This window comes from Bufo bufo, chromosome 1 (assembly GCF_905171765.1).
Source record: "Bufo bufo chromosome 1, aBufBuf1.1, whole genome shotgun sequence".
NCBI classification, from domain to species: domain Eukaryota; kingdom Metazoa; phylum Chordata; class Amphibia; order Anura; family Bufonidae; genus Bufo; species Bufo bufo.
The window spans coordinates 301,984,758-302,056,846 of NC_053389.1; positions in this window are offsets into that span (position 1 = coordinate 301,984,758).

Below are 72,089 nucleotides of genomic sequence, written 5' to 3' on the forward strand. Positions count from 1 at the left end.
ATATATATATATATATATAAAAAAAAAAAAAAATTAAAAATTAAAAAAATATATATATTTTTTTTGCTTAGGGGCAAGTTGCCTGGAGTTGAGTTACGGCGAAGTAGCCATATTTTCGTTTGAGTTTGATTTTATTCTGTGTTTTATTTCAATTTCTTTGGGTTAGGTTATTTCGGCCGAACCGGTTGGGTAAGGCTACTTTCACACTAGCGTTCTGCTGTCCGCTCGTGAGCTCCGTTTGAAGGGGCTCACGAGCGGAGCAGAACACTTCCGTCCAGCCCTGATGCAGTCTGAATGGATGCGGATCCGCTCAGACTGCATCAGTCTGGCGGCGTTCAGCCTCCGCTACGCTCGCCTCCGCACGGCCAGGCGGACAGCTGAACGCTGCTTGCAGCGTTCGGGTGTCCGCCTGGCCGTGCGGAGGCGTGCGGATCCGTCCAGACTTACAATGTAAGTCAATGGGAACGGATCCGCTTGAAGATGACACCATATGGCTCAATCTTCAAGCGGATCCGTCCCCCATTGACTTTACATTGAAAGTCTGAACGGATCCGCTCAGGCTACTTTCGCACTTAGAAATTTTTCTAAGTTATTAATGCAGACGGATCCGTACTGAACGGAGCCTCCGTCTGCATTAATATGATCGGATCCGTTCAGAACGGATCCGATCAAGCGCAAGTGTGAAAGTAGCCTTAGTTTTATTTATTTTAGGTTATTTATTGTAGGTTATTTATTGTAGATTGTAGGTTTGTAGTTTTATGTGTAGGTATGAATGTGTGTGTGAATGTGGCTGGGGCAGCTGGAATGCTGTCTATGTTTAAGTTTTGTATGTCTGTAATTGTAATTATTTATGTAACGTTTTGTAATTTTATAATAAAAAAGAGTTCCCATAGCAGAGATTCAGGCTTCATGTCATAGCAGAGAATCAGGCTTCATGTCACCCACCACTGGAACAGGCCACTGTCAGATATTTTTAGGCCCCGGCACCCAGACAGAGGAGAGAGGTCCCATAGCAGAGATTCAGGCTTCATGTCATAGCAGAGAATCAGGCTTCATGTCACCCACCACTAGAAACGGGCCACTGTGAGATATTTAGGCCCCGGCACCCAGACAGAGGAGAGAGGTCCCATAGCAGAGAATCAGGCTTCATGTCATAGCAGAGAATCAGGCTTCGTGTCACCCACCACTGGAACAGGCCACTGTGAGATATTTAGGCCCCGGCACCCAGACAGAGGAGAGAGGTCCCATAGCAGAGAATCAGGCTTCATGTCATAGCAGAGAATCAGGCTTCATGTCACCCACCACTGGAACAGGCCATTGTCAGATATTTTTAGGCCCCTGCACCAGGGGAGGGTTGGCAGCCTTAGTCCTGGGGGACAAATCCAGTCAAGTGGCCCATTTTAGCCCCGTCCATTATTAAAAGCCCCTCCTACATATAATAGGCCACTCCCAACAAACACTGTACCGCTGACATTCTATTGTTGAGGCCTGTCTCTACACATCATACGGAGAGGGGAGGCCTGTCCTGGCTGCACTGCCTGCTTCACATTATACAATAGACAGCAGGCTACAGCCAGGAAGCTCCTCCACTCTCCTCCCTCCCCAGATCCTGCTCATTGCCTGTGGTTCCCCACACCATCTGCCACCCGCCGGTGGCCTGCTGTCCCCCTTTGCCATCTTCACCCAGCTCTGAATCCTCCTTCTGCAAATGGCAGGAGGAGGAGCCGGAGCATCTCCTCTCCTACATAGCGCCACATACCTCTTACATCCTGTGATGTCACCTTTGTTGTAGACGTTCTCTTTCCTCATCTTCTCCATTCAGACCAGACCGCCATGATAATTTTTCTGCCATCTCCCGTCTCTGCAGAGATTGAGAAACAGACATTAGTTTCCCACATTTCCATCATCTTCACATCTTCTGAACTCCCTTTCATGCCACCCCCAATACTATACTGCAGAAACAGTCCCCCTGGAAATACTACTACCACACAGATCGTGCCCCCTTCAACAATTATTGGCACACAGTGCTCTAAAAAATAACTGCGCCCAGACACTAATAGTATAAAGATAATGTCCCCCAAAAATAATTGTGCTAAGCTGATACTATACCAGGGTGCCCCCAAAGTAACAGTGCTCCCCAAAATCCCACCAATAGAAATAATTCTCTGCCAGAGCACACTTAGTGTTCAATATAAGACCAATATAAAACAGTTATAAACTATAACATATAAAATCAATATATAAAATCAATTTTGATTTTATATATCGATTTTATATGTTATAGTTTATAAATGTTTTATATTGGTCTTATATTGCTATGTGGTATATATATGTCAGTACATGATAGTGTAATAATTTATACATGATTAGCCATATAATAGGCACATTTTTATAAGTAAGAAATAAATAAGATTTAGGTGACTTCTTGTGAGCTGGCCTTTTTTTGTATAGTTTTTGTCCAGCTATTGGATGGTAGCGGGCTGTGCTCTATTTTGGTGAGCTTTCCACAACAGTTTTGTGTATACTCCTTTTTTTGGTAAAGAATGGTCCTTGTCTTATGTATATACAGCGGCATAAAAGGCCGTTTCTGTCTGTTGAATGCCTAATTTTTGGGGCCTGTACTGGCCTACAGTAAAATTTTTAGCCAGTGACCGCCTAATGTACCTCCAGCCACATAATCACAAGTTCTTTTCTGTCAGGTGAATGCCTAATTTCTATGACTTGTACTGGCCTACAGTAAAATTGTTATTCACTGACCGTCTAATATTCAACCAGCCACATAATCACTTGTTCTTTTCTGTCAGATAAATGCCTAATTTTTGGGGCCTATATTGGCCTACAGTAAAATTGTTATCCACTAACCGTCTAATATACCTCCAGCCACATAATCACTTGTTCTTTTCAGTCAGATGAATGCCTAATTTCTGGGGCCTGTACTCCACTTGACTAAAGTAAAATTGTTATTCAGTGATCGCCTAATGTACCTCCAGCCACATAATCACTTGTTCTTTTCTGTCAGGTGAATGCCTAATTTTTGGGGCCTATACTGGCCTACAGTAAAATTGTTATCCACTGACTGTCTAATATACCTCCAGCCACATAATCACTTGTTCTTTTCTGTCAGGTGAATGCCTAATTTTTTGGGCCTGTACTCCACTGGCCTACAGTAAAATTGTTATCCACTGACCGTCTAATATACCTCCAGCCACATAATCACTTGTTTTTTTCTGTCAGGTGAATACATAATTTTTGGAGCCTGTACTCCACTGGCCTGCAGTAAAATTGTTATACACTGACCGTCTAATATACCTCCAGCCACATAATCACTTGTTCTGTTCTGTCAGGTGAATACATAATTTTTGGGACCCGTGGCCTAAAATAAAAAATGTCTTGTCTCCAGCAGGGCACATTTTTGAGAGTTTCCCATTAAGACAAATAAAAATGGCCCCTGATTAAAATGCATATTTTTTGTGGGAATTTTTGACATTGATCCCCCTCTGGTATGTCACTGTCCATGTTGTGGGACTATTTGTGAACTTCTTGGCCGATGTTCATCCATCACTAGACGTTACTGATTATTTTGCCCTTCCTCTGATATGTCAGAACAATAACCCCCAAAAAATGTATCCTGTCTGTTGAGCATCTGCCTTCACTCGTTCAACATTTGGTCAGTAATCCATCAGTATTGCTAAAGCCAAAATAAAAACAGGAATGAATCTAATACAAAGATGACACATAAATTTAATATTTGCATGTCTTTTGTGTTTTGTGCCAACTCCTTCTTTTGGCTACCAAATTATAAGCCAATTCTGATGCAAAATAGGGACCATGCCATACAGGCCTTATAGCAGCTACATAGACAGGATCCGTTGCGCGTCTCATTTTTCCTTCCTTCTGACAGATCAGAAGAAAGATCAAATAAATGATGATGTCAACCAGGGCAAAAAGGCAAAATAGTGGGCCAGTCATGGAGTGGGGAGGGTGGGAACAGCATGATAAGTCAACAGAGTGGCCCAATAACAGAGTGGTGATGTGGCAGAAGCATAAGGAAACCACAGAGTGTTAAGGTGGCAGCAGCATGAGAAGACCACAGAGTAGTGATATGGAAGCAGCATGAGGAGACAACAGAGTGGCCCAGTGACAGAGTGGGGAGGTGGCAGCAGCATGAGGAGACCACAAAGTGGCCCAGTAACAGAGTAGAGAGGTGGAAGCAGTATTAGGAGACCACAGAGTGGCCCAGTGACATAGTGTTGAGTTAGCAGCAGCATGAGGAGACCACAGAGTGGCCCAGTGACAGAGTAGGAAGGTGGCAGCAGCATGAGGAGACCACAGAGTGGCCCAGTGTCAGAGTGTTGAGTTAGCAGCAGCATGAGGAGACCACAGAGTGGCCCAGTAACAGAGTGGAGAGGTGGGGTGGAAGCAGTATTAGGAGACCACAGAGTGGCCCAGTGACATAGTGTTGAGGTGTTAGCTGCATGAGGAGACCACAGAGCATTGACGTTGCAGCAGCATAAGGAGACCACAGAGAGTTGAGGTGGCAGCAGCATGAGAAGACCACAGAGTGGTGAGGAGGCAGCAGGATGAGGAGACCACATAGTGGTGAGGTGGCAGCTGCATGAGGAGACCACAGAGTGGTGAGGTGGCAGCAGCTTGAGGAGACCACAGAGTGGTGATGTGGCAGCAGCATGAGGAGACCACAGAGTAGTGATGTGGCAGCAGCCTGAGGAGACCACAGAGTGGCCAAGTAACATAGAGTTGAGGTGGCAGCAGTATGAGGAGACCATAGAGTATTGAGGTGACAGCAGCGTGAGGAGACCACATGAGGAGACCTCAGAGAAGTGATGTGGCAGCAGCATAAGTAGACCAACGAGTATTGATGTGGCAGCAGCATGAGGAGACCACAGAATGTTGAAGTGGCAGCAGCATGAGGAGACCACAAAGTGGTGATGTGGCAGCAACATGAGGAAACCACAGAGTGTGGAGGTGGCAGCAGCATAAGGAGACAACAGAGTAGTAAGGTGGCAGCATGAGGAGACAATAGAGTGGTAAGGTGGCAGCAGCATTAGTAGACCACAGAGTAGTGATGAGGCAGCAGCAGGAGGAGACCACCGAATGTTGAGGTGACAGCAGCATGAGGAGACCACAGAATGTTGAGGTGGCAGCAGCATGAGGAGACCACAGAGTGGTAATGTGGCAGCAGCATGAGGATATCACATAGTGTTGAGGTGGCAGCAGCATTAGGAGACCACAGAGTGATAAGGTGGCAGCATGAGGAGACCACAGAGTGGTAAGGTGGCAGCAGCATGAGACGACCACAGAATGCTGATGTGGCAGCAGCATGAGTAGACCACAGAGTAGTGATGTGGCAGCAGCATGAGTAGACCAAAGAGTAGTGATGTGGCAGCAGCATGAGGAGACCACAGAATGTTGAGGTGGCAGCAGCATGAGGAGACCACCGAGTGGTAAGGTGGCAGCATGAGGAGACCACAGAGTAGTGATGTGACAGCATCATGAGGAGACCACAGAGTAGTGAGGTGGCAGCAGCATGAGGAGACCTCAGAGAAGTGATGTGGCAGCAGCATGAGTAGACCAAAGAGTAGTGATGTAACAGCAGCATGAGGAGACCAGAGAATGTTGAGGTGGCAGCAGCATGAGGAGACCACAGGGTGGTGAGGTGGCAGCAGCATGAGGAGACCACAGAGTGGTGAGGTGGCAGCAGTATGAGGAGACCACAGAGAGGTGAGGTGGCAGCAGCATGAGGAGACCTTAGGGTGTTGAAGTGGCAGCAGCATGAAGAGACCACAGATTGGCCCAGTGACATAGTGTTGAGGTGGCAGCTGCATGAGGAGACCACAGAGTGGTAATGTGGCAGCATGAGGACACCACAGAGTGGTAAGGTGGCAGCAGCATGAAGAGACCACAGAGTAGTGATGTGGCAGCAGCATGGGGAGACCACAGAGTGGCCCAGTGACATAGTGTTGAGGTGGCAGCAGCATGAGGAGACCACAGAATGTTGAGGTTGCAGCAGAATGAGGAGACCACAGAGTAGTGATGTGGCAGCAGCATGAGGAGACCACAGAGTGTTGAGGTGGCAGCAGCATGAGGAGACCACAGAGCAGCCCAGAGACATAGTGTTGATGTAGCATCAGCATGAGGATACCATAGAGAAGTGATGTGGCAGCAGCATGAGGAGACCACAGAGTGGCCCAGTGACATTGTGTTGAGGTGGCAGCAGCATGAGGAGACCACAGAGCGGCCCAGAGACATAGTGTTGATGTAGCAGTAGCATGAGGAGACCACAGAGAAGTGATGTGGCAGCAGCATGAGGGGACCACAGAATGTTGAGGTTGCAGCAGCATAAGGAGACCACAGAGTAGTGATGTGGCAGCAGCATGAGGAGACCACAGAGTGTTGAGGTGGCAGCAGCATGAGGAGACCACAGAGCGGCCCAGAGACATAGTGTTGATGTAGCAGCAGCATGATGAGACCACAGAGAAGTGATGTGCAGCAGTATGAGAAGACCACAGAGTGGCCCAGTGACATAGTGTTGAGGTGGCAGCAGCATGAGGAGACCACAGAGTGTTGAGGTGGCAGCAGCATGAGGAGATTACAGAGTGGCCCAGTGACATAGTGTTGAGGTGGCATCAGCATAATGAGACCATAGAGTGTTGAGGTGGCAGCAGCATAAGGAGAACACAGAGTAGTGATAGGGCAGCAGCATGATGAGACCAAAGAGTAGTGATGTTGCAGCAGCATGAGGAGACCACAGAGTGACCCAGTGACATAGTGTTCCAGAGACATTGTGTTGATGTACCAGCAGCATGAGGAGACCACAGAGTGGTGAGGTGGCAGCGGCATGAGAAGAACATAGAGCAGCCCAGAGACATAGTGTTCCAGAGACATTGTGTTGATGTAGCAGCAGCATGAGGAGACCACAGAGTAGTAATGTGGCATTTTCATGAGGAGACCACAGAGTGGCCCAGTGACATAGTGTTGATCTTGCAGCAGCATGAGGAGACCACAGAGTGGCACAGTGACAGAGTGGGGAGGTGGGGACCAATACCAGTACCAGCTGAAGATGGTGGCTGGCAGTAGGAGCACCTAGCATCAGGTGTGGCATATGGCAGGTGGCAGCATCAGAATAGTAGCTAAAGAAGGTAGCCAAAAGAAACAGGCCTCTTTTGTCAAAGTGTAGGTGTGGCACGATGGATGATCTAGTCGGATGCATCAGGCACTGGTGTTTTAAAATCCTGGCTGATCCATGCCTGAATTATCTTCACAATAGTCAGTCTCTCCACATTTTGGGTGGAGAGGCGAGTTCTCCTTGGGGTAACTATGGCCCTCGCCAAACTAAACACCCGCTCTGATGCCACACAGCTGGTCGGGCAGGAAAGCTTGTCCAGGATAAACTCGGCCAGCTGTGGCCACAAATCAAGTTTGGCTGCCCAGTAGTCCAGGGGATCTTCAATGTGGGGTGGCAGGGTGCACTCCAAATATTCCACAACCTGCTGGTTCAGGTTCTGCTCTGTCTACCTGCTGCTGCTGGCGAGTAGTTTCTTCAGTAGGCGGGTGAAGAAAACTGCTCATCAGCGACTTTAGACTTAAATTGCTGCTGATGGAGCTGTTACTGCTCCTGCCCTCTCCCCCAGCAGCCAGTGCAGTGGAATGTGAGCAGAGAGGGCCTCCTCGGGCAGACCTGCATGAGGATGGGCGATGGTGCACATAAGCAGCTGCCAACTGACTACATAGGATGTCTCAATAATAGTTCAGTTTATTCTCCCTCTCAGCGGGTGTAAAAAGGGCCTCCATTTTGGATCGGTAGTGAGGGTCTAACATGGTGGAGAGCCAGTAGTCATCCCTCTGGCGAATGGTTCATATTCAGCTGTTATTGGGCCATTTGCACAAGTGACTCGGAAGGACCCTGCCTCCATCTCTACTGCATACTGCCACGGTGTGTCTGGGTCCTCTGCGTCATCTTCCTCATCGCCCTGTAGCTCCTCTTGCTGCTCCTGCTCCTGTCACCTGTGTAGAAAAAACACCTATTTTTCTACACATTGCTTGTGCTCCAATGTCCTCCTCCTCCTCTAGTTCATCCCCCACAGGGCTCATGTGGCCGTGAGATGTAGTTGCCAAGTCTCCTGTTCCCTGACCGGCCAGATTTAGCAGCATTTGTTCCATGACATGAATCAGTGGAATGATGTTGTTCATCCCGTAATCCTGGCGACTGACAAATAAAGTGGCCTGTTCAAAGGGTCCGAGCAAACGACAGGTGTGATGCATCAGCTGCCACTGGCTAACATCAAAGTTACACAGGGGAGTACCTCTGTCCGCCTGTATCATCAAGATATCATTTATGGCCTTTATCTGTTCATATAATCGGTCCAACATATGGAGGGTGAAATTACAACAGGTGGAAACGTCGCATATCAGCCTATGTTGGGGGATGCCGTTCTGCTGCTGCAGCTCCAGGAGGGTGCACTTTGCTAAAGTGCATGCAAAGTTTCCTGGCCATTTTCAGGATTGCAGATTTGCGGATGACTTCAGGAACCGCTTTACAACAAGATTCAACACGTGCGCCATGCAGGGCGCCTGGCTCAGCCCTCCTTGATGCAGCGCCGACACCATGTTTTTTCCGTTGTCGGTCACTATGGTTCAGATTTTTAATTGTCGAGGAGAAAGCCAGGCTTTGATTTCTTGATGATGGACACGGAGCACTTCCCACCCTGTGTGACTCCGTTCACCCAGACAAACTAGGTGCAGAAACGCATGACACCGCCATGCCCTGCACATGTGGTATGCTGGAGGGGCAATGTGAATTGTCCCTGCAGTGGATGCTGAGGACACGGTGGAGGATGAGGAGGCAGAGGCGGACATTGTCGCAGAACCGACGGCGTGAGAACGTGGAGGCAGAAGCGGTGTCACCTGGTCAAGTTGCTGGTGTGGCTGAGCAGGAACCACATTTACCCAGTGGACCATAAAGGACATATATTATCCTTGACTGTAATTACAGCTCCACGCGTCAGAGCTGCCGTGTACTTTGGAAGACACGAACAGGCTGAAAGACTGGCCCACCTTCTGTTCTACATATGTGTACTGCCTTTTTCGCAAAGAAATGACGGTGTGGGACTCTCCACCTTGGCTCGGCACAAGCCATCAGTTGTCTGAAAGGTGCAGAGTCCACCACTTGTAAAGGGAGGGACTGCAGCACCAGCAACTTGGCCAGAAGCACATTAAGCTACTGCACCGTTGGATGAGTGCACGCATACTGTTGTCTTTCGGCAATCGCTTCGGAGATAGATTGCTGACGGAATATCTGACGAGGAGTAGAAGGAGCAGGAACATCAGGACCAGCAGATGATGGGAAGGACAGGCAGCTATCTTCGGCTAAGGTGGTAGATCCTTGACTGCATGAAATTGGGTGCGTGCCACTGGGTGATGCAGTGGTTGCTGGGGCAGGCGGGACCACCGCATCGGAGCCACGGTTCTCCCATGCCACTTTATGGTGACGCTGCATGTGTTGACGCAGGACAGTGGTGCCAACATTGGCACCCTGGCTACCCTTAACCTTCTGCCCACAAATTCAGCAAAAGGCCTTGTTCACCTCCATTCGGCGGCTTAACAAACTCTACCGCCTTGCTGGCTCACCCGCTGCCTCATATGCAAGCTGCCATCTTCTTCTCCTGATGATGATGAAGCCCCTTCTTCACCCAGATCCCAAGTGCAATCAGCTTCATCATCATCCACTGGTGTCTGCACGTCACTGATGTCCCCTTCAATGGTCTCAGGGCCAGGAGCCTGACCTCTCGCAACATCATCTCTCATGCAACTCTCATCATCACTACTTGCCCGCCTACCAGGGGAAGCGGCGTATCTCTCCTCCAGATCTTGGCTGGGTAGTAGCTGCTGACTGTCCTCTAGTAGCTCGCTCTCATTGAAAAGTGGAGTGGAGCCTACGGCATATAATACTTCTCTAGCAGAGGGCACAGGGTCTGCTCCCGGGCCATGCCAACTAAGCTTTGTGTCTGAGGAACCCACCAACTCTTGACTGAGGTGTCACTTGCGATGAAGTAGAAGACCGAGTCAACCATTCAAGAACCGCTGGGTTGCTGGTCAAGACACGACCGCTAGCTAACACTGGGAGGTCAGGCCTCTCGCTGAGACTCCTGCTGCCATACCACCTTATTCTGCTTCTACTTGTGCCTGCGCTAGAAAGATTTTGGCCACTGCCCATTCCCTTTGAAAGGCCTGTGACTTGTCTGTTTGACATACTGTTAGATAAAATAATTAAATTAAAAGGAAATTAATACCCCCCTAAAAAAGCTGTAGAACAATGTAACTTGACCGCAGATCGCAAATAAAAGATACCTATTTTACTATTAAAACACCACATAAAATGTTTATTACAATGTAACTGCAATGCAGAACGGCAAATAAGATGTACTTTTTTTTACAATAATACACCCCAAAAAAGGGCTTTATTACAATGTAACTCCACCATAGAACGGCAAATAAGATGTACTTTTTTTTTACACTTATACACCTCAAAAAAGGCTGTAGTACAATGTAACTGCACATCAGAACGACAAATAAGATGTACTTTTTTAGACTAATACACACCAAAAAAGGCTGGAGTACAATGTAACTGCACCGCAGAACAGAAAATATGATGTACTTTTTATACTATTAAAACACCACCCAAAAAATGTGTAGTACAATGTAACTGCACTGCAGAACGGCAAATAATGCATACTTTTTATACTATCAAAACACCCCAAAAAAGTGTGTAGTACAGTGTAACTGCACCATAGAATGGTGAATAAGATATCCTTTTTTTTACACTAATACACGCTAAAAAAGCTGTAGAACAATCTAACTGCACCGCACAACGGCAAATAAGACGTTCTTTTTTTTTTTTGCACGAATACACCCCAAAAGAAACTGTAGAACAATTTAAATGCACCACAGAACGGTTAATATGACGTACGTAAATTTCCTATAAATGCACCCTGCAACACAGCACTTGCACCCCAATAACAAGCAAGGTTTGCTGGAATTACAGAGGTATCATCTAGTGCAAACCAAAAAGCAGCAGTATAATAGCAATTTGGATCCTCAAAAAAGTGCAGCAAGGTGTAATAGAATTGCTCCTATTACCCAGGCTGTACACTCCCCTATTGCACCCTGTTCTCCTTTAATAGTGTAGATGACATTGGCGTAGTGTGGGTTGCCAGCACCCGGGACAAGCCAAGTATTGCGCCCCCCCAACCTGTGGTCATGCCCCTTTTTACAGATAATGTAGTGGATATCACTTGCAGTGCTATATAACGCCACAGATAACATGGTGATAACCCTCTGTGTACAGATAACATGTAGTAGATGGGTGTGAGGCCCCAGATTTCAGAACAAGCACAGTGTGACCTGAAGTCTGGGGCCAGGCTTCTACAGTGTGGGCCAAATTCTATATCCACCCTCCTATAACTTCAGAACATACAGGGTAATACAGCGCACATACCTCTTACATCCAGTGACGTCTCTTTGATGTAGATGTTCCTTCCCCTCTTTCCTCATCTTCTTCTTTCGGACCTTCAGACCAGACCACCATTTTTCAGCCAGTGAAATATTAGTTTACTACTTTTCCATCCTCCTCCTATCTTCTGGACAAATCTTCCTACCATCCCCAATACTGTGCCGCTGTGCTCCCCAATACTATACTGCAGAAACAGATAAACCCCCTGATAATAGTAGTAACATGCAGATAGTGCCCTTTAATAATTATTGGCACACAGTGCCCTAAAATAACTGCGCCCAGCAAATAGTGCCCCTGACACTAATAGTGGAAACATAACGTCCCCCAAAAATAACTGTGGTGAGCTGAAACTGTGCCAGGGTGCCCGCACAGTAATAGTGCTCCCAAAAGTCCCACCAATTGGAATAATTCTCTGCTAGAGTACACATGGTAGTAATAGTGCTCCTACAGTGCCCCCCACATGTCCCCACTGTGCCCCAGAAGTAATAATGCTCCCATAGTGCCCATACTAGTAATCATGTTCCCCTAGACCCCTAGTAGTAATAAAGCCCACCATAATGCCCCCAGTAGAAATAATTCTCTTTAGGCTACATGCACACGACCCTATGTGTTTTGCGGTCCGCAAATTGCGAATCCACACAAAAAATGGATGACGTTCCGTATGTCATCCTTTTTTTTCCTTTTTTTTTGCTGATCCATTTTAATAATGCCTATCCTTGTCCGCAAACCAGAAAAAAATAGGACATGCACTAATTTTTTTTTCGGGGCAACGTAACTGACATAATGATGCGGACATTGAAATGAATGGGCACGGAAACAAACAACGTTTGTGTGCATGTAGCCTTATAATGTGACATTAGAATAAACAACCCCTTTTAATGCCCCCAGTTGAGCTAATGTCCCCATAGTGCCACCATAATGTGCCAGTATAAAATACCCCTATATAGTGCTCCCAGTAAACGCCCCCATAGTGCTCCTCTCCCCCCTTCCTCCTAGTGCCCCCCATAATGTACCAGTATAAAATGCCCCATATATAGTGACCCAGTAGATGCCCTCAGTTTCCCACATAATTTGTAAGTATAAAATACCCTTTCTTAGTGCCCCATAGATGACCCCATAGTACTCCTTTCTCCCCTTCTCCATAGTACCCACCATAATGTGCCCCAGTATAAAATGTCCCTATACAGAGCCCCCATATAAAATACTCTTTCTTTGCTGCCTCAGTAGATGCCCCCAATAATGTGCCAGTAATAAGTGCCCCCATAGTGCCACCCAAAAATGTGCCAGTAAAAAGTGCCCCCAATAATGTGCCAGTAAGAAGTGCCCCCATAGATGCCCCCACAGTGCCCCCCAATATTGTGCCAGTAAGAAGTGCCCCCATAGATGCCCCACAGTTCCCCCAATAATATGCCAGTAAGATGTGCCCCCATAGATGCCCCCAATCATGTTGCAGTGAGAGGTGCCTGCCATAGATGGCCACCCAATCATGTGCCAGTAAGAAGTGCCCCCCAATCATGTGCCAGTGAGAAGTGCCCGCCATAGATGGCCCCCCAATCATGTGCCAGTAACAAGTGCCCCCCAATCATGTGCTGGTAGCCAGTATTGTACCATCTAGAAAAAATAAACACTTATACTTACCTCCATGGCAGCGATGTGATGCAGGCCTCTTCCGGCCTGTGTCCTGTGCTGTACAGCTGACGTCATCGCGCCGCCTGCACCGGCCTCTGTGTCCTGCAGCCTATCAGAGGAACGGGGAAGGGAGACGCCTCTCCCTCCCCTGCCCCGCTGCAACACAACCATCTGTATTGCTGTCCTGAGGACGGCGATACAGATGACTTTGGGGATGAGCGCTTCCACAATGGAAGCGCTCATCTCGCTGTGCCCTGCCACCGTCCCCCACTTGTGAGCAGGGCCGCGCCGCCTGGGGCAATCGCCTCACTTTGCCTAATTGGCTGTGCAGCCCTGCTGGCACCCCCTAAAATTTTGCGCCCCGGGCAACAACCCCCCCGGCCCCCCATGTTACGCCACTGGTAGATGATGCCTCCCTATGCTTTCCCTACACCTTGAATAATTTTTCCCTGAATTTGTAAATCATTTTTTCAGCACAATGAAGTCTTTCCTAGCACTGTTTCTAGCGCCTGCTGACGTCTCTCTCTGTAATAAACACATTGGGAAATGGCAGAATCCAAGATGGCTGAGGCTATTTATAGGGGCTGTGACATCACAGGGGCTGGCTGGCTGCTGATTGGCTGCATGCGTGGCATTGTGGGTGATCCCTCGTTCCCAGAGTTCTTTGTTCCATGTCCTAACACGTGCACGTAAAATGTGATTCATTACCACAAATTGTGAGGAAATTCGGAATCGGCGTGAATTCCACTTCGTCAACAGCGATTCGCTCATCTCTACTGACCACCACAGAGTAGCAGCTACTGAGGAGATATTTTTGGCTGCCAGGGCAGTATATTGTGCTGCATTGTGGTATATGGTTCTGCTGGGAATGTATTTTGTGCTGTTATACGGTGTCACTGGACCTCCCTACTTGTTCAAAAGGAGACACTGTGCACAGACAAACATCTGGGATTTCTGGGATTCTCTGCAAAATTGTGTTGACCACGTCTTCATTAAATTTGAATCTCTTTAAAACATGGGGTCACTTTTATTTTATTTTTTTAGGGCCACTTGGTCTCTGCACTTCTTCCCTCTATCCCCTTCCCACAGGCAGCATATAACCTGATCCTTACTCGATTTCAACATCACCGGTTGATCAGTAAGGTTTTGGGGAACTGACCCTTACCTAATTAAGATTTTGCTTAGTTACCCCTTAAAAATATGTCAGCCAGATTTTATTTCACTTCTACCAAAAAGGTCATATGTTCCCTATTTCTAAACAGCTGATTTTTTTTATATAATCATAAAATAACTCCACGAACCATATATTCATCTTCTTCAATCTATTCCTCTGCATAATCGTCCATTTCTTCGAACTTCAGGCTTTTCTCTTAATCTGTACCTCCCTAATAGAAGTTTCCAGACACTGAGAGAATATGTTTCCTTGGCATTTGTGGCCTTAAAAGTGTTTTTCTTAGCCCTCCCGCTGCACTTACAATATATACGGTGATGCAAATCTGGCAGACCTATGATTTATTTGATGCTTGAGCTCAACTCTTTGGTTTCCTTTGAAATGTTTTCCTTTGTGTTTATTTTCATGTGAAAAATGTATTCTCCCACCTAATAACTACATCCATCGTGTGTTATTTAGCTGGAAATGTAAAAAAAAAAAAGGAAAAAAAAAGAATGTGCTTAGGTATACAGCATTGTCATGTTCTGAATTGTCACAGACATGGCATTATGATGGCTGTGAATTAAGGCTGGTGGTTTAATATATGGTGCTAAACTGGACATCAGCGGTGTTTGTTTAAACATGATCTGCTGGTTGTGTGCAAGTGCCTTGAATTTTCTGTAGTCATTATAAAGCTAGAGTAGACGGCCTGCACTATGTACTGCAAAATCAGAGCAGTAACAGCCAGGGGCACACGCACAAGATCAAAACCTGTTTGCTTGCCCATAGCAGCTTATTTTGCCACTAAGGATTTGGGAAGAAAACAAGCCAAAATAACCCCTGTCGTTAAATAATAAGTGATGTGTCTCAGATTTTATTCTTACATATTTGTAGTTTATTTTGCAAGATAGAGACCTTTCTGGAGTAAAATATATTCATTATACATGCCCAAATGGGTAAAATCCGATAGTAATTAGTTTTCCATACTCACACTCGTTTGTATAGCCATCATCTGGAATGGACTAACATTAACTATGCTTTATTTTATACTTAGACTGCATAATGCCTTGGGTGGTAGAGATGTAGTGCTACAGTATGTTGCTTTCATATTTCTTTACCATTTTAGTTGCCTGAAGTCATAGTTGAAGAAGGGCACCTCGAGAGAATCTCCATTTACCAAGAGACACCATGATTAGCTAATTGCATACGGGAAGACTGTCAGAAGAGCTCTGGTCTTCCATTCATGTTCTTAAAGAGCATCTGTCAGCAGATTTGTACCTATAAAACTTGCTGACCTGTTACATGTGCGCTTGGCAGCTGAAGACATCTGTGTTGTCCCATGTTCATATGTGTCCGCATTGCTGAGAAAAATGATGTTTTAATATATGCTTCTAGAGGGTCTGCTTTTTCCGCAGGTGACATGCCCTCTCCACTTTGATTACCAGGGCAAGACGTGATGATTGTTCCACTGCCTGGTTCTGTTAGTCAAAGTGGAGAAGATGTGGCATTTGCTGAGAGAGCAGAGCTTCTAGGTGTTACAGAAACGCCCTGTTGTTCCTACAGGATCATTTACATATAATGAAACATAATTTTTCTCAGCAATGTGGGTGCATATGAACATGGGACCTACGGTAGATGCCTTCAGGTGTCAAGTTCAGCCAGTTTCATCGGTACAAATCTGCGGCTTTTACATAGGGCAGACCTGTGTGCACAGACCCTGCATGATAGCCTAAAGAGTTCATATGTGTCCATATTACTGAGTCATATTAACTCCATGTGCCACTTAATGGTTTCTTTTTACAGACACGTGTCACAGAGATATTTTTCCCTAGACGCAATGGTACCAGGGTGAATATCAATGGAGGTATGCCATAATTGTAGTGTTAGGCGAGCATGCTCAAGCATTGCAATGCTCGGCACATCGCAGTGTTCGGCCGAACACCGCGTGTGCTCGAGCGCGATGCTCGAGTCTCCTTCCCGCACATTTGTTGGCTGCTACGCAGCCAATAAACGTGCAGGTAAGTACTGCCATTCACTGTAATGCCGTAGCCATGTTGGTTACTAGCATTACAGTGATTGGCTGGCCGGAACGCGTCATTAGGTGCTATATAGCACCCGATGACACAGGTTCGGCTCGGTCTTAGTCAGGGAGAGCTGTGCGGAAGAAGGGACAGTTAGTGTAGGTAATGAAATACTAATATTTTTATTGAAAAAACTTGTTAGAGACCCAAAAGTTCTTTAAGGACAATTGTATCTGGCAGCAATATAATTATTAGTGCAACCTGCGCTAAATTGCTTGCAATTGTTTGGCCGCTGCGGACAGCGACATTTTTGGCGCTACATCTCCTGTCTAACGTGTGCGCAGCCTAAAAATATCTGTGACATCCAGTGTACTTTTTCTCCAGTAAAGCGTTAGCGCATCCAAAATATCAGTGACATTCAGTCTAATTTTTTTCGCTGCTGGTGACAGCGACATTATCTGCGCTACATCTCCTGTATAACGTGTACAGCCTAAGACTGCTGGTATCCAGGGAAACAGGGGAGGGGGTACCACCATTAACTCACCCTTGGCCCCTTTACCCAACCTTGACCCATAACAAAAGACACCGACAACTGTATCATTTTATTGCTGGGTGGTGATCGCCACAGCTTCTTTATTAAAGCGGCAAACCTTAATAAACCATAATATCGGAGCGGTATGCCAAAGGCTGGACTCCCAGCGGGCAGTTACGCCATCTGCTACCACCATATCTCCGCTGTACTCAAATGCCGCCAGCTGTGACTTCATAAACTCGACCATAATTCGCAGCTCTCAAAAGCCGTAATCATCGGAACAATATCCAAAACCGCTGGACTCCCAGCGGGGGCTTTTAAGAATAGAAAAAACAAAACAGAATAACCAAGTATCCATAACTGATCATAACCGTGCACCTCGACCCGCCTCCCAAGAATAACTGCAAAGGGAGGGAGGGAGGGACAATCTGCTTCCACTTGCAAGAGGAAGTGATCAGAACAGAGAGGAGGTATATGTGATCTTCAGGATTTCCTGCACCGCCCCCATCCTGTCTAAGGAGGATCCCCAGTGAATTAACCCTTAATGACCCTAATCTGCAACCTACTTAACCATTACCGAGACGGGGGCAGACTCCCTAAATGCCGCTAAGGGGAAAAGGGGGAGGGGGACCATCAATCCCTGAGCACCCTCCCTATACAGTCGGGCGCTTGCCAAAATATCTGTGACATCCAGTGTACTTTTTCTGTAGACGGTGTCCGCTGCGAACATTTACATTACCTGCGCTACATCTCCTGTATAACGTTTGCGTATCCGAAATATTAGTGACATTAATTCAGTGTAATTTTTTTTCTACTGGTGGCAGCGACATTACCTGCGCTACGTCTGCTGTATAACGTTTGCCCATCCTAAATATCAGTGACATTAATTCAATGTAATTTTCTATTAGCCGGTGGTGACAGCGACATTACTTGCGCTATACCTCATATATAACGTTTGCGCATCCTAAATATCAGTGACATTAATTCAGTGTAATTTTATATTAGCCGCTGGTGACAGCGACATTACTTGCGCTATACCTCCTGTATAACGTTTGTGCAACCTAAATATCAGTGACATTAATTCAGTGTAATTTTTTATTAGCCGGTGGTGACAGCAACATTATTTACGCTATACCTCCTGTATAACATTTGTGCATAGAAAAATTATTTGTGACATTCAGTGTACTTTTTTTCATAGACGCTGCGGATAGTGACATTATCTGTGCTACATCTCCTGTTTAAAGTGTACGCATCCTAAAAATATCTGTGACATTCTGTATACTTTATTTGCGCATACACTTACAAAACCTGCGCTACTGTACGTTTTGCATACTTACAAGCATATATACCATTTAATATGCACAAGGTGATCGGTAAGGGACGGGGAAGTGGCATTGCTGCTGATGGTGCACGCAGAGGCCGTGGCCCTGGGCGCGGTAAAACTGTGCCTGCTGCCAGAGCACAAGAAACACACTCATCCACGATACCTAGCTTCATGTCCCAGTTTGCAGGGCGGCGCAGGACACCACTCTCAAAGTCAGACCTGTGCGACCAGGTGGTCGGTTGGATTGCAGCAGATAATGCTTCCAGTCGGTTAAGCACCACCACAAGAAGATGATGGTGGGGAATGCCAATTAGTGTTTCACGAGGTGGATGATGATGATGAGACACAGTCGCCAAAAAGTCAACCGCAATTAGTGTCTCAAGAGGTTGATGATGAGCATGAAACACAGTTGTCAGTAACTGAGGTTCTTGTTAGGTCAACAAGTCAGGAGGATAATAAAGTCACTGACCCAACCTGGGAAGGTGGAAAGCCAAGTGAGGACAGCAGTACAGAGAGGCAGGGATCCGTAGCACCACAACAGGCCCGAAACTGTTTCCCGGAGTACCCCCTTGCGGCAATCTCCCTTGCCAAGGGGTAGGAGTTCCGCAGTCTGATGCTTTTTTGAGAAAAGTGCGGACGATAAAAGAATTGTCATTTGCCACCTGTGCCGTACAAAAATGAGCAGGGACGTGAACACTAGCAACCTCACCACCACCAGCATGATTTGCCACATGGCATCAAAGCACCCTAATAGGTGGGACGAACGCCTGGGTCTACAATCAGTGTCTGCCTCCTCATCCCCTGTCAAAGACGCAGGCCCGGATGCCTCCCGCCATGCACCTGGACCTTCGCAAGCACCATCAGCTAGCACAACCACTTCTGTGTCCCAGCGCAGCGTACAGATGTCTATACCCCAGGCCTTTGAACGAAAGTGCAAATACCCAGCCACCCACCCACAGGCCATAGCACTAAATGAGCACCTTACCAAATTGCTGGCCCTGGAAATGTTGCCATTTAGGCTTGTGGACATTAAGGCTTTCTGCAGCCTGATGGCGGTGCCCATCCAGCATTACTCTGTCCCCAGACGCCAATATTTTTTACGGTGTGCAGTCCCAGCCTTACACCAGCATGTGAGATCAAGGAGACTGGCGGAGAGTGGAGGTATTTAACAGGCTCTTTGATTACTCTTTATTCAGTGTTTGTGACCTCAGCCGCTGTTTCAGGTGTAACTTAGTACTCATTACTCTACCCTATTTAGTGTTGCCCCACCCTTCTGACTGTGTGGTAGATAGCTTCATTTGGGTTTGGCTGAGCTGGTGTGAGGTCATCTTTGGTGTTTCTGCTCGTCCATCACTACAGAAGTTAAGTGTCGCGTTTGTTTGTGTTTTGTTTTCCCTTCCTTGCTTGTTGTTACTAGGCCTCGGGGAGATGTCTGTTCCTTCATCGGGGAAGGAACGGGTTGCCTCAGCCCTGACAATATTCTTAGGGATCTCTAGGCTCTCCAGGGTCCCAGGTTCCAGGGTGTGGGCATTTCTACCTTCAAGGGGTGCCCATATGGTTAGGAGTCAGGGCTAGTAGTAGGGTTACTAGGAAGTGACCTTTTCCTGTCAGTTGCTTTCCTTTTCACTCCTGGTTGTCAGTTTGGTATTTCCTCCTACACCTCATCCGTGACACTATCTACCTCCAAATAAACTGCCATTTTGTTCAAGTCAGTGCAGCTATGGATCCTATGTCTGCACTGGTCGAACAGCTGCAGGGACTGTCATTAGAGGTAGCTGACCTCCGCGCGACAGTCTTACGGAGTCAGAGACAACAAGCGGATGTTTCCGATGGTGGGTACCAGGCCTGCCCTGAACCTAAGGTGGCTCTCCCGGACAGATTTTTTGGGGGTAGTGACAATTTCATTCGGTTCAGGGAATCATGTAAGTTGTACTTTAAACTGCTTCCATACTCTTCTGGGGATGAGTGTCAACGTGTGGTTATGATCATTTCTTTGCTTAAAGATGATGCACAGTCTTGGGCTTTTTTTCTGCCGACCGGATCACCGTCCCTCCAGTCGGTAGATACATTTTTTAGAGCCTTGGGTCTTATTTATGATGACCCAGATCGGATCTCTCAGGCTGAGACCAAGTTACGTGGTTTAAGGCAGGGAGAGCGCTCAGCGGAAATCTATTGCTTAAAATTTAGGAATGGGCTACAGATACCGAGTGGAATGATTCTGCTCTCCGTAGCCAGTTCTGTCAGGGTCTATCTGAGAGGCTGCAGGACGCGTTGGCCTTTCATGAAAAACCGGAGTCATTGGAAGCAGCTATGTCCCTTGCTGTACGTCTGAATAGACGCCTGAGGGGGAGATCTAAGGGTCCTCACCCTCAGGACATTCTGTAAAATAAGGTGGCGGCTTCCTTTGACACTTATGGTAAAGAGACACCTGTGGTTATGCCTTGTGATGAGCCTATGCAGTTGGGGGGAGCTACTCCTGGGATTGCTGCTAAGAGCTCTGGTCATATGAAGGGAGTCTGTTTTTGTTGTGGATAAAGGGGGCATTTTGTGAATATTTGTCTGTACATTCAGCGTCAAGGTGTAAACAAAAAAAACGCTTAATCCCCAAATTAATATTGGTGGTGTGGGTGGGGAGCAAGAAAACTTACTTTTGTCATATACTGGTAGTACCCAATTTCTCCTGTCTGCCGAGGTGGCGCTAGAGTCAAAAACTGTGGAAATTGAGGTATTTATCGACAGTGGCGCCCAGGGATCTCACTGCACTTACTATTATCCCTGGGTGCCGCTCCATTCACCCGCTATGGCCCCATTACCTTCTCCCACGCTGTATGGGTGCTACTATCGGTTCACCAGGGAGGAGTCTGCCCTGTTTCTTCCTGGACATTCCTTCTGCCTGGCTGTAGCGCTGTCCAATCGCAGCCCAGAGCTCACAGCCTGGGAGTTTTTTTTCTACCTGGCTGTGAGCTCTGCACTGCGATTGGACAGCGTTACAGCCAGGCAGAAGGAACACCCAGGGAGAAACAGGAAAGACTCCTCCCTGGTGAACCGATAGTAGCAATTACCATACAGCGCGGGAGAAGGTAACAGGGCCACAGCGGGCGAACAGAGTGGCGCCCAGGGATAATAGTAAGTGCAGTGAGATCCCTAGGCGCCACACTACATGTCCAGATAGTTATCTTACAATGTTCAGACCCATGAAAGGTCCTCTTTAATACATCGTTCTTTGTGGTTACCACTAAAACTGTACCGGCGTTTATTTCCGAATTTTCTGATGTATTTTCTGAGAGTGGTAACCAGGAGTTACCTCAGCATCGGGAATATGATTGTCCTGTCAATCTTATTCCCGGAGCTAAACTGCCCAAATCTCGGTTGTAAAATCCTTCAGAACCCGAAAGAAAGGCCATGCGAGAGTATATTACCGAGAGTTTGGCGAAGGGACATATCAGAACATCCAAATCCCCAGTGGCTGCTGGGTTTTTCTTTGTAAAAAAAAAAGGATGGTACTCTAAGGCCATGTCTGGACTTCCGTGAGCTTAACCGTATTACCGTCCGTGATCCTTACCCCCTTACTTTAATTCCGGATTTGTTTAATCAGATTGTCGGTGCCAAGGTGTTCTCTAAATTGGATCTGAGGGGGGCATATAATTTGGTAAGGGTCAAGGAGGGGGACGAATGGAAGACGGCTTTTAATACCCCTCAGGGTCATTTTGAGAATCTGGTCATGCCCTTTGGGTTAACAAATGCTCCAGCAGTTTTTCAACACTTTGTCAATGACATATTTCATCATCTGGTGGGGAGGTTTGTTTTTGTATATCTGGATGACATACTAATTTATTCTCCAGACATGGAGACTCATCAGGATTAGAGTTGAGCGAACACCTGGATGTTCGGGTTCGAGAAGTTCGGCCGAACTTCCCGGAAATGTTCGGGTTTGTGATCCGAACCCGACCCGAACTTCTTCCCGAACCCAAACCCCATTGAAGTCAATGGGGACCCAAACTTTTTGGCACTAAAAAGGCAGTAAAAGAGCCCAGGAAAGAGCTAGAGGGCTGCAAAAGGCAGCAACATGTAGGTAAATCCCCCGCAAACAAATGTAGATAGGGAAATGAATTAAAATAAAAAAAAAAAAAAAAAAAATTAACCAATATCAATTGGACAGAGGTCCCATAGCAGAGAATCTGGCTTCACGTCAGCAGAGAATCAGTCTCTTCATGCCATAGCAAAGAATCTGGCTTCATGTCAGCAGAGAATCAGTCTCTTCATGCCATAGCAGAGAATCTGGCTTCATGTCAGCGCAGAATCAGTCTTCATGTCATAGCAGAGAATCAGGCTTCACGTCACCCACCACTGGAACAGGCCACTGTCACATATTTAGGCCCCGGCACCCAGGCAGAGGAGAGAGGTCCCGTAACAGAGAATCGGGCCTTATGTCAGCGCAGAATCAGTCTTCATGTCATAGCAGAGAATCAGGCTTCACGTCACCCACCACTGGAACAGGCCACTGTCACATATTTACGCCCAGGCACCCAGGCAGAGGAGAGAGGTCCCGTAACAGAGAATCTGGCCTTATGTCAGTGCAGAATCAGTCTTCATGTCATAGCAGAGAATCAGGCTTCACGTCACCCACCACTGGAACAGGCCACTGTCACATATTTAGGCCCAGGCACCCAGGCAGAGGAGAGAGGTCCCGTAACAGAGAATCTGGCCTTATGTCAGCACAGAATCTGTCTTCATGTCATAGCAGAGAATCAGGCTTCATGTCACCCACCACTGGAACAGGCCACTGTCACATATTTAGGCCCCGGCACCCAGACAGAGGAGAGAGGTCCCGTAACAGAGAATCTGGCCTTATGTCAGCACAGAATCTGTCTTCATGTCATAGCAGAGAATCAGGCTTCACGTCACCCACCACTGGAACAGGCCACTGTCACATATTTAGGCCCAGGCAGAGGAGAGAGGTCCCGTAACAGAGAATCTGGCCTTATGTCAGCACAGAATCTGTCTTCATGTCATAGCAGAGAATCAGGCTTCACGTCACCCACCACTGGAACAGGCCACTGTCACATATTTAGGCCCCGGCACCAAGACAGAGGAGAGAGGTCCCGTAACAGAGAATCTGGCCTTATGTCAGCACAGAATCTGTCTTCATGTCATAGCAGAGAATCAGGCTTCACGTCACCCACCACTGGAACAGGCCACTGTCACACATTTAGGCCCCGTCACCCAGACAGAGGAGAGGTTCATTCAACTTTGGGTTGCCCCGCAATATAATGGTAAAATGAAATTAAAAATAGTATTGAATGAGGAAGTGCCCTGGAGTAGAATAATATATTGTTAAGGGGGAGGTAGTTAATATCTAATCTGCACAAGGGATGGACAGGTCCTGTGGGATCCATGCCTGGTTCATTTTTATGAACGTCAGCTTGTCCACATTGGCTGTAGACAGGCGGCTGCGTTTGTCTGTAATGACGCCCCCTGCCATGCTGAATACACGTTCAGACAAAACGCTGGCCGCCGGGCAGGCTAGCACCTCCAAGGCATAAAAGGCTAGCTCTGGCCACGTGGACAATTTGGAGACCCAGAAGTTGAATGGGGCCGAACCATCAGTCAGTACGTGGAGGGGTGTGCACAGGTACTGTTCCACCATGTTAGTGAAATGGTGCCTCCTGCTAACACGTTCCGTATCAGGTGGTGGTGCAGTTAGCTGTGGCGTGGTGACAAAACTTTTCCACATCTCTGCCATGCTAACCCTGCCCTCAGAGGAGCTGGCCGTGACACAGCTGCGTTGGCGACCTCTTGCTCCTCCTCTGCCTTCGCCTTGGGCTTCCACTGGTTCCCCTGTGACATTTGGGAATGCTCTCAGTAGCGCGTCTACCAACGTGCGCTTGTACTCGCGCATCTTCCTATCACGCTCCAGTGTAGGAAGAAAGGTGGGCACATTGTCTTTGTACCGGGGATCCAGCAGGGTGGCAACCCAGTAGTCCGCACACGTTAAAATGTGGGCAACTCTGCTGTCGTTGCGCAGGCACTGCAGCATGTAGTCGCTCATGTGTGCCAGGCTGCCCAGAGGTAAGGACAAGCTGTCCTCTGTGGGAGGCGTATCGTCATCGTCCTGTGTTTCCCCCCAGCCACGCACCAGTGATGGGCCCGAGCTGCTTTGGGTGCCACCCCGCTGTGAACATGCTTCATCCTCATCCTCCTCCTCCTCATCCTCGTCCTCCAGTAGTGGGCCCTGTCTGGCCACATTTGTACCTGGCCTCTGCTGTTGCAAAAAACCTCCCTCTGAGTCACTTCGAAGAGACTGGCCTGAAAGTGCTAAAAATGACCCCTCTTCCTCCTCTTCCTCCTGGGCCACCTCCTCTTCCATCATCGCCCTAAGTGTTTTCACAAGGAGACATAGAAGTGGTATTGTAACGCTGATAACGGCGTCATCGCCACTGGCCATGTTGGTGGAGTACTCGAAACAGCGCAACAGGGCACACAGGTCTCGCATGGAGGCCCAGTCATTGGTGGTGAAGTGGGTCTGATCCGCAGTGCGACTGACCCGTGCGTGCTGCAGCTGAAACTCCACTATGGCCTGCTGCTGCTCGCACAGTCTGTCCAGCATATGCAAGGTGGAGTTCCACCTGGTGGGCACGTCGCATATGAGGCGGTGAGCGGGAAGGCCGAAGTTACGCTGTAGCACAGACAGGCGAGCAGCGGCAGGGTGTGAACGCCGGAAGCGCTAACAGACGGCTTGCACTTTATGCAGCAGCTCTGACATGTTGGGGTAGTTGCGAATGAACTTCTGCACCACCAAATTCAGCACATGCGCCAGGCAAGGGATGTGCGTCAAACCGGCTAGTCCCAGAGCTGCAACGAGATTTCGCCCATTATCGCACACCACCAGGCCGGGCTTGAGGCTCACCGGCAGCAACCACTCGTCGGTCTGTTGTTATATACCCCGCCACAACTCCTGTGCGGTGTGGGGCCTGTCCCCCAAACATATGAGTTTCAGAACGGCCTGCTGACGTTTACCCCGGGCTGTGCTGAAGTTGGTGGTGAAGGTGTGTGGCTGACTGGATGAGCAGGTGGAAGAAGAGGAGGAGGAAGCTGAGTAGGAGAAGAAGGAGACAGGAGGCAAAGAATGTTGCCCTGCGATCCTTGGCGGCGGAAGGACGTGCGCCAAACAGCTCTCCGCCTGGGGCCCAGCCGCCACTACATTTACCCAGTGTGCAGTTAGGGAGATATAGCGTCCCTGGCCGTGCTTACTGGTCCACGTATCTGTGGTTAGGTGGACCTTGCCACAGATGGCGTTGCGCAGTGCACACTTGATTTTATCGGACACTTGGTTGAGCAGGGAAGGCACGGCTCTCTTGGAGAAGTAGTGCCGGCTGGGAACAACATACTGTGGGACAGCAAGCGACATGAGCTATTTGAAGCTGTGTGTGTCCACCAGCCTAAATGACAGCATTTCATAGGCCAGTAGTTTAGAAATGCTGGCATTCAGGGCCAGGGATCTGGTGCTGGGAGAGGACGTGGCCGTTCTGCCACAGCCACACGTCCTAGTGAACCAACTACCTCAGGTCCCAGTAGCCAGCAGAATTTACAGCGATATTTGGTGGGGCCCAATGCCGTTCTAAGGATGGTAAGGCCTGAGCAGGTACAGGCATTAGTCAATTGGGTGGCCGACAGTGGATCCAGCACGTTCACATTATCTCCCACCCAGTCTTCTGCAGAAAGCGCACAGATGGCGCATGAAAACCAAGCCCATCGGTCTGTCACATCACCCCCATGCATATCAGGGAAACTGTCTGAGCCTCAAGTTATGCAGCAGTCTCTTATGCTGTTTGAAGACTCTGCTGCCAGGGTTTCCCAAGGGCATCCACCTAGCCCTTCCCCAGGGGTGGAAGAGATAGAATGCAGGTGGGAATTTACGCTTTCTCTCAAATGTTTGTGAGATGGAGAGCTGAACGCTGCCGTGTGACATGGTTGAGATGCTTGGTGACACAGGTGGTGGTGTTGGTGGTACATCCCATGTTTGCTGGGCGGCAGGTGCCAACGTTCCTCCAGAGGCGGAGGAAGAGGCCGAGGCGGCAGCAGCAGCAGAAGAGGTAGCAGGGGGAGCCTGAGTGAGTTCCTTGTTTTTAAGGTGTTTACTCCACTGCAGTTCATGCTTTGCATGCAGGTGCCTGGTCATGCAGGTTGTGCTAAGGTTCAGAACGTTAATGCCTCGCTTCAGGCTCTGATGGCACAGCGTGCAAACCACTCGGGTCTTGTCGTCAGCACATTGTTTGAAGAAGTGCCATGCCAGGGAACTCCTTGAAGCTGCCTTTGGGGTGCTCGGTCCCAGATGCCGGCGGTCAGTAGCAGGCGGAGTCTCTTGGCGGCGGGTGTTCTGATTTTGCCCACTGCTCCCTCTTTTGCTACGCTGTTGGCTCGGTCTCACCACTGCCTCTTCCTCCGAACTGTGAAAGTCAGTGGCACGACCTTCATTCCATGTGGGGTCTAGGACCTCATCGTCCCCTGCATCGTCTTCCACCCAGTCTTGATCCTGGACCTCCTGTTCAGTCTGCACACTGCAGAAAGACGCAGCAGTTGGCACCTGTGTTTTGTCATCATCAGAGACGTGCTGAGGTGGTATTCCCATGTCCTCATCATCAGGAAAAATAAGTGGTTGTGCGTTAGTGCATTCTATCTCTTCCACCCCTGGGGAAGGGCTAGGTGGATGCCCTTGGGAAACCCTGGCAGCAGAGTCTTCAAGCAGCATAAGAGACTGCTGCATAACTTGAGGCTCAGACAGTTTCCCTGATATGCATGGGGGTGATGTGACAGACCGATGGGCTTGGTTTTCATGCGCCATCTGTGCGCTTTCTGCAGAAGACTGGGTGGGAGATAATGTGAACGTGCTGGATCCACTGTCGGCCACCCAATTGACTAATGCCTGTACCTGCTCAGGCCTTACCATCCTTAGAACGGCATTGGGCCCCACCAAATATTGCTGTAAATTCTGCTGGCTACTGGGACCTGAGGTAGTTGGTTCACTAGGACGTGTGGCTGTGGCAGAACGGCCACGTCCTCTCCCAGCACCAGAGGGTCCACTAACACCACCACGACCATGTCGACGTCCGCGTCCCTTATTAGATGTTTTCCTCATTGTTCCCGTTCACCACAATTTTGAGAATGGCAAATTTGGGAATAGTTTTTCAACCCAGAACAAAAAGTGTGCTTTTACGGTCACTACAAATAACTTGACCAGCTAAAACAGTACAGATTTGGTTGAATAGAAATGTGAGGCCTGTTTTTTTTTGCGCTGTGTGACAGGTATAGGTTTAATCACAGAATTAGACTTGTATCTGCACGGCAGCGTGTGTGTTAGGTTTTTCTGAATGACACTATCAGCACCTTCAATGTAAGATATCCTTTTTGGGATAGATTTCAAGTAGGCCTCATATAGAAGAAACTAGTTATTTTGAGAATGGCAAATTTGGGAATAGTTTTTCAACCCAGAACAAAAAATGTGCTTTTACGGTCACTACAAATAACTTGACCAGCTAAAACAGTACAGATTTGGTTGAATAGAAATGTGAGGCCTGTTTTTTTTTTGCGCTGTGTGACAGGTATAGGTTTAATCACAGAATTAGACTTCTATCTGCACGGTAGAGTGTGTCTTAGGTTTTTCTGAATGACACTATCAGCACCTTCAATGTAAGATATCCTTTTTGGGATAGATTTCAAGTAGGCCTCATATACCAGAAACTAGTTATTTTGAGAATGGCAAATTTGGGAATAGTTTTTCAACCCAGAACAAAAAGTGTGCTTTTACGGTCACTACAAATAACTTGACCAGCTAAAACAGTACAAATTTGGTTGAATAGAAATGTCAGGTCTATTTTTTAGGCGCTGGGTGACAGGCTCAACTTGCCCCTGATGTAGTATATGGCCAAAAAATAACCACACTATTGATGGTTAAATGCACTTCGGTGACTCAGGCTCAGCCTGCAGCTGATGTAGTATATGGCCAAAAAATAACCAGACTGTTGATGGTTAATGCACTTCGGTGACACAGGCTCAGCCTGCAGCTGATGTAGGATATAGCAAAAAATAACCACACTATTGATGGTTAAATACACTTGGTGATAGCTTGTGCTGGCGCACCACAAGCCACAAAATGGCCGCCGATCACCCCAGAAAAAAGTAATCTAAAAACGCTCTGGGCAGCCTCAAAAAAGTGAGCAAGTCGATATTAGCACTTCAATGATCCACAGCTGCAGATCAATCACAGAATGAAGTCTTTTGGAGGAGTTAATCTGCCTAATCTCGCCCTAACGTCGCAGAAGCAACCTCTCCCTATGCTTGAATCAGCAGAGTGACGTGCAGCGCTACGTGACCCAAGCTTATATAGAGGCTGGGTCACATGCTGCACTGGCCAATCACAGCCATGCCAATAGTAGGCAAGGCTGTGATGGCCTCTTGGGGCAAGTAGTATGACGCTTGTTGATTGGCTGCTTTGCAGCCTTTCAAAAAGCGCCAAGAAAGCGCCGAACACCGAACCCGAACCCAGACTTTTACGAAAATGTTCGGGTCCGTGTCACGGACACCCCAAAATTCGGTACGAACCCGAACTATACAGTTCGGGTTCGCTTATTCCTAATCAGGATCATATGAGACAGGTGTTACAGATCCTAAGGGAGAATAAGTTGTATGCTAAGATGGAAAAGTGCGTATTTGCAGTTCAGGAAGTGTAATTCCTGGGTTACCTGCTTTCATCCTCAGGTTTTCGTATAGATCCCGAGAAAGTCCGTGCTGTGTTGGACTGGGATCGACCCGAAAATCTGAAAGCACTTATTTGGTTTTTGGGGTTCACCAACCACTACCGTAAATTCATCTTGAACTATTCGACTGTCGTTAAACAGACATGACTAGGAAAGGTGCCGATGTTGCTGTTTGGTCTGATAAGGCATTACAAGCCTTATCTGCTGTGAAGGAATGTTTTTCTTCAGCCCCTAGTGCTGCTGGGGGCATAATAACTGATAAGCGCATCCAACTGTCGACTGAAAAAAATGCTGACCGGTTGACTCTTATAAAAATGAACAAGGCCTAGATTGCTCCTGACTTCTCTACTCCACCAGAGGAAAGCGGCTGAACATAAAGGCACTCTAAATGTGGCTATCATCGTGTATTGAATACACTGTATTCCCATGCACCCCTTCCACCACTCCAGGCCCTCGCCAATAATGTTTTTGATGGTCACCAGCAGGCCCTCACCCATAATGTTTTTGAGGGTCACCAGCAGGCTCTTGCCCATAATGTTTTAGAGGGTCACCAGCAGCCCTTGTTCTTAATGTTTTAGAGGGTCACCAGCAGGCCCTCACCCCTAATGTTTTAGAAGGTCAGATCAGCAGCAGACCCTCACCCCTAATGTTTTAGAGGGTCAGCTCAGCAGCAGGCCCTCGCCCATAATGTTTTAGATGGTCAGATCATCAGCAGGCCCTCACCCCTAATGTTTTAGATGGTCAGATCAGCAGGCCCTTGCTCCTAATAGTTGAATTGTAGTGTCGGTTCCATGTAATTTTTGGCAGCCCTTTCACTTAGTGCATAGGCTTAATGAGTGTAGGAGTCCCATTACCTGAACAATTGTACCATAAAGTGAATGAGGTCCTCCTTTATGTGATATAGTGGTTGTATCTGAGTGCCTCTTCCTTGTAATTTTTGGCAGCACAAGTAAATACACAGGAACAAATGTTTCCTAAAATCTTTGGTTTTGTGCGTATTATTGTCATACTGTAAAAGTGGCGTACTACTCAGACAACATCGTTCCCAGCAGCGACCTGGGAGTCCAAGATGCATCCAGACATCCCCCCCATGCTGTTCCCGAATTTCTGACTTTTTCATGTGAACCTTTAGAGCAGGGAGTGCCTGGTTTAATACTCTGGTTTTCCCATTGACTTCCATTGTCCTCGGGTTTTATAATTGCATGTAATTAAATATTTAGCATAGCCACTGGGTTATTCAATAAAATGTATCTGTATAGCACCACCTGCTGTTTTTTTCTTTTTTCTTTGTCCGGCTCACTGAGAAGGCCGCACATGCTCAGTTTCATCCTTTAACGACCTCCTGAGTTGTTATAGGGTGAGCATGGACACGCCTCCTGAGCTGTAGCAGAAAAGACACTCCCATTGAGCTGTCAGTTGATATAAATCTGCAGAGCAATGAATGGGGAGATCTCTGAATCAATGTGAGGAACAAGGCTGGTTCTTTGCATTAGTCATAGGATACCCCTTTACGGCTCTCCTCATCTTGAACTTTTGGGGCATATCCACAGCATATCCCATAGAACTCTCATAGAAGTGAATGGAGGAGATGCACATGCATGGCCACCTCTCCATTCTTTGCAGTCAGCCAACGAGGCCCACTTTCCAGAGGCAGGGCTCACATCCATTGGACTTTTATGGTGTATCCTATTGAGCATCGGTGGGCCATCCTCAAAACTTAAGGTGGAGGAATGCAAGGTCTCCAGCATACAGCTCTGTAATGTTGTCATGGAGGAGTGGAAGAAGATTCCAGTGGCAATCTGTGAAGCTCCAGTGAACGCCATACTCAAGAGATTTAAGGCAGTGCTGGAAAATAATGGTGGCCACACAACATATTGACACTTTGGGCCCAATTTGTCCATTTTCACTTAAGTGTGTACTCACTTTTGTTGCCGGTGGTTTAGACATTAATGACTGTGTGCTGTGTTATTTTGAGGGCCCACCAAATGTACACTGTTATGCAAGGTGTACACTGAGCTGTCTTACATTTAGAACTTTTTCTACACCTGAAACAGTCCCCTTCCACGCCATGCCCACTTATTTAGACCTGGCGTGAACAGGGAGAAGTTGCAGATTGCGGTGAAACTAGCTGTTGTGCCGCAATCTGCGCCTGAAATATGCCTAATTTAGGCATATTTCAAAATGTGAAATGACCCCCTATATATATCCTTATCATATGGAGAATAATGTTATTTTTTTTTATAAATATTGCTGGTTTCTTTATAATCATATGGTGCCTGTGAATAAAACGGTAATAGGTTTAAGGTTACAAAAAAAAAACACTATTCTCAATATAGTAAGGCCTTTTTAATCTTGTTATTCCTATATGATTCTACAGGGTGGGCCATTTATATGGATACACCTTAATAAAATGGGAATGGTTGGTGATATTAACTTCCTGTTTGTGGCACATTAGTATATGTGAGGGGGGAAACTTTTCAAGATGGGTGGTGACCATGGTGGCCATTTTGAAGTCGGCCATTTTGAATCCAACTTTTGTTTTTTCAATAGGAAGAGGGTCATTTGACACATCAAACTTATTGGGAATTTCACAAGAAAAACAATGGTGTGCTTGGTTTTAACGTAACTTTATTCTTTCATGAGTTATTTACAAGTTTCTGACCACTTACAAAATGTGTTCACTGTGCTGCCCATTGTGTTGGATTGTCAATGCAACCCTCATCTCCCACACTTCACACACTGATAGCAACACCGCAGGAGAAATGCTAGCACAGGCTTCCAGTATCCGTAGTTTCAGGTGCTGCACATCTCGTATCATCTGAAGGCAATCGTCTATGCTGTGAAGATACGAGATGTGCAGCACCTGAAACTACGGATACTGCAAGCCTGTGCTAGCATTTCTCCTGCGGTGTTGCTATCAGTGTGTGAAGAGTGGGAGAAAAAGGTTGCATTGACAATCCAACACAATGGGCAGCACATTGAACACATTTTGTAAGTGGTCAGAAACTTGTAAATAACTCATGAAAGAATAAAGTTACGTTAAAACCAAGCACACCATTGTTTTTCTTGTGAAATTCCCAATAAGTTTGATGTGTCAAATGACCCTCTTCCTATTGAAAAAACAAAGGTTGGATTCAAAATGGCCGACTTCAAAATGGCCACCATGGTCACCACCCATCTTGAAAAGTTTCCCCCCTCACATATACTAATGTGCCACAAACAGGAAGTTAATATCACCAACCATTCCCATTTTATTAAGGTGTATCCATATAAATGGCCCACCCTGTATATTATTTATTATAATATAGCCTTTTATTATGGGTTAAATAAAAAAATAAAAAAAAAGTTTATATAAATCTGTCCTGGGACAGCATTACCCAGGGGTGCACCACCAATGAGGCGAGGTGAGACAATTGCCTCAGGCAGCACCATGTAGGGGCAAGAGGAGGGAAACGGAAGGGGGATTGTCTGTTTCTGCAGTATAGTGTTGGGAAGCACAGTGGGCACAGTTGCAATGAAGAAGAAGGAAGCGCTTGCTAGCACGAAACGGCCGTCGCTGTTCAGAACATGCGTGTTTAAGAATTGTCTGCCCACTGCCACATCCTATCCGGAATAAAGTAACCTGTTTGTAACAACACACTGGTGAGTGCCGCTACTTATTCCTTCTTCTTCATTGCGATTGTGACTATCTCCTCACTGTGTGTAGCTGTGCACCACCGTTAGTGTATAGATCCGTGCCAGCCTACAACGAGTGTCACGCTGTGTCACGCTATTTCTTGTGGATTGCCCATGTAACTGTGCCACCCCTGTTTCTATCATTGTTACAGTGGGCACAGTATTTGGTGCTGTATTATCCTTTATCATTTGTAGCTCTGTATGTAATGTTTTTAAGAGTAGGGCTGGAGGGAAGGGGTTAGGTTAAGAAATTGGCATTGGGGGGCTGGGGCCCCGTTTCAGTTTTCGCCTCAGGCAGCAGAAAGGCTAGGTGCACCCCTGGCATTACCACATAGAGATACATGTCTTTTCTATGCTTATAAGCTAACACATATTTACTGGTGTCTGTATAATCCTATTTTGTGCCTGTGAATAAAGCAGTAATATGTATATTAGCTTTCTGAGCACATCTCAGTGTGGTGAAGCTATAGTACATAGAGTATATGATATGTAGATGCTAGGACACAGCTCTGTCCAGCCATGTCAATCAAGGGGAGGAGGGAGTATGAAGAAAACTAGGGGTGTTACGAAGTAATGCTCAAAGGATTCAGCCTGCTTAAACTTCTCATTTGCATATAAATAAAAATGCAGACATTTCTGCAGCTGTTTAGCATCTGGACAAAAGAAGGGTGTAGTTTTAATCAGCATGATGAGCAGTATGTCTGGTTTAATAGGGTTGTTCCTGGTGACAGAGCTGCTTTAAGTGATTTTTTTGGAACACTGGGGAATATTCTGGAAACATTTTTTTGCTCATCCAACCTTATTAAATAGGTGTTCCACATTTCCCCATCAGAACATCATTATGGAAAGGAGAGCCATGTATTGATCATAGAATTGCTTATTCTGAGAACCTCTCACTTTGACTGGAAATTCACTGTTATTTTTCCAATGTACATTAATGCATGGCTGCCATTGAACGTAGGACGGAGAATCCAAATTGGTTTCTGAAGATGATCCCGCAAGTGCATTTTGTGTCTTGACCTTATAGATCCCTCTGAAAATATTAAGATGGCAACCTGTAAATGATGTATAGAGAGGCCTATTGCAGCAGGAAAGAGAGAGTGCAGGACTATTAATTGCAGATTACAAATACTAGACAAACACAGTCTGTTATGCAAAGGATTGAAAATGTCCCACGGGTACTGGGGGTTGCCAACAAACCACTTTTTTCACTAAAAGCTAACCTCAAAGTGATGTTTGATACCTTATCTGTGAGCAACATATGATACAGAGAATAAAGTCGAGACCTGTAAGTAGAGATGGCCTTGCGATTCGCCCAGCAGTCGTTTCGCGGCAAACTTTGCTCGTTCGCGAATCGCGGAACATGCGAACATATGGCGATGTTCTCATGCACCATAATATTTAGCATTGCGCCGAACTTTGACCCATGAAACATCCATCTGGTGGGGCAGGACAACCAATTGAGACCTTTCATCACATGGACACACCAGCACCCTACAACAAAACCCGATCTGGCAGCCATTTTACATTCTGTGTTTTGCCAGTGTAGGGAGAGGTTGCATTGTGGAGCACGGACAGGCTGTTAGGGACACCTGCTTAGGGATACCTACTTCCACCTAATATTGATTCAGGGGTTATATATACCAATTTCCACAAAATACTGATTGAGGGGTGCGATATACCTGCTTCCACAAAATACTGATTTAGGGGTGCGATATACCTGCTTCCACAAAATACTGATTAAGGGATTTGATATACCCGCTTCCACAAAATATAGATTGAGGGGTGCGATATACTTTCTTCCACCAAATATTGATTCAGGTGTTCTATATACCTGTTTCCACAAAATTCTGATTGAGGGGTGCGATATACCTGCTTCTACAAAATACTGATTAAGGGGTTCTATATACCTGCTTCAACAAAATACTGATTGAGGGGATGCGATATACCTGCTTCTACAAAATACTGATTAAGAGGTTCTATATATCTGCTTTCACAAAATACTGATTGAGGGGCGGGATATACCTGCTTCTAAAAAATACTGATTAAGCGGTTCTATATACCTGCTTCCACAAAATACTGATTGAGGGGTGCGATATATACCTGCTTCCAACAAATATTGATTAAGGGGTTCTATACCTGTTTCCGCAAAATACTGATTGAGGGGTGCCCTATACATGCTTCTACAAAATACTGATTAAGGGGTTCTATACCTGCTTCCACAAAATACTGATTAAGGGGTTTGATATACCCGCTTCCACAAAATATAGATTGAGGGGTGCGATATACCTGCTTCAACCAAATATTGATTCAGGTATTCTATATACCTGCTTCCACAAAATGCAGATTGTGGGTGATATACCAGCTTCAACTAACAACTGATTAAGGCCTGCCATGTATCAGCTTCCACAAATACTGCTCTTATCTAGAAACTTTGGCACAAAGTCATTTTGAAAATGACAGGCAGAGGAAGAGGCAGGCCTTTCCGCAAGGGTGGTAAGGGTCGGGCAGGAGCACCAGGCCGGTGCCTAAGTGGGAAATTAGAGAAGGTGCGTGCGATTAAGTCAAATGACGCACCAGAGTTGGTTGAGTGGCTCACTCAGCCTTCCGCTTCTGCACCCTCCTCATCCTCTGAATCTGCACCCTCCTCACTCTGCTGTGTGTACCCCCAAAAACACCACCACCATCATAGCCCCTCCAATTGAGTTAGAGGAAATATTTTCACATCCATTACCAGACCTTACCGATGCGCAGCCATTTTTGGCCTCAGATGAGGAAGAGGAGGTATCAACGGCCGCCACCCAGCGGTCTGATGACAGTATCCAGATCAGCCCAAGGAGTGTGCTCCCCGCTGTTGCTGACTACTCTGAGATCTCTAATGTCAGTGGTGGTGAAGGTGACGATGATGAGGTGTCAATGGACGTCACATTGGTGCCCACAAGAGAGGAAGAGGAGGGGAGTTCAGAGGGAGAGACAGAGCAGCAGATAGGGAGGAGAAGGAGGAGAAGCAGGCAGAACTTGCAGTGCACAGGACGCAAAAAGCAAACTGCAAATGTATCTGGTGCGAGCCATCCACCATGCACGGTCACATCTTGCGCTCCCAGGATGCCGGCACATGGCTCCGCAGTGTGGTCTTTTTTTAACGTGTCAGCTGCTGACAATAGTGTTGCCATCTGCAGCCTGTGCTGTAAACACATAAGACACGGTATGCTCAACACTCACCTAGGGACGACTGCCTTAAGAAGGCACCTGTCCTCCCATCACCGAGCCCAGTGAGAGCAACGCCGTCAGATCCCACAAAGCCACACTCCCTGCGCTACACGTCCTGCCTCTTCTCCTTCTCATCTCTCCTCACATTTGTCCTCTACTCCACCTTCCACCGTGCCGCCGTCATGCTCATCTGGCCCAAATGTTTGAGGGTAAAAAGTTGATGACGCCGAATAACCCTCTTGCCCAACAGATGACCGCTGGCTTGTCGGAACTGCTAGCCAGCCAACTACTGCCATATAAACTGGTAGACTCGGAGGCATTTAGAAAATTTGTGGCCATTGGCACACCGCAATGAAAGGTCCCATGAAGGAAATATTTCTCCCAAAAGGGCATCCCAGACCTATATGGCCACGTTCAGCTCTAATTGAATATATCTCTGGCACATAGTGTCGGAAGCAAACACAGGCAGGGGAAGTACATAACTTTTACTGCCCACTGGGTGAACCTTCTGACTGCCGTCAAGCATGTAACCCGTGGCACCCGTGTGGATTTGGTGTTACCGCCACGGATTGCATGCAGGCCTGCCTCTTCTTCTCCTTCTCCTCCTCAGCTGACTCCTCCATTTCCACTGCTACCGCCTCATCCGCTGCACCCCCCAAGTTCCCCAGAACCTATTCGACGTGCCAGGTGAGACGTTGCCATGCTATGCTGCGGCTGTTGTGCCTGGAAGCCAAGAGCCACACCGGTCCTGCACTGCTTTCAGCTCTGCGGTCACAGGCCGATCAGTGGCAAACCCTGCTCAATTTGACAGTTGGTAAAGTGGTGTGCGACAACGGTGCCAATCTCCTGAGCGCGCTGAAACAGGACAAAATGACACACGTGCCGTGCAAGGCAGACGTCATGAACTTTTTTGTGTAGCAATTCTTTGCCATATACCCCGGGGTCCAGGACGTGTTGCAGCAGGCCAGGAAAATCTCTGGCCATTTTAGAAGATCTTACACGGCCATGGCTCGCCTTGCTGCTGTTCAGAGTCGACACCACCTGCTCGTCAGACGTCTGATTTGTGACAGCCTGACGCGCTGGAACTCCAACTTGCATTTGCTTGATAGGCTGCTCCAGCAGCAACATGCCGTTAACGACTACCTGTACGAACTCTGCAGCAGGACAGGTTCTGGGGAGCTTGGTTTCTTTTCACCGCGCCAGTGGCTGCTCATGTGCGACGCATGCAGACTTCTGCGGCATTTGATGAGATCATTAGCCATGGCGCCAATAGTGATGAGCGGGAGGTGCCATATTCGATTTCGCGATATTTCGCGAATATTCGCATGAATATTCGTGTTATATTCGTCGAAATCGAATATTCGCAATTATTCCAATTATCGCGAAATTATTTTTTCGCATATTGCGAAAATTTATCTTGATAGTATAAGGCAACGTTCCTATGCTAATGACTATGGCTAGGCTAATATGTGTATTTTACGAAATTTCGTAATATTGCTCTAACTTCGTCTCTTAGAATATTACGAATATTCTAAAAGACGAAGTTAGAGCAATATTAAGAACATTTGCAAAAGTCGAAATTGCGATGCGAGTAATATAACACGAAATAGTCGCATGAAGATTTAAACTTAGCACTGCTATATTCCATATTCTAGCCTAATATGGAATATAGCTGTGCTAAGTTAGCACTGCTATATTCCATATTAGGCTAGAATATGGAATATAGCTGTGCTAAGTTGAAATCTTCATGCGACTATTTCGTGTTATATTACTCGCATCGCAATTTCGACTTTTGCAAATGTTCTTAATATTGCTCTAACTTCGTCTTTTAGAATATTCGTAATATTCTAAAAGACGAAGTTAGAGCAATATTACGAAATTTCGTAAAATACACATAGATTGTATTTAAGCTAATATACTGCTATAGTAATAATTTTTAATAGTGTACATATTTTACAAAACTTAAGTTCAGAAGAGGCAAAAAAAAATTACAGGAAAAAAAAGGGATTATAGCACTATATTAGCTAAATTACAATCTATATGTGTATTTTACGAAATTTCGTAATATTGCTCTAACTTCGTCTTTTAGAATATTCGTAATATTCTAAGAGACGAAGTTAGAGCAATATTACAAAATTTCTAAAAGACGAAGTTAGAGCAATATTAAGAACATTTGAAAAAGTCAAAATTGCGATGCGACTAATATAACACGAAATATTCGCATGAAGATTTCAACTTAGCACTGCTATACTCCAAATTCTAGCCTAATATGGAATATAGCAGTGCTAACTTAGCACAGCTATATTCCATATTAGGCTAGAATATGGAGTATAGCAGTGCTAAGTTGAAATCTTCATGCGAATATTTCGTGTTATATTACTCGCATCGCAATTGCGACTATTGCGAAATTTCGTAAAATACACATATAGATTAGATTGTAATTTAGCTAATATGGAATATAGCAGTAAGTTGAAAACGCCACTGACTGGAGCAGCCAGGAAGCCAGGAATCCAAAGGACAGGTAAGAACAACTTTAGGGAAGTGGGAAAGAAAAAAATATAATAAAAAAAAAAATAAAAAAAACTAATATTCGATTTCGCGAATATATAGAACGATATTCTAAATATTCGCGAAATCTCGAAATTGCGATATTCGAGAAAAAAATTCGCAATTCGAATATTCGCGCTCAACACTAGGCGCCAACAGTGACATCGTACCTTACTCCTTCTTTCTGGAGCGTGCATTGTGTCGAGTCATTGATCAAGCCGTCTAGGAGCAGGAGCTGGAAAATGAGGAAGTCGCAATAATTAATGAATTCCAAGGGGGGGGGGGGTTACTCCATCTGAGACAAGTCAGCAGGAGTCTGAAGAGGAGTCAGAGGAGGATGGTGGCTGGGGTGAGGAGGAGGAGCAAGAAGAGCAGGCTTTGAGGGAGAATTTAAACTTTTCGGGGATCCCTGGTGTTGTCCGTGGCTGGGGGGGCGGAGACCGAGGAAGACATTCTCCTGGGCGATGAGCAGGAGCCAGGGAACTCCACTGCTTCCAATTTAGTGCAAATGGGGGCCTTCATACTCCAGTGTTTGAAGAGGGACCCCTGTATAAAAAGCATAAAGGGCAAGGACCATTACTGCGTGGCAACGTTCTTAGACCCCCGGTACAAACACAAAATGGCGGACATGTTACCAGCATCACAGAGGGCTGTCAAAATGCAGCATTTCCAGGCCTTGCTGTGATAGATGCTGCATTCTGCTGTTGCAGGCGCTGGCAGAGGAGTTTCCACCCACAGCAAAAATGGTGCGGGTACCAATCCTACTGTGCCTGCAAGAAGAGGGCGGTTTGAAGATGTGTTGGTCACTTCGAATATAAGATCATTCTTGCAGCCAACCCATCGAGAGCCGCCCTCTGGATCCAGCCTCAGAGAATGCCTAGACCGACAGGTGTCCAATAGTGTTGAGGGCGAATATTCGAATCGCAAATTTTAATTGCAAATTTTTACAGTGGTATTTCGAATATAGTGCTATATATTCGTATTCGCGAATAGTGTTAAATATTCAAATCGCGAATTTATAGCGAATTTATCGCAAATATATTACATTGCCGATTTTCTAAATCAAGTAAACAATGACTGGAGTTCACAAATTCTCGAATTTGCGAATTTATGGTGAATATTCAGGCAAAAATTAGCGAAATAACAGAAATTCAAATATTGTCTATGCCACTCATCACTAGTGTACAACTACATCGCGTTTACGGCCAATGTGGATGCTCTGAGAAGCGAGGAACCCCTGAACTACTGGGTGTGCAGGCTTGACCTGTGGCCAGAGCTAGCACAATTTGCCATTGAACTCTTGGCTTGCCCCTCGTCCAGTGTCCTGTCCAAAAGGACATTCAGCGCAGCAGGGGGGATCGTGACCGATAAGCGCAGTCTCCTAGCTCACGAATTTCTAAAAATGAATGAGGCATGGATCTCGGAGGAATTCAACACATGTGACGACCACGTGTAATTGAATTCCCTCATGCCAGCCCACACATATCCGCTACCATCCAGAACTAAGAATGGTCCTTGTCTTATATACAGCTGCATATAAGGTCTTTTCTGTCAGGTGAATGCCTAACTTTTGGGGCCTCTACTCCAGTTGCCTACAGTAAAATTTTTATCCAATGACCGCCTAATGTACCTCCAGACACATACAGTGGGATGCGAAAGTTTGGGTAACCTTGTTAATCGTCATGATTTTCCTGTATAAATCTTTGGTTGTTACAATAAAAAATGTCAGTTAAATATATCATATATGAGACACACACAGTGATATTTGAGAAGTGAAATGAAGTTTATTGGATTTACAGAAAGTGTGCTATAATTGGGCACTGCATAAAGGCAGGTGCATAAATTTGGGCACTGTTGTCATTTTATTGATTCCAAAACCTTTAGAACTAATTATTGGAACTCAAATTGGCTTGGTAAGCTCAGTGACCCCTGACCTACATACACAGGTGAATCCAATTATGAGAAAGAGTATTTAAGGGGGTCAATTGTAAGTTTCCCTCCTCTTTTAATTTTCTCTAAAGAGTAGCAACATGGGGGTCTCAAAACAACTCTCAAATGACCTGAAGACAAAGATTGTTCACCATTATGGTTTAGGGGAAGGATACAGAAAGCTGTCTCTGAGATTTCAGCTGTCTGTTTCCACAGTTAGGAACATATTGAGGAAATGGTAGACCACAGGCTCAGTTCAAGTTAAGGCTCGAAGTGGCAGACCAAGAAAAATCTCGGATAGACAGAAGCGACGAATGGTGAGAACAGTCAGAGTCAACCCACAGACCAGCACCAAAGACCTACAACATCATCTTGCTACAGATGGAGTCACTGTGCATCGTTCAACCATTCGGCACACTTTACACAAGGAGATGCTGTATGCGAGAGTGATGCAGAGGAAGCCTTTTCTCCGCCCACAGCACAAAAAGTGCCGCTTGAGGTGGGCTAAAGCACATTCGGACAAGCCAGCTTCATTTTGGAATAAGGTGCTGTGGACTGATGAAATTAAAATTGAGTTATTTGGCCATAACAAGGGACGTTATGCATGGAGGAAAAAGAACACAGCATTCCAAGAAAAACACCTGCTACCTACAGTAAAATATGGTGGTGGTTCCATCATGCTGTGGGGCTGTGTGGCCAGTGCAGGGACTGGGAATCTTGTCAAAGTTGAGGGACGCATGGATTCCACTCAGTATCAGCAGATTCTGGAGACCAATGTCCAGGAATCAGTGACAAAGCTGAAGCTACGCCAGGGTTAGATCTTTCAACAAGACAACGACCCTAAACACTGCTCAAAATCCACTAAGGCATTTATGCAGAGGAACAAGTACAACGTTCTGGAATGGCCATCTCAGTCCCCAGACCTGAATCTAATTGAAAATCTGTGGTGTGACTTAAAGAGAGCTGTCCATGCTCGGAAGCCATCAAACCTGAACGAAGTAAAGATGTTTTGTAAAGAGGAATGGTCCAAAATACCTTCAACCAGAATCCAGACTCTCATTGGAACCTACAGGAAGCGTTTAGAGGCTGTAATTTCTGCAAAAGGAGGATCTACTAAATATTGATTTCATTTCTTTTTTGTGGTACCCAAATTTATGCACCTGGCTAATTTTGTTTAAACAATTATAGCACATTTTCTGTAAATCCAATAAACTTCATTTCACTTCTCAAATATCACTGTGTGTGTCTCCTATATGATATATTTAACTGACATTTTTTATCGTAACAACCAACGATTTATACAGGAAAATCATGACGATTTACAGGTTGCCCAAACTTTTGCATCCCACTGTAATCACTAGTTCTTTTCTGTCAGGTGAATGCCTAAATTTCGGGGCCTGTACTGGCCTACAGTAAAAATTTTATCCAGTGACCGCCTATTGTACCTCCAGCCACATTATCACAAGTTCTTTTTTGTCAGGTGAATGCATAATTTTTGGGCCCTGCACTGGCCTGCAGTAAAATTGTTATCCACTGAGCGCCTAATATACCTCCAGCCACATAATAACTTGTTCTTTTCTGTCCGGTGAATTCCTAATGTTTGGTGCCTATTCCACTGGCCTGCAGTAAAATTGTTATCCACTGACCATCTAATATACCTCCAGCCACATAATATACCTCCAGCCACTTGTTCTTTTCTGTCCTGTGAATGCCTATTGTTTGGGGCCTGTACTCCACTGGCCAGCAGTAAAATTGTTATGCACTGACCGCCTAATATACCTCCAGCCACATAATCACTTGTTCTTTTCTGTCCAGTAAATGCATAATTTTTGGGGCCTGTACTCCACTGGCTTGTAGTAAAATTGTTAACCACTGACTGCCTAATATATCTCCAGCCACATAATCACTTGTTCTTTTCTGTCAGGTTAATGCCTAATTGTTGGGGCCCGTACTCCCGTGGCCTAAAATAATTTTTTTCTAGGCTCCAGCAGGACGGATTTTTAAGAGTTTCCCTTTATGATGCATAAAAATGGACCCTTATTAAAATACATATTTTTTGTAGGAAATGTTTCCATTGATCCCCCTCTGGTATTTCACTGTCCATGTTGTGGGACTATTTGTGTACTTCTAGTAAGTATTTGGTGGCTGCAAATATGACCTTAAGGTTTTTCAGGTTTGCCTGCCATTAAAGTAAATGGGGCCCGCTGCGAATGTGCGGTTCGCGAACATTTGATGAAACATCCCGGCCGATGTTTGTCCAATGTCCATCACTACATGTAATATACATTGGTTAGGTTAATTTCATTTGTAGCAAGATTTTTGTGTAAAAAGTAGAGTAAATCTATACAGGACTCCTGGAAGAGACAGTCAGAGCAGTGGTGTACTAAGGGGCAGGCGTATGGGGCGGTCCACCTCGGTTGCCATCTCTCAGGGGGTGCCAGAAGCAATGAGCGCTTCCATCAATACAGATGGAAGCGCTTATTGCTGGAGCGCTGGGAGCTGCAGTCCTGTCCCTCACGGCTCAGTTCCTGGCGCTCCTCCCCTCCTTCAGGCCGGCGACGCACAGAATGGTGAAGCAAGAAGACTTCTCCCCGCTCTACCATTCAGCCTGTAGGCCTGTGTGGGTGGAGCCTGCAGCCCAAAAATCTGCATAGGCTCCGCCCACACCATGCTGCAGAGCGATCTGTGCTTGAAGGGAAGAGAGGTATGTGAGCTTCAGGAATGGGACAAGGTGAGTAATGTTTTTTATTGCACAGGGCAAAGGCATTTTCTGGAGTTCCGGTGACTAACTGGGCTCTTCATAGGGCTGCCAGGCGGAGGCATCCGCCCGGCAGTGTGTTATTGTAAATAAAAGAACACTTGCCGTGCGCGATCCAGGGCAGGGTAAGGGAGAGCATCAAAGGATAAAATGCTCCGATGCTAACATTAGGGGGGCTGCCTGGGTGAAATTATGGGTATGTCCGGGATCAGCTCTGAACCCAGACAACCCCTTTAATAGTTAAGATGTGGTTATAACATTTTTGCCATGGTTTTCGAACATTCATTTTAAGGGGACTTCCAGGATATGTCCTCAGGACAGATCATCAATATCAGATCATCAATATCAGCTGTTGGTGCTCTGGTGAACACTGTGGCCTTTTTGTAGGCCAATAACATCATAGTCATTGGTAGTGATGGACCAACATTGGCCGGGACGATTCGCGAACGCGAGTTCGCGATCAAATGTTTGCGAACCGCGTGTTCGCGGCGAGCCACATTCACTTTAATGGCAGGCGAACCTGAAAAACCTTCAGGTCATATTTGCAGCCAGCAAACACTTACTAGAAGTACACAATTAGGGTCCATTCACACATCCGTTTTTTCTTTCCTGATCTGTTCCGTTTTTTCTGGAACAGATTTGGACCAGATCTAGACCCATTCATTTTCAATGGGTCCTGGAAAAAAACGGACAGCACAATGTGTGCTGTCCGTTTCCGTTGTTCCGTTCCGCATGTCCGTTTAAATATAAAACATGTCCTATTCTTTTCCTGAAAAATCGGATCCTGGTACAATACAAAGTCAATGGATCCGCAAAAAACGGAAGACATTCGGATGTCATTACGTATGTCATCCGTTTTATACGGAATCCGTTCCTGGAAATGACATTAAATTATTATTTTTTTTTAAAGAAATCCAAACAACTTTATTTGCTTATTGAAATTTATACATGTTTCAGGAACAACGGATCCGCAAAAAACGGAGAGAAAATCGGATTATAAAAAAATACTGACGTGTGAATGTAGCCTTAGTCCCACAACATGGACAGCGGGGGATCATTTCCACGAAAAATATGTATTTTAATCAGGGGCTATTTTTATGCGTCTTAAAGGGAAACTCTCAAAAATGTGCCCTGCTGGAGCCTAGAAAAATCAGTTTGATGTATACAAATGTGCAGCACTCCACGTTTTTGTATCCTGCAGAGTCTATAAAAAATGCATACGTTGACGCAAATTTTTTTTTTTACCATGGAACTGTATGGTGAACGGACGCCACTGTACGACATCAGTCTGAGGCATCTGTTAACGCATACATTTTTGGTATGCATTAAATAAATAGCAAAAATAGAATGTGAACCCAGCCCTAGTGTCAGAATAAGCACCAGTACACAGCTGAGCAGCGTGGCGGAGAGGTGAGGCCGCCATGTAAGGCCGCCATGCAACAGAGCGCTAACTGGTCCTGATGGTCAGGGATGAGGACTGTGTTTCTTTTCTATTGGGAAATACAGGGCACAGTATAATACACTAGAATCTAAATATAAAGTTATTAGCCCTACCCCGAATAATAATACAATTAGGTGGACATTTATTATATAGAAAAACGTCTATGTTAGAGATAAAAAATTTAACTTTCGAACAGTAGAGGCCCCAAAAATTAGCCAAAAGGCATTCACCTGACAGCAAATAATTTGGATTCTGTGGCTGGAGATACATTAGGCGGTCACAGGATAAAAATGTAACTGTAGGCCAGTACAGGCCCCAAAAATTAGTCAATAGGCATCACAGGTGTTGAATTACTCCGAAATCCATGCCTCATTCATTTTTAAAAATGTGAGGTAGTCCACACTGTCGTGAGCTAGGCTAGTGCACTTATCGGTCACGATCCCTCCTGCTGCGCTGAACGTCCTTTCGGACAGGACACTCGACGAGGGGCAAGCCAAGAGTTCCATGGCAAATTGTGCCAGCTCTGGCCACAGGGAAAGCCTGCACACCCAGTAGTCAAGGGGTTCCTCGCTTCTCAGAGCATCCACATCGGCCGTTAACGCGATGTAGTCGGACACCTGTCAGTCTACGCGTTCCCTGAGGCTGAATCCAGAGGGCGGCTCTCGATGGGTTGGCTGCAAGAGTGATCTCATATCCGAAGTGACTAACACATTTTCAAACCGCCCTCTTTTTGCAGGCGCGGTAGTATTGGTACCCGCACCTGTTTCACTGTGGGTGGAAATTCCTCTTCCAGTGCCCGCAACAGCAGAATGCAGCATCTCTCGCAGCAAGGCCTTGAAATTCTGCATTCTGACAGCCCTCTGTGATGCTGGTAACATGTCCGCCATTTTTTTTTGTACCGGGGGTCTAAGTACGTTGCCACCCAGTACAGGTCCTTGACCTTTATGCTTTTTATATGGGGGTTCCTCTTCAAACACTGGAGCATGAAGGACCCATTTGCACTAAATAAGAAGCGGTGGAGCGCCCTGGCTCCTGCTCATTGCACAGGAAAATGTCATCCTCGGTCTCCACCCCCCAGCCATGGATAACAACCGGGAACCCCGAAAAAATTTAAAGCCTGCTCTTCTTGCTCCTTCTCCTCCTCCCCCCAGCCACCATCCTCCTCCTCCTCCTCTTCACACTCCTGCTGACTTGTCTCTGATGGAGTAGCCCCCCTGGGAATTAATTCAGCATTGCGACTTCCTCATCTTCCAGATCCTGCTCCTCAATGGCTTGATCAATGACATGACGCAATGCACACTCCAGATAGAAGGCGTAAGGTAAGATGTCACTGATGGCGCCCTGGCTGCCACTGACCAGTTTGGTGATCTCATCAAATGGCCGCAGAAGTCTGCATGCGTTGCGCATGAGCAGCCACTGGCGCAGTTAAAAGAAACCAAGCTCCCCAGAACCTCTCCTGCCGCAGAGTTCGTACAGGAAGTTGTTAACGGCACGTTTCTGCTGGAGCAGCCTATCAAGCATATACAAGGTAGAGTTCCAGCGCGTCGCGCAGTCACAAATCAGACGTCTGACGGGCAAGTGGTGTCGCCGCTGAATGTCAGCAAGGTGAGCCACGGCCGTGTAAGATCTTCTAAAATGGTCAGAGATATTCCTGGCCTGCTGCAAGACGTCCTGGACCCCGGGGTATTTGCCAAAGAATCGCTGCACGACTAAGTTCAGGACGTGTACCATGCACGGCACAAGTGTAATTTTGCCCTGTTTCAGCGCGCCACTTTACCAACTGTCAAATTGTGTGGGGTTAGCCACTGATTGGCCTGTGAATGCAGTGAATGCAGAGCTGAAAGCAGTGCAGGACCGGTGTGGCTCTTGGCTTCCAAGCACAACAGCCGCAGCACAGCATGGCAATGTCTCACCTGGCACGTCGAATAGGTTCTGGGGAGCTTGGGTGGTGCAGCGGAAAAGGCTGTAGCAGTGGAAAAGGAGAAGTCAGCCGAGGAGGAGACGGAGGATGGAGTAGGAGAAGAAGAGGTCGGCCTGCATGCAATCCGTGGCGGTAACACCAAATCCACATGGGTGCAACGGGTTACATGCTTGACAGCCGTCAGAAGGTTCACCCAGTGGGCAGTAAAAATTATGTACCTTCCCTGCCCGTGATTGTTAGACCACGTATCTGTGGTCAGAATTATCTTGGCACCGATACTGTGTGCCAGAGATACATTCACTTGCCGTTGAACGTGGCCATATAGTTCAGGGATGCCCTTCCGGGAGAAATATTTCCTTCATGGGACCTTCCATTGCGGTGTGCCAATGGCCACAAATTTTCTAAAAGCCTCCGAGTCCACCAATTTTGTGGACGCAGGTTTATGGAAAACCTCTATCACTATTTTGTGGAAGCTGATATATGGCAGGCCCAATCAGTTGTTAGTTGAAGCTGGTATATCACCCTCAAGCAGTAATTTTGTGGACGCAGGTATATGGAAAACATATATCGCTATTTTGTGGAAGCTGATATATGGCAACCCTCAATCAGTTGTTAATTGAAGCTGGTATATCACCCTCAAGCAGTAATTTTGTGGACGCAGGTATATGGAAAACAGGCAAATGAGTATTTTGACCACATCATCCTCTTTATGCATGTTGTCTTACTCCAAGCTGTATAGGCTCGAAAGCCTACTACCAATTAAGCATATTAGGTGATGTGCATCTCTGTAATGAGAAGGGGTGTGGTCTAATGACATCAACACCCTATATTAGGTGTGCATAATTATTAGGCAACTTCCTTTCCTTTGGCAAAATGGGTCAAAAGAAGGACTTGACAGGCTCAGAAAAGTCAAAAATAGTGAGACATCTTGCAGAGGGATGCAGCACTCTTAAAATTGCAAAGCTTCTGAAGCGTGATCATCGAACAATCAAGCGTTTCATTCAAAATAGTCAACAGGGTCGCAAGAAGCGTGTGGAAAAACCAAGGCGCAAAATAACTGCCCATGAACTGAGAAAAGTCAAGCGTGCAGCTGCCAAGATGCCACTTGCCACCAGTTTGGCCATATTTCAGAGCTGCAACATCACTGGAGTGCCCAAAAGCACAAGGTGTGCAATATTTAGAGACATGGCCAAGGTAACAAAGGCTGAAAGACGACCACCACTGAACAAGACACACAAGCTGAAACGTCAAGACTGGGCCAAGAAATATCTCAAGACTGATTTTTCTAAGGTTTTATGGACTGATGAAATGAGAGTGAGTCTTGATGGGCCAGATGGATGGGCCCGTGGCTGGATTGGTAAAGGGCAGAGAGCTCCTGTCCGACTCAGACGCCAGCAAGGTGGAGGGGGAGTACTGGTTTGGGCTGGTATCATCAAAGATGAGCTTGTGGGGCCTTTTCGGGTTGAGGATGGAGTCAAGCTCAACTCCCAGTCCTACTGCCAGTTTCTGGAAGACACCTTCTTCAAGCAGTGGTACAGGAAGAAGTCTGCATCCTTCAAGAAAAACATGATTTTCATGCAGGACAATGCTCCATCACACGCGTCCAAGTACTCCACAGCGTGGCTGGCAAGAAAGGGTATAAAAGAAGAAAATCTAATGACATGTCCTCCTTGTTCACCTGATCTGAACCCCATTGAGAACCTGTGGTCCATCATCAAATGTGAGATTTACAAGGAGGGAAAACAGTACACCTCTCTGAACAGTGTCTGGGAGGCTGTGGTTGCTGCTGCACGCAATGTTGATGGTGAACAGATCAAAACACTGACAGAATCCATGGATGGCAGGCTTTTGAGTGTCCTTGCAAAGAAAGGTGGCTATATTGGTCACTGATTTGTTTTTGTTTTGTTTTTGAATGTAAGAAATGTATATTTGTGAATGTTGAGATGTTATATTGGTTTCACTGGTAAAAATAAATAATTGAAATGGGTATATATTTGTTTTTTGTTAAGTTGCCTAATAATTATGCACAGTAATAGTCACCTTCACACACAGATATCCCCCTAAAATAGCTAAAACTAAAAACAAACTAAAAACTACTTCCAAAAATATTCAGCTTTGATATTAATGAGTTTTTTGGGTTCATTGAGAACATGGTTGTTGTTCAATAATAAAATTAATCCTCAAAAATACAACTTGCCTAATAATTCTGCACTCCCTGTATATGGCAGGCCTCAATCAGTTAGTTGAAGCTGGCATATCATACTCAAGCAGTAATTTTGTGGACGCAGGTATATGGAAAACCTCTATCACTATTTTGTGGAAGCTGATATATGGCAGGCCTCAATCAGTTGTTAGTTGAAGCTGGTATATCACCCTCAAGCAGTAATTTTGTGGACGCAGGTATATAGAAAACCTCAATCACTATTTTGTGGAAGCTGATAGATCGTAGCCCTCAATCAGTATTTCCTGGAAGCAGACAAATGCACTATAATATACACTCACCTAAAGAATTATTAGGAACACCTGTTCTATTTCTCATTAATGCAATAATCTAATCAACCAATCACATGGCAGTTTCTTCAATGCATTTAGGGGTGTGGTCCTGGTCAAGACAATCTCCTGAACTCCAAACTGAATGTCAGAATATGAAAGAAAGGTGATTTAAGCAATTTTGAGCGTGGCATGGTTGTGCCAGACGGGCCGGTCTGAGTATTTCACAATCTGCTCAGTTACTGGGATTTTCACGCACAACCATTTCTAGGGTTTACAAAGAATGGTGTGAAAAGGGAAAAACATCCAGTATGCGGCAGTCCTGTGGGCAAAAATGCCTTGTGGATGCTAGAGGTCAGAGGAGAATGGGCCGATTGATTCAAGCTGATAGAAGAGCAACGTTCACTGAAATAACCACTCGTTACAACCGAGATATGCAGCAAAGCATTTGTGAAGCCACAACACGCACAACCTTGAGGCGGATGGGCTACAACAGCAGAAGACCCCACCGGGTACCACTCATCTCCACTACAAATAGGAAAAAGAGGCTACAATTTGCACGAGATCACCAAAATTGGACTGTTGAAGACTGGAAAAATGTTGCCTGGTCTGATGAGTCTCGATTTCTGTTGAGACATTCAAATGGTAGAGTCTGAATTTGGCGTAAACAGAATGAGAACATGTATCCATCCTCTGATGGCTATTTCCAGCAGGATAATGCACCATGTCACAAAGCTTGAATCATTTCAAATTGGTTTCTTGAACATGACAATGAGTTCACTGTACTAAAATGGCCCCCACAGTCACCAGATCTCAACCCAATAGAGCATCTTTGGGATGTGGTGGAACGGGAGCTTCGTGCCCTGGATGTGCATCCCTCAAATCTCCATCAACTGCAAGATGCTATCCTATAAATATGGGCCAACACTTCTAAAGAATGCTATCAGCACCTTGTTGAATCAATACCACGTAGAATTAAGGCAGTTCTGAAGGCAAAAGGGGATCCAACACCGTATTAGTATGGTGTTCCTAATAATTCTTTAGGTGAGTGTACTTTCTATGTTAGAAAGTATATTATAAGTATATCACACCCCTCCGTGTATTACACCTATCGATAGCACAACATTACCAGTCCTTAAAAGGACTTTTGTAGCCCTATTAGCTAGCATTTGGTGTCCCTAAGTTCCCTGTCCTGTCCCTGCTCCAAAATGCAACCTCTCCCTAGTAACATAGTAACATAGTAACATAGTACATAAGGCCGAAAAAATACATTTATCCATTCAGTTCGGCCTGTCATCCTGCAAGTTGATCCAGAAAAAGGCAAAAAAAAAAACTGTGAGGTAGAAGCCAATTTTCCCCACTTTAGGGAAATCAAAAATGTCTTCCCGACTCCAATAAATGCAATCAGAATACCTCAGTGGCTATAGCCTGTAATATTATTACACTCCAGAAATACATCCAGGCCCCTCTTGAACTCTTTTAGTGAACTCACCATCACCACCTCCTCAGGCAGAGAGTTCCATAGTCTCACTGCTCTTACCGTAAAGAATCCTCTTCTATGTTTGTGTACAAACCTTCTTTCCTCTAGATGCAGAGGATGTCCCCTCGTCACAGTCCTGGGGATAAATAGATAATGGGATAGATCTCTTTACTGACCCCTGATATATTTATACATAGTAATTAGATCTCCCCTCAGTCGTCTTTTTTCTAAAGTGAATAACCTTAATTTTGATAATCTTTCAGGGTACTGTAGTTGCCCCATTCCAGTTATTACTTTAGTTGCCCTCCTCTGGACCATCTCCAGCTCTGCTATGTTTGCCTTGTTCACAGGAGCCCAGAACTGTACACAGTACTCCATGTGTGGTCTGACTCGCGATTTGTAAAGTGGTAGGACTATGTTCTTATCACGGGAATCTATGCCCCTTCTGATGCAACCCATTATCTTATTGGCCTTGGCAGCAGCTACCTGACACTGTTTTTTGCAGCTTAGTTTGCTGTTTATTAAAATTCCTAGATCCTTTTCCATGTCAGTGTTACCGAGCGTTTTACCATGTTTTGCCAGTGTACGGGTGACCTACACTGGCAAAACAATATGGGCAAGATTTATCATTCGTTCAAGTCAAAATAATGGAGCGAAAAAGTCGCAAATTTTTGTGCAATCGCTAAAACTGCGCAAAAATGTGCGACTTTTATTGGCTCTGCACTATGCTCGCCAATTTTCTGAAAGTGGGCATGTTTTCTTATGTAAATGAATCTCTAGACAGATTTACTATTGCAACAATTAAAAAAAGTCATAAGAATTGTGCAAAATTGCGCAATTTCACTCCAGTGAGGACTATGCTTATTTTATGCAACTTTTTAATAGCACATGCGACTTTTTCGTAAAGACGTGCGACTTTTGTAAAGCCGCTTACTGAAGGATAAACTGCTGCCGTCAAACCACATTAATCACAGTATTAAAGGACCATAAATAAATTTGACTTAGCCAAAAGTGACTTTGGACATATGTAAAAGTGGAGTAAGATGTAAGTGTAATGATAAATCTGGCCCATAATGTAAAATGGCTGCCAGATCGGGTTCTGTTATAATGTTGGGGGTGTGTCCATGTGCTGAAACTGACCGCCGGGCGAACTGCAAGGTCATCACTAATTAGGAGTAAGGGCAGCCTAATAAGCATGTTGATAAGATGGAGGAGATGGAGTAGGACGAGAAAAGGAAGATTGAACCATATACCCTTTTTTGTCGTGGAAGGGGTGCATGGGAATACAGTGTATTCAATACACTATAAAAGCCACATTCAAAGTGCCTTTATGTTGAGCCGTTTTCCTCTGGTGAAGTAGAGAAGTCAACCTGTCAGCATTTTCAGTTTATTATGGTTTCCAGGTTATTATGCCCCCAGCAGCACTAAATACCTGTTCTGACAAAACACTGTCGGCAGGGCAGGCCAGCACCTCTAAGGCGTAGAGCGCCAGTTCGTGCCACGTGTCCAGCTTGAACACCCAATAGTTGTAAGGCACACACTGATCACTGAGGATGCTGAAACGGTCTGCTACATACTCTTTCACCATCTTCCAAAACTTTTCCCATCTTGTGACACTAGGCGGTGCATCAGGGTGAGGGTGCTGGCGGGGTGTCATAAAACTGTCCCAGGCCCTGGAGAGTGTTGCCCTGCCTCTGTTGGAACTGCTGTGTGTTCCCCTCGTCTCCCCTTCTCGTTTGCCCAAAGAACTACATACTCTGCCGCCAGCATAGTCAGCTGGAAATTTTTGGAGACATTTTTCGACAAGGACCTTCTGGTATTGCAGCATTTTTCTAGTCCACTCCACCACAGGAATGAGAGATGAGAAGTTCTCTTTGCAGCGGGGGTCGAGAAGGGTGAACAACCAGTAATCGGTTTTGGCAAAAATGCGTATAACAGGAGAGTCCCGGGAAAGGAAGCATAACATAAAGTCAGCCATGTGTGCCAGAGTCCCAACAGACAAGACTTGCTGTCCTCATCAGGAGGATGACTCTCAATCTCCTCATTCTCTTCCTCCTCTTCGGCCCATCCACGCTGAACAGATGGAATGAACCTGCTATGGGTACTACCCTCTGTAGCGGAGGAAACCGTCTCCTGCTCCTCCTCCTCATCCAGTTCTCGTTGAGAAGATGAACTGATGGTGGTCTGACTATCACCCTGTGTACTGTCTTCCCCCATTTCCACCTCTTCCACATGCAAAGTGTCTGCCTTCATTGTGAGCAGCGAGGGTTTCAGTAGACAAAGAAGTGGGATGGTTACGCTGATAAAAGCTTTATCGCCGTTCACTATCTGTGTTAATTCCTCAAAGTTGCGTAAAACCTTTACAGAGGTCAGACATCCATGCCCACTCGTCGCTTGTGAAGAGCGGAAGCTGACTGGAAAGGCGATGACCATGTTACAGATGGTATTCCACTACTGCCCTCTGCTGCTCACAAAGTCTGGCCAACATGTGGAACGTCGAGTTCCAGCGAGTGCTCACGTTGCAAAACAGTCGGTGAGCTGGCAATTTCAAGCGCTGCGTTGCCAGACCGGCGGCAGCTGTAGACGACTTTCGGAAATGGGGACACACGTGGCGCACCTGCACCTTCACCAGTAGCTCAGGCAAATTTGGGTAGGTTTTGAAAAACCGCTGAACCACTAAGTTGAACACGTGGGCTAGGCATGGTATGTGTGTGAGCTTGCCGAGCTCCAAAGCCGCCATCAAGTTACGACCATTATCAGACACAACCATGCCTGGTTGTAGGATGAGTGGCGAGAGCCACAGCTCAGTCTGGACCCTTATACCCTGCCACAGCTCTGCGGCGGTGTGCTGTTTGTCAGCTAAGCAAATTAGTTTTAGCACGGTCTGTTGCCGCTTCCCCACTGCAGTGCTAAACTACTTCCAGCTACTAACTGATGGCTGACTGGTGCTGCAAGATGAGAATTCAGAGGTGGAAGTGGAGGAGGAGGAGGTGGGGTTGCAGCCTCTAATGAAGGTGGCGGTGGAAATCCTAATGGAAGTAGGGTCCATAATGCTTGGCGTCAGTAGCACCTGTGCCATCCCAGGTTACGATTCACTCCCAGCCTCTACAATGTTCCTCCAATTTGCCGTCAGGGAAATGTAGCGTCCCTGGCCAAAAGCACTTGTCCATGTGTCAGTCGTTAAGTGGACTTTACCAATAACTGTGTTGTCAGGGCACGGGTAATGTTATAGAACACATGCTAGTGTAAGGCGGGGACGACACACCGGGAAAAATAGTGGTGGCTGGGGACTGAATAACGAGGGATGGCCACCTCTAGAAAGCCTCGGTGTCCACAAGCCTAAATGGCAACATTTCCAGGGCCAGCAATTTGGAAAGGTGTGCATTTAGTGCTATGGCCTGTGGGTAGGTGGCTGGGTATTTGCGCTTTTGTTCAAGGGCCTGGGGTATGGACATGTTTACGCTGCGCTGGGACACAGAGGTTGATGTGCTAGATGATGGTGCTTTCGAAGGTCTAGGTGCAGGGCGGGAGAAGTCCGGACCTGTGTCTTGGACAGGGGATTGGCCAGCACGTAACACAGGGGAAGAGAAGGCAGTGGTGTGACCCGCAGACACTGATTGTGGACCCAAATGTTTAGCCCACCTTTTAGGGTGCTTTGATGCCATGTGGCGAATCATGCTGGTGGTGGTGAGGTTGCTAGTGTTTTTTGTATGGCACAGGTTGCAAATGACAATTCTTTTATCGTCCGCACTTTCCTCAAAAAAGCGCCAGACTGCGGAACACCTACCCCTTGGCAAGGGAGATTGCCGCAAGGGGGTGCTCGTTGGAACAGTTGTGGGCCTGTTTGGTGTGGCCCGCCTTCTCCCTTTTGCCACTCCACTGCCTCTTCCAGCCTGTTGCGGTGCTGTGGATCCCTCCCCCTCTGTGCTGCTGTCCTCGCTCGGCTTGACACCTTCCCAGGTTGGGTCAGTGATTTCATCATCCACCACCTCCTCTTCCACTTCCTCACTCTGGTCATCCTCCTGACTTGATGACCTAACAAGAACCTCACTTATTGACAACTGTCTCATCCTCATCATGAACCTCTTGAGACACTAATTGCAGTTGACTTATTGGCAACTGTGTCTCTTCATTATCATCATCCACCTCTTGAAACACTAATTACCCATCCCTACTGTCATCTTTTTTTGACTGTGGATGCTCAGGAGTTTGGGAATCAGTGCACAAGATCTCCTCATGTCCCTCTTCAAACGGGCTTGGCGAGAGGGCCAAATCAAGGAATGGCGATGAAAAGAGCCCCTCGGAATGTCTGAGTGTGGGATCACTTGTTTGCCAAGACTCTCCTTGGTGGGAGGAAGGAGGATCAGGGTGAGGATTCTGCTGACCAGACTTTTGGCAACTGAGACTGGACTTTGTGGAAGACAGGGTGGTGCTTAACTGACTGGAAGCATTATCTGCTGCAATCCAACCGACCACCTGGTCGCACTAATGTGACTTTGAGAGTGGTGTCCTGTGCCGCCCTGTAAATTGGGACATGAAGCTAAGTATTGTGGATGAGTGTCTTTCTTGTGCCCTGGCAGCAGGCACAGTTTTACCACGCCCATGGCCACAGCCTCAGCAGCAGGGCCATTTACCCGTCCCTTACTGTTTGCCTTGAGCATGTGAAATTGTATATATGCTTGCAAGTATGTACAGTAGCGCAGGTTTTGTAAGTGTATGTGCAAATAAACTAAACTGAATGTCACAGATATTTAGGATGCTCAAACGTTATACAGGAGATGTAGCACAGGTAATGTCACTGTCACCACCAGTGAAAAAATTATACTGATTGTCACTGATATTTAGGATGTGCAAACGTTATACATGAGATGTAGCACAGGCACTGTAATGTCGCTGTCACCAGCGGCGAAAAAATTAAACTGAATGTCACAGATATTTAGGAAGCTCAAACGTTATACAGGAGATGTAGCGCAGGTAAGGCTACTTTCACACTAGCGTTCGGGTGTCCGCTCGTGCGCACCGTTTGAAGGGGCTCACGAGCGGCCCCGAACGCATCCGTCTGGCCCCAATGCATTCTCAGTGGAGGCAGATCCACTGAGAATGCATCCGCCTGCCAGCGTTCAGCCTCCGCTCCGCTCAGTGAGCGGACACCTGAACGCTGCTTGCAGCGTTCGGGTGTCCGCCTGGCCGTGCGGAGGCAAGCGGATCCGTCCACACTTACAATGTAAGTCAATGGGGACGGATCCGCTTGAAGATGACACAATATGGCTCAATCTTCAAGCGGATCCGTTCCCCATTGACTTTCAATGTAAAGTCTGAACGGATCCGCTCAGACAACTTTCACACTTAGAAAATTTTCTAAGTTTTAATGCAGACGCATCCGTTCTGAACGGATGCGAACGCCTGCATTATCGGAGCGGATCCGTCTGATGAAACATCAGACGGATCCGCTCCGAACGCTAGTGTGAAAGTAGCCTAATGTCGCTGTCACCAGCGGCGGAAAAATTAAACTGAATGTCACTGATATTTAGGATGCGCTAACGTTATACAGGAGATGTAGCGCAGGTAATGTCGCTGCTGTCACCAGCAGTGAAAAAATTATACTGAATGTCACTCATATTTAGGATGTGCAAACGTTATACAGGAGGTTTAGCACAGGCAGTGGCGCACCTACAGGGGGGGTCCAGCGGGTCTGGACCCCCCCTGGAACAACCAGCTAAATTTTTTTTTTTTTAATCCTTCAGGGCCGCACCGCCGATCACCACAGGCGGCGCGCCCCTGGATGTAATTGCGGCACTAATGCCTGCAGCCTATCAGAGGCCGGCTCAGGCGAGATGACTTTATCATCACGCGCCTGAGCCGGGCAGCACACAGCAGGGACACAGGCCGGAAGAGCCTGCATCGCATCGCTGCTGATGGAGGTAAGTATCAGTGTATATTTTTTTTTTTTGAGGGGGGGAGCTGGCACTATGGGGGCACTAAAGGGGAGAACGGCACTATGGGGCATCTTGTGGTACTTTTTTTTTTTAGGTGGCACTTCTTACTGGCACATTATGGGGGGGGGGGACCATGGGGGAGAGGAGCACTATGGGGGCTCTAAAGGGGCTTTTTTTTTTTTTTTTACACATTATGGGGGGCACTATAGGGGAGAACGGCACTAGGGGGCATCTGGTGGCACTATAGGGGCATTATTTGGGGGGCACCATGGGGGAGAGGAGCACTATGGGGGCTCTAAAGGGGCTTTTTTTTTTTTTTTTTTACACATTATGGGGGGCACTATAGGGGAGAACGGCACTATGGGGCATCTGGTGGCACTATAGGGGCATTATTTGGGGGCACTATGGGGAAGTGGGGGTTCTAAAGGGGCCTTTTTTTCTTATTGGCACATGTGGGCATTATGGCACCTGGTGGCACTAAGGAGGCATTTTTTACTGGCACATTATGGGAGGCACTATAGGGGAGTGCAGCACTATGGAGGAGTGGAGCACTATTAGGGCATATGGTGGCACTTTGAAGGGGCATTTTTTACTGGCACATTATGGGGCGGCACCATGGGGGAGAGGAGCACTATGGGGGCATCTGGGGGGTCTAAAGGGGCTTTTTTTTATTGACATATTATGGGGGCACTATAGGGGAGAATGGCACTATGGGGCATCTGGTGGCACTATAGGGGCATTATTTGGGGGCACTAAGGGGAAGTGGGGGCTCTAAAGGGGCCTTTATTCTTATTGGCACATTATGGGGGCATTATGGCATCTGGTGGCACTAAGGGCACTTATTTTATTGCAAGTGAGCCAGGATCTAGGAGTCTAGCCGTACCCAGGTAGGAGACACCGTTGACACTATTACCACTACCATACAGAGACATTACACCACTCTGGCATTCCTAAACTGGTACGTGAGTTATAACATCTTTAAAGGGCCCTGTTACAGTACCCTGCGCACGCTGTAATTGGGGTCACGAACAAAACTATAGACTATTATACCCCTATCCTGACCCACTGCATAATTTGGCATCCGTGTAACCGTACCACGGTCCTGCTCATTGCACTTAGTCCCGAGGTGGCTGCGAGTGTCTGGCGCCGAGTAACAAGCCCCTCCGGGGACCCTCTGGCACATGCCGCAATGAGTAACAGGGCATCTAGGCGGTCGCGTTCCGGGAGGAATCCTGTAGTGAGGCGGGACCCTGGGAGGGGGTTGCAGGATGCCCCCTCCTCGGATACAGTCGGCGGGGAGTCCGTACCTGGATCAGCAGGGGGGCCAGGATGTAGTCACCTTCCCCAGCGGTGGAGGGAGGCACAGGATGCGGCAGCAGGACGGCGGGGTCAAGATGGCAGCCCTGTGCTTGGATCTATTATCGGGCAGCGCTGGGCTGGCTCAGAGGTGGCTCCAAGTGTGACAAGGTCGGCATCTTTTGGTGAGGCTGCAGAACTACAGGCTTTGGCATCAGTGGTTGCAAGAAGGGGCACAGAAGGTGCTGAAGATCAGAGGACGGCTGGAAGAGTGTCTGACGCCGGTCGAGTCCAAATTCCTCACAATCCGGCTGGTTGAATCACAGCATCCATGCAGCCAGGTGAGATATGCAGTGATTCCTCATTAGCTATTGATTGTTTTGGGGGGGTTCCTGGGGCTGGGCCTGGGCTCAGGAGTGTCCATTATGGGAGGGCTGGGGGAGATTTTATTGGGGCTGCGGGATTTGGTGAAGGGGTTGGTAGGTACGGGGTCTCTGGGGGGGCACCATTAGTGGCGGGGGGTGTACAAGGATCAGGGTCAACGAGTATTAGTGCGGCAGGGAGAGCAAGTGGGACGGGGAATGGTGGGGATGTGGGCAGCGCAACAAGGATCGAAGGATAAGGACTGAGAAAAAGAGAGGAAAGGAACCAAAGAGAGGGATGGAGGGAAGCCGCGTGTGGACGACATGGCAAAAGGGGAAGTTTATGTTTCTTCAAGGGGGCCCCTGGGGGCCCACTTGAACCACGAGGTCAGGAAAAAAATCTAGAAAGGGGAGTACGTTGACATATTTTCGTTACTCCCGTTTGAACGTTTTAATTTAGATAGGAATAGGCGGGAGGATAACAAGAAGGATGAGGAAGATAAGCGGCGGTACCTTTTGATTCCGTGAACCTTTTCTAACTGGTTGCAGGCATTTGTGATCCTGGCTAGTGTCATCGGGGGAGAAAGCGCCGGAAAATTGTTCTGCGCTTTTCTGTTACCTGGACGCGATAGGGGAGGGCATAAAGAGTGTATGGAGGGCAGGGGTGGTTAAAGTACCATGAGAAGTACCGGCAGCGAAATGCGGTTCGGCCTAGTATCTGTTGGGACCATAAGGACATTGATCTGTGGATGCGGGTGATGGCACCGGTTAGGGCAAGGACGCCCTTTCCGGGGGGTGTCGGGGGTTTTGGGCAATCGGAGCACTCGACAGCCTCGCGTAAGAGGTTTTGTTTTCTCTTCAATGAAGGAGGATGCAAGTATGGGAACAAGTGCAAATTTAAGCATGAGTGTTCCTCATGCGGTGGGAATCATGGGGCACAAAGGTGCTTCAAAGGGCAAAAGGGAAAAAGTTGGGGTGATGCGGCAGAAAAAGGGGCGGACGCCAATCCGGGTAAACGAGAGGGAGCCTTTTCTAAATAGGTACCCTAATGCGGAGGCGGCAGAATTCTTGTTTACAGGTTATAGGGAAGGTTTTCGTATACCGTTTGTTAAAGGGGAGTTTGGGCATGGGGGGAGGAATTTGAGGTCAGCTACGGAGCTACCAGGAGTGGTGACCGAGAAGTTGCAGAAGAAAGTGGAATTAGGTTGCATGGCAGGGCCCTTTGGGGAATTGCCGATGCAGGATTTAACGGTGTCGCCATTAGAAGCCGTGCCAAAAAGGGAGCCTAATAAATTTTGACTTATCCATCACTTTTCGTTCCCGAAAGGGGGCTCGGTTAATGATGGAATTGCGCCGGAGTTGTGTTCTGTCGTGTATACATCGTTTGATGAGGCGGTTTGTTTGGTACGGTATTATGTTGGCTAAGGTAGATATTGAGCCAGCGTTTTGGCTTTTGCCGGTACACCCGGAGTGTCAGCACTTGTTGGGGTGTTTATGGGACTGAGGTTTATTCATTGATCGGTGTTTGCCTATGGGTTTTGTGTGCCTATTTTGAAAAGTTCAGTACTTTTTTGGAGTGGGTAGTTTGAGATTGGTCAGGTTCGGGTTCTATCATCCATTATCTGGATGATTTTTTGTTCATTGGGCTGCCAAGTTCGAATTGCTGTTCCGTAATGTTGCATTCGTTTGAATCCATGTCCCACCTTTTCGGGGTCCCTTAGGCATCTGAAAAGACGGAAGGCCCTATAACACAGTTGAGTTTTTTGGGGATAGTCATCGGCACTGTGGCTATGGAGTGCAGGTTGCCGGAGGATAAAGTTGAGGATCTACGGCAGGGCGTGTCTGAGGCGTGCGGTTGGCAAAAAATGCGGCTTTGCGAGTTGCAGTCCATATTGGGGAAGCTGAATTTTGCGTGCCAGATTATGCTCATGGGGCGGATCTTTTGTAGGAAGTTGGCACGGGCGACGGTGGGGGTTCTGGCTCCTCATCATTTTGTTCGGCTTAATCAGGAGTTGCAGGATGATTTGATGGTGTGGGCGTCCTTTTTTGGAACGTATAACAAGCAGTCTTTATGGATGGCGGACGGGGTATTGGCAGTAGATTTGGATTTGTTCACGGATGCGGTGGGGTGGGGTCGGGGATTTGGGGGGTCGTTGGTGTGTGGGAGAGTGTCTGGCAAAATGGAAGGAGAAAGGTTTAGTCAAGAATCTGGTGTTGCTGTAGCTCTTTCCCATTGTGGTGGCGGTGTCCATTTGGGGTGAATTTTTTCGCAACCGGAAGGTGTGTTTTCATTGCTACAATATGGGAGGTGTTGAGGCCATTAATTGCATTTCGGCTTCATCACCGCCGGTTGTGTGCTTGCTTCAGCATTTGGTTTTCGGTTGTTCATCCTTGAATTCATGGGTAGCGGCGGGTCATGTCCCTAGGGTTAGTAATTCGTCTCCAGTGGGAGCATTTTTGGGTGTTGGCACCAGAGGCAAAAATGGAAGGGACGGGCTTTCCCCAGGAGCTGTTGAATCTGCCATTTGGTCGGTTGAAGATCTGGTGAGGGGTTCCTTGTCGAAGGGGTCTTGGGTGGAGTATGAGAGGGCATGGGGTTTATGGGAGGAATGGAGGAAGCGTTTTCAAGGAAGTGGGTTGGAGGAAGGAGCTTTAATGTTGCTTTGCTTTTTGTGGGGCACTGTAGGGAGGAGGGATGGTCGGTTTCCAGAGTAAATAAGTTTATGGCAGGGATGGCTTTTGGTTGTAGGTGTCGGGCGGCAGCGGATGTGACAAAATCGTTTTGGGTTGCGCAGGCCTTAAGGGGTTTGGAGGAAGCGGTCACTGGGGGTGGATCAACGTCTACCGGTGTCTTTTGCATTGTTGGTGGATATGATGGGACAGTTGGAGCGGATTTGTGTGTATGGGGGAGGTCAGGCTGTTTAAGCTGGATTTTTCTCTCGCCTTTTTTGGGGCGTTGTGGATTGGGGAGTTGGTTAGTCCGAGTAGGAGCCAAACAGGGGGGCTTTGTGGTAAGGATGTGGAGTTATTTGATGATAGGTTACAGTTTTGCATCAGGCGGTCAAAAACTGACAAACTGGGGCAGGGTTGTCGGGTGGTGTTGTATAAGGTGGCGGGTTCGAACGCGTGCCCGGTTGGATGCCTTAGGGAATTTTGGGGAGAGAGAGAGTTTTGGGGGGTTTGGACCGTTGGTTAATAAGGATGGGTCATTTCTGTCTCGTTTCCAGTTTATAGCTGTCATGCGAGCCTGCTTAATGGGGTTAGAGAGGGACCCCTTGTTGTATGGGGGTCATTCTTTTTGGATAGGCGCAGCCACAGAAGCAGCTAGGAGGGGGCTGGGGGATGAAGTTATTTGTCGCATTGGCCGATGGGAGTCTATTCAGTTACGATCCTATGTCAGACCCGCGTGGTTATAATAGGGGAGAGAATTTGGCAGGGTTTAGGGCTTGGCGGGGGTAGCTTGTTGATGTGTTATATTTTGTGTTCCCTGCAGGTGGTTCGCCATGTCTGGTGTGGATTATGGGGCACTCTTACGTGTTCTGGGGAGTGTTGTGAGCAGCGGTCAGGCCAGACGGAAGGCAGTTGGGTTTTTCAAGAGAGGTGGCGTTGTTCCGCTGGTTGGGGATGAGAGGCATGCTGTGGAGTCAGGTCCTAACTGAGTTTCACAAGTTTGCAAGGTTAGATATGCCCCCGGGAGTTTTGGTGTTGCATGTCGGGGGAACGATTTGAGGGTGCACCCCTTCCGGGAGCTTACAAAGGACATCAAGTTCGACTTGTTACGGTTGTGGGCGCAGTTTCCGCGAATGGTGACAGTTTGGTCTGACATGGTGCCGCGCAAGCAATGGAGGGACGCGAGGTCTGTGGAAAGACTAAACAAAGCGAGAATAAAGGTTAACAAGGCTGTGGGTAGGTTTGTAGTGAGGAATGGTGGTATTGCTGTTCGGCATAGGGAGCTGGAGTCGGGAGAGGGGGCATTCTGGAGAGGGGATGGGGTACACCTGAATGCTGTGGGGATTGATTTATGGTGTTCCGGTTTGCAGCAGAGGATTGAGTTGGCGTTGCGGGTGTGGTGGGATGCAAGAAGGTGAGATTTCACCTTCTTGCGTCGTGGGCGGTGGTAGGTCCTTGGAGTTGGTGGGTATGGTGGCTCTGGCGTGGTGGGGAGGGATCCAAACGGGCTCTGGATTCCCCAACTATTGTTTTGGGGGTGTGATATGGTGGGTATCGGCCCACCTTTGTTGCCTTTGGTTACCGGTTTCTGCCTCTGAGCTGGCGTTTATCGGCTAGAGGTAATTTAACTGAGGGCGGGGCAGTTATCCGTAATTTTTACGGGGCTCCAAGGACCCTCCCCGTGCTGGCATTTTTCTGGGTTCTTGGTAAGGTTCTTGGGTGGGGCCTTCAGGTGGGAAGGCCTTGGGGTGGTTATTATTTATGTTATTTATTGTATTTAAGTTATTAATAAAACGGCTTGAGGCCAATAAAATCCACTTGCTGAGTGTGTCATTATTGGGTGGGGATGTTAGGAAGTAAAACAACTTGATAATACGCAGGTCATGTAACCCTCTGTTTGGAGCTACAGACAAGTTTGAAAGAACCTTTAACCTTAGATTCTGCAGAGAGAGAATTTGGAGAGATAGAGGAAAGGAGTACTACAACCCCCATCCTTAGTTATATCCATACATTGCTTTCAAGAAAGATTTGCACTGTGATTTGTTTGGAACTGTAATACTGATTGATGTAACTCCAATTCTGCATTTTTGTGGAGAAACGTAATTCTTTTTTTACAACTGGCCTAGTTCCTGACTCCAGCACAATTCGCCAGCCACAGCACATATATTTTTTGCCTTGCATCCGTACAACACCAATAGCACCAAGGGAAGCGACTTTGGATGTATCACTACTAGGGAGCATTGGGAAGAGGATTGCCACTGTAAATAACTGTAGTAGCAAGAGCCACTACTGCTCTCATCCTCTGCTGCACTCCTCTGGAGCTTGTGGCACTTGCATTAGCAAGTCTGTGCATCAGATTTTTAACCCATCTAGAGTAGAAGAAGGTAAATAATTAATGCAATCAGGTAAGTGACACTTGTTCTCTCCACAGGACATCATCTTTTTCTGTGTTACTGTAACATTATTTAGAAGTTAAGTGGCTTAGAATGGTGCTAGAAATGACCTTACTATTTTATGGTCAAAAGAACGTATATGAACATTACATTTATATTTACTTGTAAAAACATTTCATTAAAAAACAATTGCTACAAATATCAATTTCCCTCCCAGGAAAGTTACGGTTGGTTTGCGGCAGTGCTGCGGTCAAGAGACTTTCATATAACTAATGAAGACTGCACTGTATAGTCTGTCTTCATTGTTAATGGCTGCGTGGAACCTTCAATACTGTGTGGCCATTAACAATGAAGACTGACTACACAGTGCAGTCCTCGTTAGTTTAAAAAAAAGCAGCTGAGGCTAACTGGAGGCACGGTTCTTGACCGCAGCATGGCCGCAACCTGACCGCATCACAGCCACTCTGTGTGGCCATACCCTAAGGATTGCTATCTATTTAATCAAAAGAGCAATAGTGAGGTTGAATGAACATGTAGAGTAATAAGACCTGGTGAGTTGGGGTCAGGTTCTGCTCAGACTAGTCACGTTGCCACACCTAACCAAGCAGTCAATACAAACAAATGTCAGTTGTGTTGTCCATAGTTATCTGCATGCATTATGATCGGGATAACTAGATACATTTACAGTGAATGATTAGTTTAGGAACAGACAGCTCCTGACATTCATCAGGCTCAGATTTGTCTATCAGACTATTAGGAGCTCATGCGTTATACATTACTAATGACAACTCATTTCTTTGCTCTAGAGACCAATTGCTTTGTGCCATATGGTACATCACTCCTGGCATGCTTGGTATTATGGAGATCTCCAAAATGTTCACAGATATTTACCGATAGAAACCCAACACATGATGTTCTTCAGCTTCCAGAGGCAGTTTAAAATGAGGTGGGAGCAGTCAATGTTTAATCACTGTGTGTTTCAGCGTATGATAGTCTTCATTTGTCTCATAGATTAGAATCTCTCATGAGCTCACTACGAATGTCTGAATTGTTGATTAGTTTTGTTATTCTCCGATGTCTGATTTTGTCTTCATTTACCCTCTGATTTGTAAAATGGTGAAGAATATATTGGCACTATATAAATAAGAGTATTACTATTATTATTATTATTATTATTATTATTATTATTGCTTGGTCTACCATTTCATGTCTAGGATGTTCCTGCTCCCAGAAATTTCCACTTCATAGGGAAAATAATTAAGACTGGCATGGGAAGCTTTGACTGAAAATAGGACAAAACTGGATTAATGAAAAGCTGTGATTCTAAAGGGCATCTGTCAGCAGATTTGTAGCTATGACACTGGCTGACCTGTTACATGTGCACTTGGCACTTGAAGTCATCTGTGTTGGTCCCATGTTCATATTTGCTTACATTGCTGATTAAAAGTCCTCTGTGTTGGTCCCATGTTCATATTTGCTTACATTGCTGATTAAAATGATGTTTTAATATATGCAAATGAGCCTCTAGGAGCAACGGGGATGTAGCCATTACTCCTCTGCTCTCTCTGGAACTGCCGCTTCCTCTCCACTTTAATTGACAGGGCCATGGCAGTGAAAACATCAGAACTCCTGGCTCAGTCAATCAATGCGGAGAGGGCAGTGGGAGAGAAATAAGATGCTTTTTAAGATTAAGGGGGTTGTCCAGCCATATAATGAGAGTAGCAGTCAACTGCAAATGGCTTAAAAAAAATCAATAGATCCTGTACTTTTCTCACCTAGCACTGCCATTCCAGTGGTGGCTGGGTTCCTGCTGCGCTCCACTTCCTGTATCCCGACACAGTAGTAGATGGCTGAGAATGCTGTTCTTTCAATTGTTATATGAGGCAGGCCATCCCTGAAGCCAGTGATTGGCTATGTGGCATTCCGAGCCATTTTCTGCTGTTTTGGGACAGGAGCAGGAAGTGGAGCACAGCAGGACCCAGGCATCATCGGAACAGCAGCGGCAGGAGATCAGTGAGGTGAGTATAAGCTTGTTTATTTTTATAACCATTTGCTGCCCACTGCCACACATTTTGATATTACTGGAAACCATTTTAAAGCTATATTGAAGATCCATGTGCTTCGCTACAACACATTTTCTAACTTTAATATTCATCAATGGAAATGATATGGTTGAATGCTAGTTTTTTATGCACTTGCTAAAAATAATTGTAAAGAAGAATGTCTCTACAGACTTAAAGTCATATAAAATAAGGCCTCTCACACACGACCATATGGATTTAGCGGTCCGCAAAAAATGCATCTGCAAAAAATATGAATGACATCTGTGTGCATTACGTATTTTGTGGAACGGAACAGCTGGCCCCTAATAGAACACTACTACCCTTGTCCGTAATGCGGACAATAATAGGACATGTTCTATTTTTTTGCAGAACTGAAATACGGAAACGGAATGCATACGGAGTACCTTCGGATGTTTTTGTGGACCCATTGAAATGAATAATTCCGTATACGGTCCGCAAAAAAAACGGAACGGAAACGGAATGAAAATACATTCGTGTGCAAGATGCCTAAGTGCTAAGGCATCAGTAGAACAGAAAAATAAAGAGAAAAACTGATTCTGCATTTTAAGCATCCATTATGCTCAGTTATGTACATTTGGCATCCGTGTTACCCATTTCTGTCGGAGATCCGTTATTTTAAATGGAAAAAAGTCCTGCATGCCTAAAATAATGGAAATGGCTAAAACAAATGCCCAATGTACATTTAAATACAGGATCCGATTTTTTTCTTTATTTTTCTGTTCTTCTGATGGAACTAAATGGTGATGTGAACCTGCCCTTATAGGGACACAAGTAAAAGGAGAGCAAAAGTTGTAGTTTCACCTGAACCCTGGAGCCAGTAACCTGTATGAGGAGGCCAGTACTATATGAGAGCTGGGGACTTGATGCAGATTTTTCATTGAGCCCAGGAGATTCAAGTTACACCTCTGATTATATACAACTAAAATGCTCTACCTTTTCTGAAGAAAAAAAATGGAGTACACATACAGTAACATTGTATTTTCCCTTGCAAATTACCGATTCACTTGTCACATGGAAAAAAAAATCACGCTCATCTTGAAAATGAAATAAGACTTGACAGTCGCCTGCAATGCAATGTGTAATATTCTTCTCTATTTAACCGCTGTCACGTGACGTAACATAGGGCAACACAACTGTCAAAGAAATGGTTAATCTAATGAGTTTCTCAGCCTCATTGCAGTCAATTAGGAGCAAAGAGTGTTTAATTGTCACGGGAACAGAAAGTGTGAATATCGGGCTTGGTGCCATATGGAGACAGCAAAATGAAACTTGAATGAGTGGCAGCTCGAACCTGTGGCGCTCTCATTAAATCCAGAAGCAGAGCTCAGATTGATGCGTCAGCCTCCTGCTGCTCCCTGCTACAGACTGACAGACACACAGTCACGCACAAACGCCGCCACTGCCCCATGCGCTGCGAAAAGTCTTGTTTTAAAGAAAACCATACAGCAGATAGAAAATGGGAAGATTACAGGTGTTCTGCAAATAATGAACTAGCCGGAGATAAGGGAAAGGAATGAAAAATCAAACCAGCGGAAAAGGGAGGGCTTCCAGAGAGACGGAGAAGGTGCTCGAAGAAAGAATCTGCAAAGGGGACAAGATGACAGAAAGTGATGGAAGCGAGAGGAAAGAGAATGATTGATGAAAGGACAATGTGAACACATTGCTGCTGCAGTGGCGAAAGTGAAGCCAAAGCAACAATAACAGCAGTGGAGTCAAATTGATTAGTATAGACCAAACCACAGGGGCGGATCTATAAGGGATGCAGAGGAAGCAGAAGCACCTGGGACCAGGCGCCTTAGAGAACCTGATGGCCCCCTGCCTCATAAGAAAACACCAGTGCTCTAAATGAAGCGTGATGGTTGGGGGCTCTGTTATAGATTTAGCTTCAGGGTACAAAGAAATCCTGCGGAAGGAGGGCTAACACTTAGGCCTCTTGCACACGAACGTTTTATTTTTTTTCATTTATGTTCCGTTTTTTGCATTCCATATACGGAACCATTCATTTCAATGGATCCGCAAAAAAACGGAAGGTACTTCGTATGCCTTCTGTTTCCGTATTTCCGTTTTTTTCCATTCCGTTCAAAGATAGAACATGTCCTATCATTGTCCACATAACGGACAAGGATAGTACTGTTCTATCAGGAGCCAGCTGTTCCGTTCTGTAAAAAACGGAATGCACACGGACGTCATCCGTATTTTTTGCAGATCCGTTTTTGCGGACCACAAAATACTGAAAAAGCGATACGGTCTTGTGCAAGAGGCCTTACACAGCTAAAACTGTCATTTGCGCAGATTTTTTTCAACCCCTATCTTGTAATTGTGCAGGATGATATATGAGCTTTTCATTAAAGGGTTGTCTCACTTCAGCAAATTTATTATGAAAATTAATACAAGCCACTTACTAATGTATTGTGTTTGTCCATATTGCTTCCTTTACTAGCTGGATTCATTTTTCCATCACATTATACACTGCTCGTTTATATGGTTACGACCACCCTGCCACCCATCAGTAGTGGTCGTGCTTGCACACTATAGGAAAAAGTGCCAGCCTCTCTATTGGTCTGGTCCATGGGAGTGGAAGTAGGTGCTTTTTCCAATAGTGTGCAAACACTGCCATCAATGCTGGATTGCAGGGTGGTCGTAACCATGGAAACGAGCAGTGTATAATGTGATGGAAAAATTAATGAAGCCAGCAAAGGAAGCAATATGAACAATCACAGTACATTAGTAAGTGGCTTGTATTAACTTCCTCAACATAATAAACGCTAAGGCCTCCTGCACGCGAACGTGTGCTGCCCATTGCCGTATTGCGGATCCACAATACACAGGCGCCGTTCCGCGTGCATTCTGCATTACGGATGCGGACCCATTCACTTCAATGGGTCTGCAAATCCGAAGATGCAGCATGGTGCGGAACGGAAGCACGGAACGGAAACCTACGGAAGCACTACGGAGTGCTTCCGTGGGGTTTCGTCCCGTACTTCCGTTCCGCAAAAAGATAGAACATGTCCTTTTTCATCCCCTCAGCTACCAGTTCATCTCCTGTGTTTTTTTTCCGATGCTTCTTCCAGTATAGGTTTTGCAGCCATTTCTGGCACCCACTGGCTGGCTGGTACATGGCCAGAGGAAGTCAGACAGATCCCGGGGTTTCTCAAGTCTTCAGCCTTGTTTAAACTATACCCCATAGTGGCCACGGCGTATGTATGGGGTAGTTAATGGTTCAATTCCACAGTCACGATAGTCTCTGATAATGCAGCTATGGTGGATATTTTAACAACTGGTAGATCCAAATCCCCACTAGTCATGTCCTTCACCAGGAGACTAGTTTGGCTCTCGTTACGGTGTAATTTCCGCTATTGCTGTTCCCATATGAGGGGTACCCAGAATGTGGCAGCTGATGCTCTGTCACGGGCTAATTTTTCCCTTTTCCAACAGGTCATGCCAGAAGCGGACAACGTAGGGGCCGTGATACCTCCTCACAGTTGATTCTCGATTGACCAGTTACATAGTTACGGCACATGCCCTGGTAGCCAGGTCTCTTTCGGTAAACACGGCCAGCACTTATAAGACAGGATGGAACAAGTTCTTCAAATTCCAAGCGAAGTATGAGAGTACTAGCTTCATTGGTTATGTTTTGGCCTTTATAGGGTACTGCCATTCAGATCTGAAACTCTCACACAACACCGTCAGGTCCTACCTGGCAGGCGTTCAACATTTTTCGGCCATCAACAACCCGGAGTCGGGGTCCCTATTTTCCGTTTCACATTGTTAAGGCAGCCCTAAAGGGCCTGGGTAACTGCCACGTGACAAGCCAATCACGAAGACAATCCATCACTGGAGAAGTCTTCAGGGGGCTTATCTGACATACTAGACCAAGCCTCTTTTGGTACACTCCCCAGTCTCGTGCTCAAGGCTGCTATTTACTTAGGGTTCTACGGGTTTTTGAGGCCAGGCGAGTTCACGTGTAGTGCCTCCAGCAGCAGCTACGTCAGCATCGTCCAGCTGTGCCCGTGCTCTCGTGGATACACACTGTCCTTGTCGGTCACCAAAACTTCTCAAACTGGACCCCCGACACTAGTCAAATTTTTCCCAACGACACACCCATGGTGCCCAGTCCGCATTTTCAAACAGTTACTGGCATCTTTGGCAGGCTGAGACCCTTGCAGCTCTCTGTTGCCATTTCCCAAAGCTCCGCTCACTACCTCCTAGTTTGTCAGTCACATCCGCACGTTGGTGTCAAATTTAGGTTTGAACCCGGTGTCTATTTCCGGTCATTCTTTCCGGATAGGGGCTGCTTCGGCTGCCTCCAGGAATAAAGTGCCGGCTCATGTAATCCGGAAGTTAGGTCGCTGGCGCTCCTCATGTTTCAACAGGTACATACCTCGTCCCGATCGTGAAATGTCTTTCGCGTTTGAGAGTCTTGTTATGTAATGTTGTTTGGGAATAAACGGTCAGGTGATGTTCGATAGCAGTGTTTTGCCTACTTTAGGCTTTCCCCCTACGCAGCGGTTACGGCACAACTTAAGCCGCTTAGTTAGTTAGTAAGGCAGGTAGAGGGTACCAGGTCTCGAAGCCCACGCGTCACAGGCAAGCCATGACCACAAGTGTGAAGGCTGATTCATTGGCCTGTATTTGTGGGAGGGGTGCTGGCAGCTCACTTATACCCAGCTAGCCCCTCCCCCTGAGCCTGACATTCCATTGCAACATACCCTCCCAACCCGCCCTCATTTTCATCTAAACATTACAGAGTATGCCCACTTTAGGCTTTCCCCCTACGCAGCGGTTACGGCACAACTCAAGCCGCTTAGTTAGTTAGTCAGGCAGGTAGAGGGTACCATGTCTCGAAGCCCATGAGGCAAGCCATGACCACAAATATATATATATATATATATATATATATATATATATATACATATATATACACACACACACACACACACATATATTTTGTAAGGGATTACTCTCCCTCAGGGAGTTACAATCACTGACTTCTCCTCTAACAATGGGGTTCAAGTCCAAAAGGTGCTTTATTTCGGCACTTTAGCACCATCACACACATAAACATCAAAAATAAACACCTGCCCGTCTGGGCTCTACTTAATATACGTGTTGTCTCTACCTCACCTATGGAGCGCCGTTCACACACGGGATTAGATCCGGCTTCCTCAGCCATATACGGTCCAGCAGTCTCCAGGCTGTGAACAAAATCAACAAGAAACAACGGCAGCATCTCCAGTTCTTTCTTTATTAAAGGGTTTCTGTCACCTGGAAAATGGGTATTAAGCTGGCTGACATTAGCGATGTGCTAATGTCAGCTGAACATAACTATATTAGTGCCATCTCACTGTATGAAGCCTTTATTGAGAAAAACAAACTTTTATAATATGCTAATTAGCCTCTAGGAGCAGGGGGGGCGTTGCACCTGCTCCTAGAGGCTCCGTTTGCCCACCTCTTTTCACACCCTACTTCACTTGATTGACAGGGCCAGGGCAGCGCTGCTCTCCTCCCGCCGGCCGTGTCTACTGTGAAAAACCTTGCGCCTGCGCCGTCCCATTCAGTATTCGGCCCAGGCGCAGTGAGGGAAGGATGTTCTCCGGCAGCCGGCTTCCTCACTGTGATGTATTCAGCGAATACTGAACGGGACAGCGCAGGCGCAAGATTTTCTTAGTAGACACGGCCAGCGGAAGGAGAGCAGCGCTGCCCTGGCCCTGTCAATCAAGAGAAGAAGGGCATGAAAAGAGGTGGGCAAACGGAGCAGGTGCAACTCCCCCCCTGCTCCTAGAGGCTAATTAGCATATTATAAAAGTTCGTTTTTCTCAATAATGGCTTCAGGCAGTGAGATAGCACTAATATAGTTATGTTCAGCTGACATTAGCACATCGCTAATGTCAGCCAGCTTAATAACCATTTTTCAGATGACAGAAACACTTTAATCGTACTTCAAAGTATGTGTACACAAAAAGCCAGAGAGCAACGTTTTTGTCTACATGGTAGCCTTTATCAAGCTAAATAACAAGTGATATTCACAACTATAATATAGTACAGAGATCGCCTTGACCAGGGGCGCAGCTATAGGGGGTGCAGAGGTAGCAGTCGCTACCGGGCCCAGGAGCCTGAGAGGGCCCAGAGACCCTTGTGCCACATAAGAAGACATCGGTACTAGAGAAATTGCATGCTAGTCAAGTTACAGCTCTGGCTGGAGGGAAGGGGTTAGGACAACAATTTGTCTATGTGCTTCCCTGCCCCTGGCCACAAAGCACTGAGGGAAGGGGGGCCCAAGCTGAACTCTTGCAACAGGGCCCATGAGCCTTTAGCTACGCCCCTGGCCTTGACATTCGGCAGATGGGCTCAGATGGTTTTGTACAAAATGTATTTGCCAAGCATCTCACTTTATAAATAAGCGTAGCATTAGCACTATAATATTTTTTGTGACTATGGCATTATTGTACTTTATCTGGTATGCAGGGTGCTATTGCATTGTCTCTTTTTTTTCTCTATAATATAGTAAATGTAGCCCATCCCTTTTAGATGGGGAGCCAATCAAACGGGTGTCACAACCCCCACTTTGTAAAAATCAGCAATCCATAGTAAACCATCATAAAGTACCATATCAATTACAGTTGTGTATAATTAAAAAACGTGTTTACCTTATCAGAGGCGGTAGCATTCAGTGGCGCACATGTCGAGAGACCTGGGTTCCACATCCGCATCTCTACATCTTAACTGCACATGTCAGCAATCACATCACTCAGCGCCCAAGTCCAGGCGGCGCACAGTACCACGTCATTAAACTCCATCACATGACGATCATGTGATAATCACACGATCGCTATTTAACTTCCGCCTATTCACGCTGATATAATCAACTGAAGAGCGTCCTACTCACCATGGAGACGCATTCATATAAACAGAATGAATCCTCTATGCCCGTATGTAAAGACCCACATGATGTAGATCCAT